Below are 72,089 nucleotides of genomic sequence, written 5' to 3'. Positions count from 1 at the left end.
ACTTTCTCATGGGAAACCAGGCCTGTGTGATACTTAGGCTGCTTTGAGGCTTGCTTTTGCTAAAACTCCCTCACCCTGAGTTGAAGCAGAAGATGCTTACTGCATATCTTTAAAGTAACTTCCTAAAGGCTGTGCTAATTCTTCCAAGGACTGAAGTGTAATCAGACTAATTTCTCTTATTGTTCCCTTGCATTTGCAACATTTTTTCCTTGTTAATCTGTAAGAAGTTATCAGTAACATTCTTTCCTTTGTTATCTGTAAAAAGTAATCACCTAAAAGCAAACCTAAGCATAATGGATGAGAACCTTCTTTGGTGTATACTCTTAGAAAGCCAATAAAAGTTTGTCAAGGCAAGGGTTGTTGGAGTCTGCCCTGCCTGGTCTCAGGAAACTGTAACCCCCCGTGACTTAGGCTGAGTGAGAGACCTCTGAACCGGGAGCCACTAACAAGACAAAACTTATTTCCCTGGCATGAATGCTGCCTGTTCTGTGCCTGGCCGCCTATGCTTGATCAGTTAGCCAATGACGGGTAAGATTTCCCATGGGGGGAATCGCCTAAGACAGGCATGATCACGAGGAGGCCTCAGGGGAGAGACTTGAGGCTGTGGAAATGAAGAGGTGATGGACATCAACCCCTAGCCCCTTGGCCTTGTCAAAGCCTGAGTCCTTGTTTTTAGCTGTGAGAAATCCAAGTCTCCTGGTTGCCTTTATCTCCTCTTCCCAACTCAGGCCTGTGGAAATAATAGGGGCAGTGCAGTCCAGACCAGAGTTGGCAGACCTCTGGGATAATCAGGCCTGGGAAATAGGGTATGCAAGATCCTGTGAGATCTGCTTGCTGGAGGATGTTATTAAATTAGAATGTGAAAGCATAAGCAGGAAACAAAACTAGCTTTTAGGTCCTGTAGTCCTTTTAAGTGATAAAACCCCAAACTTTGCCCAGAATCCCTGTGGGAGTTCTGTCAGCACCTTTGAAAGTTACCTATTCCTTTTGATCTTTGCTGCCAGACTGTGAATCCAGAAACTGAGTCTGTATTCTTAATAAAAAGCCTTCTCAGGTGGGGGCTCAGCACACTCTCCACTAGAGAGAATGGCCATTTCGTTCCTATTTCCCCACAGGACCCTGTTGTCTCTGTGTATGTTTTTCTCATGTTTCAACGAGCCATCTTCAGCGTTACATGATCACTGCAGGCCAGTGGTCATGTTAAAGGGTCAAGATCCTCTCCCCTTGAAAAATTGGTCATGCCATCCCTTTTTCTCCACAGGACTTTGGTAGTTCATGTGAATTTGTTTTGTCTCATCCACAACACCATGGACACTGCTAGCCAGAGTACATATCAACATAGCGCAGTAATATAGGTAGTAATAGTGAGCTGGGGTTGATGGAATAAAAATAACCATTCAATTATTTCTAAATTAGGTGACAACTGTCCTATTAAGCCAGTAGGCATCCTCTGTGTGGGGAAGCAAAAAAGTCTGACAGGTAATTGTTGTTTTACCTTAGTGAGCTGCCTGAAAAAAAGGTATTGGTTAACTAAATCTAATTCCTGTCTACCCTAATCACTTAAGGATCTAGGAGAATTTAGGACTGAATCTGGATAGTGGCCCCTAAGGAATAGGTGGCAGGGTGATTTGTATTCCACACAGAGTGAGGAGGTCCCTGCCCCAGATGTTAAGAAAGGCAAGAAGGATGTAAGGCTGAATTCATCCAACTTGCCCATCTGGACCAAAATATTTAAGAGTCCACATACTTTTGCAGGGCTGAGAAATACCTCCTATCCCAGATATAGAAATGCAAACAAAATAGAAATCCCTTTCTGGAAATTAAACATGCCCGCATCCTCCCAAAGTGCAGGGGCTGCTGTCCCTTACCTCAGAGATGACCTGCTGGAACCCCCCTCCATGATGTGCTGTCTGTTCTGTGCCAATTCTAAGTCTGCTGGGGAACACTGGCCCAGGCAAGGTGCTGTGCAGAACCTCAGCCCCAGGGACTGACCCAGCAGGTTGGGACCTGTGCTAGGTGCTGGGTTAGGGGAAAGGTTGCTGCCAAGTGCACAGGGAGGAGGGGAGGTGAGGAGGACCAACACCCATTCCACCGCTGCTGCCTGTCCCCAGTGGAGAGATCTGGCCCTGCTGTGCTGTGAGCATGCATGCACCAGTGCTTACCAGGCATGGCTGTGATGCCTGCCGCAGCTGGAGTGACCCATGGGAAGAGCCTGGCTGGTGTCCAGAGTTGCTGCCACTGCCATTCCATAGATTCCTTCTCTTTTTGTCTAAGCTTTCTTGATTATGAGTGCTTCTCTGCCCTACTTTTTCCCACACTTCCAAATGTAATAATCCCTTATCTGGGAGACATTCAGCAGCCTTAAAAAGCTTCTGAATTAGCCTAAAACATTGCTCCTGTTCCTTAGAGAGCCTGTTCCCCATGGTTGAGAATTTTTAGAAATCTTTAAAGAAATTCCTCAACAAATAAGTTAAAATCCCTCCCACCACAAGTGCCGCAATCACGAAACCAGTTTCAATTTCGCTTTCACTCCATCTGCACCCTCAGATCCTGTTTCTTGCTAGTAAAGAGAGCGTAGTGGATCAAAATATGCCGCTGGTGGAAGACCGTCAGGGAGGATTGCTGGATATTCTGGGTACTCTGACCCCGCTTATGTATCTCAGTTTACCTGTGCCCACCTGTGACAGTTTGGGTGGGTTTCACTTCCCCTTCAGTTCCAGGGATGGTAGGAAGTGATTTATTCAGGATTTAAGCACATGTCTCAAATCTGTCAAATGATTCTGAGACCAGGTTTTCTGTTTCTATAAGGGGAAAGAAGCTCTTTGTTTCCAGTTAAACTGAGGGATGAGGAGCATAAAACTGCTACAGCCACCATGTGACACAAGGGCAGGCTAGGAGTCACCAGATAAAGTTTGAGGCTAGAGTTCTGGTCAAGATGGAGGCATAGGTACAAACCCTTTGCTTCCTCTCACAACCAAAAGGAGGATAACAACAAACCTAAAATCAATAAACAACCAGAAGCACCAGAAAATCAAACTGGATGGAACTTGGACAACCAAGGAATTAAAAAAAAAATCAACCAGAACAACCATACAGATAAGGCAAACCCCACAGGGTTGGCAACTCAAAAACCGCAGTGAGGTGGCTGAGGGGTAGGGCTGACTACCTAGCTTGGCGGAACTGCATGGGAAGGACTGACTTCAGGGGAAAACTGAGACTCAGAGCTGACTGTGGGCTATGTCTGGGGTTGCTGTGGTGGGAGGTACTTCCAGTCTGACTCAAGAGTCTGTTGGAAAGTGCACTAGAGATGAGCAGGAGAGCTGCATTGCTCCCTCTCTGGCCCCTCCCCCACAGGCAGCACAGCAAGGAGGGTTGCCCTGCCCAGGTGAATACCTAAGGCCCTGCCTCTTACAATTTACCCAGTGCTCCAAGACAAAGAAATATGGCCCAAATGAAAGAACACAGCAAAACCTCAGAACTAAATGATGAGGACATAGCCGACCTAACTAAGGGAGAATTTAAAGCCCTGGTAATCAAAATGCTCACAGAACTGATTGAGCTTGGTCAAAAAATAAAAGAACAAATGAAAGATACCCAAATTGAAATAAAGCAAAATATTCAGGAACCAACAGTGACAAGAGGAAATCAGGATTCAAATCAATGACTTGGAAGAAAAGGAAGAAATAAATATCCAACTGGATCAGAACAAAGAAACAAAATCAAAAAAAAAAGAAGAAGAAGAAGAAGAGAGGATGAGGAATCTCTGGGAGAACCTGAAACATTCCAATATCCAAATTATAGGGGTCTCAGAAGGAGAAGAGCAACAGCAAGAAATTGAAAACTGGAGGACTTCCAGCCAAGATGCAGGAGTAGGTAGAAACACTGTGCCTTCTTGCACAACCAGAAAAAAGACAACAAAAATTTAAAAACAAGAAAACAACCAGTACTGACAAAAAAATTGAACTGTATGGAAGTCCGACAACCAAAGATTAAAGTAGACACATTCATCTAGACTGGTAGGAGGGATGGAGTTGGGTGGAAGGACTAAGAGGAGTTGCAGCAAAAAAAGTGGTAGCTGATGAACTCTAGGTGCTCGGGGTGGCAGCAGGTGCACCCAGCAAGGTGGTGGATCATAGAGGGGTGCGGCACACAAGGCAGCTGGCAGATCAGGTGGTCCCACATTCACGCACAGATAAACAAGGCAAAACTGGGGAGCGACACAAACTGCACAACCCAGGTCCCCAGCACCAGGAAATAAAACCTCAAAACACCGATTGAAAACACCTGTGGGGGTTGAGGTGATAGGAGAGACTCCCAGCCTCACAGGAGAGTTTGTTGGAGAGACCCACAGGGTCCTAGAACATACACAGGCCCACCCACCTGGAAATCAGCACCCAAAGGACCCAGGTTGCTTGGGGAAAGCAGATGAAGTGACTGAATCTGGAAGAGAGTGGAGCAAGCACCATTGTTCCCTCTCAGACCCCTCCCTGACATATAGTGTCACAACACAGCGATGTGGGTTACTCAGCATGGGTAAGCACCTAAGGTTCCGCCCCTTACTACGTAACAGGCATGTCAAGACAAAAAAAAAAAAAGTCCCAAATGAAAGAATAGATCAAAGCCCCAGAAAAAAGACAACTAAGTGACAAAGAGATAGCTAACCTATCAGATGCACAGTTCAAAGCACTGGTGATCAGGATGCTCACAGAATTGGTTGAATTTGGTCACAAATTAAATGAAAAAAGGAAGGCTATGCTAAGTGAAATAAAGGAAAATGCACAGGGAACCAATAGTGATGGGAGGAAACTGGGACTCAAATCAATGGAGAGAACCAGAAGGAAGAAAGAAACAATCAAACAGAAAAGAATTTTTTTTAAAAAAGAGAAGAGGCTTAGGAACCTCCAGGACATCCTTAAACATTCCAACATCTGAATTATAGGGATACCAGAAGGAGAAGAGGAAGAGCAACAAGTGGAAAAGTTATTTCAACAAATAATAAAGGAGAACTTACCCAATCTGGCAAAAGAAATAGACTGCCAGGAAATCCAGGAAGCTCAGAGAGTCCCAAAGAAGTTGGATCCAAGAGGAACACACCAAGGTACATCATAATTACATTAGCCAAGGTTAAAATGAAGGAGAGAATTCTAGAAGCAAGAGATAAGGAGACAGTCACCTACAAAGAAGTTCCCATTAGGCTATCAGCTGATTTCTCAAAAAAGATCTTACAGGCAAGAAGGAGCTGGAAAGAAGTATTCCAAGTCATGAAAGGCAAGGACCTATATCCAAGATGGCTCTATCCAGCAAAGCCTTCATTTATAATGGAAGGGCAGGTCAAGTGCTTCCCAGATAATGTCAAGTTAAAGGAGTTCATCATCACCAAGCTCTTACTATATGAAACTCTAAAGGGGCTTATCTAAGAAAAAGAAGATAAAAATATGAACAGTAAAATGACAACAAACTCAAAACTATCAATAAATGAATGTAAAAGAAAAGAAAAACAACAAAAACAAAAACTAAACAAACAGCCAGAACAGGAACAGAATCAGAGAAATGGACATTACACAGAGGGAGTTCAGTGGGAAGGGGGAAGGGAGAAATAAGGGGGAAAGGTACAGGGAAGAAGAAGCATAATTAGTAGGCATAAAATAGATGGGGAAAGAGAAAAAAATAGTATAGGAAACAGAGGACTCTAAGAACTTATATGCACAACCCATAGACATGAACTAAGGGGAGAAATGCTGGAGGATTGGGGGCCAGGGTGGAGGGGGGATAAAGAGGGAAAATTGGGGAAAATGTAATAGCATAATCAATAAAAAATACTTTAAAAAAGAAAGAAAAACAAAAAGTTTGGGGCTAAAGACAACAGAATGAAAGGTGGAGTTGGAGGCTACAAAAGAAACCAGAAACTACTAGCATTATCTGAACCTCTACCAGTTAAGCCGCAGGCAGTTCAAAAATTTCCTTGTTTTCTTTTCTTTTCTTTTTTAAATTGAACTTAGTGGATGACATAGGTTAATAAGATGATATAAGTTTCAGGTTTAAAATTCTATAATATGTCATCTGTATATTGTATTGTGAACATCACTACCCCAAGTCACATTTCCTTCCATCACCATTTATCCCAGCTTTACCCTCTTCTGTCTGCTCCCAACCTCCCTCCACCCCCTTTCCCTCTGGTAATTACCATACTGCTGTTTGTCTATGAGGGGTTTTTCTTGGCTTAATCCCTTCACCTTTTTAACCCAGGGAGCCAAATCCCTTCTCCTCTGAAAGTTGTCAGTCTTTGCTCTGCAACTATGAGTCTGTTTCTGTTTGGAGTGTTAGTTTATGTCCCCTGAATTCCACATATAAGTGTGAGGTGACAACACATTGTGGTTTTAATTTGCATTTCCCTGATTAGTGATGTCCAGCATCTTCTCACATGTGTATTGGCCATCCTATGTCCTCTTTGAAGAAGTGTCTATTTAGGTCCTTTGCTCATTTCTTAATTGGATTGTTTGTTTTTTTGGTGTTGAGTTTTATAAGTTCTATAAAAATTTTGGATATTAACCCCTTATCAGATGTATTATTGGTGAATATGTACTCCTATTCAGTGGTTTGTCTGTTCACTTTATTGATAGTTTCATTTGCTGTGCAAAAGCATTTTAGTTTAATGTAGTCCCATTTATTTATTTTTTCTTTTGTTTCCCTTGCCAGAACAGATAGAGCAGAAAAAAAATACTGCTACAAGAATGTCCAAGGTTTTACTGCCTGTGTTTTCTTCAAGGATTTTATGTTTTCGAGCCTAACATTTAAATCTTTAATTCACTTTGTTTATTCTTGTATATGGTAAAAAAAGTGGTCTAGTTTCATTTTGATTCACATATCTGTCCAATTTTCCCAACACAATTTATTGGATACACTGTCTTTACCTTATTGCATGTTCTTGTCTCCTTTGTCAAATATTAATTAACTATAGAAGCATGAGTTCTTTCTGCACTCTTTAATCTGTTCCGTTGATCTATATGTCTGTTTTTATGCCAGTACCATACTGTTTTGATGAAACTGTACCAGAGAGCATAATTCCTCCAACTTTTGTTCTTCTTTCTCAAGATTGCTGTGGCTCTTCCCAGTCTTTTGTGGCTCCATACAAATTTTTGGAATATTTGTTGTAATTCTGAGAAATATGCCATTGGTATCTTGATAGTAATTGCATTAAATTTATAGGTTGCTTTGGGTAGTATGAGCATTTTAATAATGTTAATTCTTCCAATCCATGAACACAGTATGTTCTTTCACTTATATGTATCTTCCTCAATTTCTTTCTTCAGTGTCTCATAATTTTCCAAGTACAGATCTTTTAGACCCTTGGTTAAATTTATTCCTAGGTATTTTTTGTAGCACTTTCCCTTTTGATAGTTCATTACTGGTGTATAAAAGTGCAACTGATTTCTGGGTATTTTTTTGTGTTCAGCTGTACCACTTCTAGTAGTTCTTTGGTGGCATTGTTAGGGTTCTTATATGCAGTATCACATCATCTGCAAATAATGACAGTCTTACTTCTTTCTTTCCAATTTGGATGACTTTTGTGTCTTCTTGTCTGATTGCTGTAGCTAGGACTTCTAGTACTAGGTTGAATATGAGAGGTAGGGAAACGCCTATAGTTTTTGTCCATTAAGGATAGTGGTAGCTGTATGTTTGTCACATATGGCCTTTTTTGCACTGTGGTATATTCCCTTTATTTCCACTTTACTTAGAGGGTTTTTTTTTTAATTATAAATGGGTGCTGGATTTTATCAAATGCTTACTTTTTTGCATTTATTGATATGTTCATGTGACTTTTATTCTTCATTTTGTTTATGTGGTATCATATTGATTTTGTTGTTCCACCTTTGCATCCCTGAAATAAATTTTTATACCATGGTGCATGATCTTTTTAATGTATTGCAGGCCCCATTTTGCTAGTTTTTGTAGAGGATTTTAGCATCTATGTTCATCAGGGATATTGTCAATAATTTTCTCTCTTTGTAGTTTCTTTCTTTACCTGGTTTTGGAATTAGGAAAATCCTGGCCTCATAAATAGGGCTTGAAAGTGTTTCCTCCTCTTGAATTTTTTGAAATAGTTTGAGAAAGATAGATATTAGTTCTTCTTTGAATGCTTGGTAAAATTCTCCTGTGAAACCATCTGATCCAGAACTTTTGTTTGTTGAGAGTTTTTTGATTACTGCTTCAACTTTATCCGTGTAATATGTCCATTAATTTTCTCTGCTTCTTCCTGATTCAGTTTTGGAAGATTGTGTGTTTCTAGGAATGTATCTGTTTCATACAGATTTGTCAATTTGCCAATGATTCAGCATATAGTTGTTCATAATATTTTCTTAAAATCCTTTGTATTTCTTTTTTAAGTATGTTTTATTGATTATGCTATTACATTTGTCCTATTTTTCTCTTTCCTTTATTCCTCTCAACACTGTACCCCCCTCCCACCAGCATTTCCACATTTCCTACCCCACTTAGTTCATGCCCATGGGTCATACATATATGTTCTTTGGCTTCTCCATTTCCTATACTATTCTCAACCTCCCCCTGTCTGTTTTGTACCTTCCAGTTATGCTTCTTATTCCCTGTTCCTTTTTCCCTATTCTCCTCCTGCCACTCCCTGCTGATATTCCTCCATGTGGCCTCTATTTCTGTGTTTCTGCTCCTGTTCTAGTTGTTTGCTTAATTTGGTTTTGTTTTTTAGATTCAGTTGTTGATAGTTGTGAGTCTGTTGGCATTTTACTGTTCATAGTTTTCTTTTAGATTTTATTTATTTTGTTATTTATTTTAGAGAGAGGGGAAGGGAAGGAGAAAGAGAGGAAGAGAAACATCATTGTGGTTTCCTCCCATGTGCCCCCCTACCAGGGACCTGTCCTAAAACCCAGGCATGTGCCCTGGCTGGGAATCAAACTGGTGACCCTTTGGTTCACAGCCTGCACTCATTCCACTGAGTAACAGCAGCCAGGGTATGTTCATAGTTTTAATCTTCTTTTTCTCAGATAAGTCCCTTTAAAACTTCATATATATATATATATGTAATGACTTGGTGATGATGAACTCCTTTAACTTGATCTTATCTGGGAAGCACTTTATCTGTCCTTCCATTCTAAATAGTAGCTTTGCTGGACAGACTAATCTTGGATGTGGGTCCTTCCCTTTCATGATTTTGAATATTTCTTTACAATCCCTTCTTGCCTGCAAGGTTTCTTTTGAGAAATCATCTGATAGACTTACGAGAACTGCTTTGTATGTAACTGTCGCCTTCTTATTGTTGCCTTTAAACTTCTCTCTTTATCTTTGATCTTGGGTAATGTAATTATGACGTGCCTTGGTGTGTGTTTCCATGGGTCCAACTTCTTTAGGACTCTCTGAACTTCCTGGACTTCCTTGTGAGGAACTCCAGCCAGCAAAGGTTTCCTGGCCTCTGCAGATAAGAATAAAAAGTTGTCCTGGACACAATCTTGTTGCTTCAGTGGGGAAAGGGGGCGGTGATTCCCTCTAGTGGAGGATGCCCAAGCCCTTCTGCCAACACAGCTTTTATTGGGGTTGGGAAGTGCAGGGGGATACAGCACATGTGCATAGCTTATCAATCAATGTCCAAAAGGCTATAGTTAGAAAAACTGACACTATCTATAGATAACAATTGAAGAAATACAGAAATCTTTTCAGATCGGGGTCTGTGAGACATGCAGATGCCAGATGGTTGTAAAGACATATAGGAAACCAGTTTGCCTGGCAATGGCAAATGAAGACCAGCCCTATCAGAAAATCAGCAGGCATGAGTTGGCACACAGGAGCCAAACCCATGGGTCAACTTTCCCATGGGAAACCAGGCCTGCATGATACCTAGGCTGCTTTGAGGCTTGCTTTTGCTAAAACTCCCTCATCCTGAGTTGAAGCCACAAATGTTTACTGCATATCTTCAAAGTAACTTCCTAAAGGCTGTGCTAGTTCTTCCAAGGACTGAAGTGTAACCAGACCAATCACTCTTATCATTCCCTTGCATTTGCAACATTTTTCCTTGTTAATCTGTAAGAAGTTATCAGTAACATCCTTTCCTTTGTTATCTGTAAAAAGTAATCACCTAAAGCAAAAAGTAAATCACCTGAGCATAATGAATGAGGACCTTCTTTGATGTGTGCTATTAGAAAGCAATAAAAGCCTGTCCAGGCAAGGGTTGAGGCTCTCTTTCTGAGAGTGGCTGTGCTGCTGCTTTTTCTCCACAGGGCTTTGGTAGTCTGTGTGAATTTGTTTGTCTCATCCAAAACATTGGGACCCTGCTGGACGGAGTCTGCACCATTTGGTGCCAGGAACAGGGACCCAGGGCTACAAGCCTCAGTTGTGGACAACACGCCAACTTGGTTGGAATGCACGCATCAGCTCAGGTAAGGGCAGACAACACCAAGTGGTTTTCAGTAAGGTCGTAAGGTGTGTTGGATTTTAAAGAAAAGGAAATTTCTTCCTAGGTCACACTCTTTTGTGGCCACTTTGCATCTGCACCCTCTTTAGTAAGCAGGAGCCTTGCTCTCTCTCCCAAGTATTTGCCGCAATCTCGTGGGCACATGTTGAGCAATTAGGAGCCACAAGGGCACTTGCCACTAGAGGACACCTGTGAGAGGATTAGGCAGAACATGGACAAGGGCAGAACACTATGTTTCTCACCAGCTGCAAGCAAAAGTCCACGCAATGAGAGGCACACTGTAAAAACACTCACAAGCCCATCCCTGCGGCACAACTCCCAACTAGGTTTAGGCTTGGGAGAAAGAACAAAGACTTTCCCTTTAATCAGCTTTAAAAACAGCAACTAGTTACAAGGCTATTTACAAGTATCTCAGCAGATTCTTTCTTTCAGACTACCTCTTGCAGTCCTTTCGATCTTGCCTTTTCCCTCTGTCCACCTGCATAAGGAAAAACAGATTGTGAATGAGTGTTTTGGTTTTTACTGGACTCTGAAGATTGCTTTCCAGAAGAATTTAGTGTTAGTCACAGGTTTTGTATGAGAGTTTTTGGCATTTGCTGAACTCCAAAGACAAAAGGCACTTCCTCCCCTTGGCTAGAGAAATCGAGTGTTCCCATGTGATTTGGAACCTTGTAAGGGTGTATGGGATCAATTCCTGAGACATTCAGGGGCCTTGTAGGGACCTCCCAAATGATTTAGCATAACTTCTGGCTCATCCATGGAAGCATGATATAAAGGGAACCTAGCATGATAGGGTTGGTCACCTAGTGCTATGAGCCCTGCCTCACAGTCCTTGAGGCTTGGGGGAGAGTCCAAGACCCATAATCAGGGTTAGGGTACCTGGAATCTCCAGTGCCCCTCCCTGACTGTCTTCCACCAACAGCACATCTTGACCCACCACACAATATTCCCCAGTAGCTAACTAGCTAGGGTTCAGCACAGGCAGTGGAGTCTGAAAAGACAACAATCAAAAGTAAAAAGGAATCTTTTAATAGCAAGAATGGGCTCTGGTTTATCTAAAGAGCAGGAAGTCTACCTGTGTGTGTTACAGCAACTCCTCCAGGGAGTGGATGTAAAGGAACAGCATCTCATTCAGCTTTTATAAACTATAAAGGAATACTACCCTGCTTTTCCTGACAAGGGAACCTTAGATATTGAGGTTTTGGAAAAGGCAGGTGACAAGGTAAAATCTTTACAGAACAGTAAAGATTTTAACTTATTAACTTGGGGACTAGTCAGAACTGCTCTCAGCCCTATATGGGCTAAGAAACTGGAGCTAGTCACAGAGAATGATGAGGAGTGTAGTTCAGAGGAGGAAGTTATATATGTTGTAACAGGAAAATAGGCCATAGAGGTTCTGCCTACAACCCCACCAGAGGACCTGCTGTGTAGTCATCACTCTTTGTCCCAACTCTGGGAGCATTCCTCCTCTCAGGGTGTGTCATCACCAAGAAAGCCAGAAAATTCAGACAGATATCCTATCAAGACTATGTTAGAATACCTTCAGCAGGCAGCAGAGGCTGGGGATTTGGATGCCTTTTCAGCCTTCCCCATTATAGTTAAGGGTCAGAGAAATGTCCGTGAGCTCCTTTCCTTTTCTCTTTACAAGAATTTAAAAAAGAGCATTAAAGAAAATGGGCTTCAGTCTCCTTTTACTAACTGGTTATTTCAAGCCATTACTGACCGTTATAAAATGGCCCCTTGTGACTGGATTGCCCTCACCAGGACTGTTTTGACCCCAGTTCAATTCACTGTCTGGCATTAGGAATATTCCCAACTGGCTGGCATCCAAGCAGCTGAAAATGCACAAATAAATAATCCTGTCACCCTCCCTATCCTGCTTGGGTCTGGTGATTTTGCCACTGCTGCAGATCAAGCTAGGCTTAATCCTCAAGCTTTTACTCAAAGTGCTCAATTGCTCTGAGCCATGAAGGCTATGTCCAATTCTCAGGCTGAGGGAACTTCTTCCTTCATCAATATCTGTCAGGGTGCTATGGAGGCATATACTGACTTTATTGATCACCTCCAAGAAGCTATTGAAAGGCAAATAGATAATGACAGAGCAGCCAAAGCTCTTTTGTGGCAGCTAGCTTATGAAAACGCTAGCAAGGACTGCAGGGCCATTATAGGACCCCTGCGAACTACCACCAGGGACATCAGTGAGTTTATCAAGGCTTGCCAAGATGTTGGCACAGAGCAGCATAAGGCCTTTCTCTTAGCTGCTGCAGTTAAGGGAGATCTCAAATGTTATAATTGTGGAAAGCCCAGTCACCTGTGTAAGGATTGTTCCTCCACACCAAGAGCGGGAAAAGGTAATGGCAAGCTTCCTACCTAGGACTGTCTGTGCTGTGGCAAAGGCAGATATTGGGCAAAGGAATGCCACTCTAAATTTGACAAAAACGACCAGCCCATTCAGGGAAACTTTAAGGAGGTACCCGCTCTAGCACCCCCAACCCCAATTGGAGCTTTCAGAACACAATCAATATCAAGGGATTCAAGGAAATGCACAGTTTCCAACGTTCGCACAGCCACCTGCAGAAATGCAAGGCTGGACTTGGTCACCACCAATGAGTTCAACTTAAAGGAACAGGATCAAGTAATTGTAGCTCCCACTGGTGTCTGGGGACATTTACACCTAGGAACAGTTGGTCTAATCTTAGGGAGATCCAGTATTACTAACAAAGGCATATTTGTTCAGCCAGGAGTCATTGACTCAGACTATCAAGAGGAAATTAAAATCATGCTTGAAGTTTCTGGCTATCATATTATTCTTGCCCAAATGCACATTGCCCAGCTGCTCCTACTCCACTATGTAACCTCAAAGACTCAAAATACAGTGAGGAAGGAAGGAAGCTTCAGTAGTACAGATGATGAATCAGTTTTTTTGGACAGAATCAATTAAGTTAAATAAACCAATCTTACAAATAAAGATAAAGGATAAAACTTTTCCTGGCCTCATAGCTACGGGAGCTGACAACTCTGTTATCTCAAATTAGTTTTGGCTTCCCAAATGGCCTTTAACAGACAGCAGAATGCCTATCATGGGCATTAGGGGAGTTTCTCAACGACAAATCAGTGTACGGTCTCTTAGATGTTATGGACCAGAAGGACAGGTAAGGAGAATTCGACCATACATTTTGCCTATGCCCCTTAATATTTGGGGCCATGATCTCCTCAGTCAGTGTGGAATGCAAATCTCCCTGATGTTTTTTCCCTAGCAGCCACTGCTCATATAACTCCCCTACTGCTTACCTGGCTCTCCAATACACCATTATGGGTTGACCAATGGCCACTTAAAGGATAGCAACTTGAACAGACCTACCTTTTAGTTAAACAACAATTAGAAGCAGGTCATATTGAACTCTCTAACAGCCCAATTTTTGTTGTATCAAAAAAATCTTGCAAATGGAGGTTTATTCATGATCTAAGAAAAATCAATGAATCCCTCCAACCTATGGGCCTCCTACAACTGGGAGTCCCTAATCCTGCTTGCATTCCCAAAGATTGGCCACTTTTAATTATTGACCTAAAAGATTGTTTCTTTACAATCCCTTTAGCAGAAAGAGATCAGGAACATTTTGCATTTTCCTTTCCAGGATTAATAATTCTCAGCCTTTGCAGCAGTTTCAATGGAAAGTTTTACCTCAGGGAATGCTTAACAGTCCAACCATATGCCAGCTGCCTTCCCCATCTCAATATTACTCAGCTAAACCTCACTACTGTTTATATAGTTAGAAGACAAACTCAAGTATGGGTGCTGGTTGAAGTAACCAAAGAATGGGAGGATCCCAATGGCATAATTGTGCTTAACAACACGCTGTCCTCCTTAAGAGTCCCACAGTTCATCAGTACCCTAACTGCATTCATTGTCTCTGCTATAGTTGTTGCAGCTAATACTGCCACGGCAACCACTGCCCTCACTGACTCAGTTCAAATTGCTCATACTGTTGATGTTCTTTTAACCAATACTACCTTAGAAATGCTCCAACAGTCCCAGACTGACCAAGAGATCCTGACTCACCTTTCTGTGGTTGAATCAGCACTCAACTGGATTGACAAGCACCAGGACACATTAGTGACCTACCAACAGCTGACCTGTGACCCTAGATTTTCCAAGCTGTGTGTCATCCCACTCCAGTGGAACTCCAGACAGCACTCCTGGAGCGACATTCAACATTTCCTAAGAGGGGCTTTTCTACCAACTTGAAGGGACAAATTGATAAATTGCAACTAAAGCTGCACCAGCAGTTGTAGGACATTCAATGCTTAACCAAGCAGGAGGTTTTTCAAACCCTCCATGATAATCTTGATAGCTAAATGCAAAAAAAAAAAAATTGGTTTGATGGACTTAACCTGAGAATGTGGGTCTTTGCAGCTGCTGGTTGTTTACTGATTCTAATAAGGCTTTGTATACTTTAATGTATTTGCAAATTATTTTCCCAGGGTCATATAAGAGACAAGCAAGTAGCAAACTTTGTGGTGGTCCTAACTAAAACCAAGGGGGGAATTATAGGGAACTGGTCTGCCTGGCAATGGCAAATGAAGACCAGCCCTATCAGAAAATCAGCAGGCATGAGTTGGCACACAGGAGCCAAACCCATGGGTCAACTTTCCCATGGGAAACCAGGCCTGCATGATACCTAGGCTGCTTTGAGGCTTGCTTTTGCTAAAACTCCCTCATCCTGAGTTGAAGCCACAAATGTTTACTGCATATCTTCAAAGTAACTTCCTAAAGGCTGTGCTAGTTCTTCCAAGGACTGAAGTGTAACCAGACCAATCACTCTTATCATTCCCTTGCATTTGCAACATTTTTCCTTGTTAATCTGTAAGAAGTTATCAGTAACATCCTTTCCTTTGTTATCTGTAAAAAGTAATCACCTAAAGCAAAAAGTAAATCACCTGAGCATAATGAATGAGGACCTTCTTTGATGTGTGCTATTAGAAAGCAATAAAGCAATAAAAGCCTGTCCAGGCAAGGGTTGAGGCTCTCTTTCTGAGAGTGGCTGTGCTGCTGCTTTTTCTCCACAGGGCTTTGGTAGTCTGTGTGAATTTGTTTGTCTCATCCAAAACACACAGACCCCGCTGGATGGAGTCCACATCAAAGGGGTATATCATAAAGTAGGGAGTTTCACTACTTATGCCTTGAACTCAGACATCTTGGTTATATGGATGGGGCTTACCACTGGGCAGAGTAGGCTTCAAAGGACAAAATGTTCATCCCAGGCCTGATTTCCAAAAGAACCCTCAGTGTTAGAGTTGAGTTATGACTGTCATCTGCATTTTTACCTGGTTTTCTAGGGAAACTTACCAGCCCCTTTCACAGCTTGCTTTCACTGGGCTACAGTCTCCAAAACCACACATAGTGATCCCCAATACCTCTTGGAAGTCTATTTCCTTTGCCATATTGGGGAAGTTCTCCTTCATTATTTGTTCAAGTAAGTTTTTAATTTCTTGGTCTTCCTTTTCTCCTTCTGGTACCCCTATGATTCAGATGTTGGAATGTTTAAAGTTGTCCCAGAGGCTCTTCTCTATTATTTTAATTCTTGTTTCTTCATTCTGTTCCAGTTGAATGTTTATTTCTTCCTTCTGTCCCAAATCTTTGATTTAGTCCTGGTGTCCTTTCCTTCACTGTTGGTTCCCTATATATTTTTCTTTATTTCACTTTGCATAGTCTTCAGGTCTTCTATTTTGTGACCATACTCAACCAGTTCTGTGAGCATCCTCATTACCAGTGTTTTGAACTCTGCATCTGATAAGTTAGGTATCTCCTCATCATTTAGTCATTTTTTTGGAGTTTTGATCTTTCTTTCATTGACCAATTTTTCATATTTCTTTGTCTCAGACCACCTGTTACATTGTAAGGGGTGAAGCCTTAGGTATTTGCCAGGGTGGGACAATCCACTTTGCTGGATTGTGGTGCTGTATGTGGGGGAAGGGTCTGAGAGGGAACAATGCTGCTTGCTCGACTCTCAGCAGGCTTTCAGCCACTTCCCCCACTACCCACAAGCAAATTGGGCCCTTCTGGTGCTGATTCCCAGGTGAGTGGGTTTGTATACATTTTAGGACCCTGTGGGTCTCTCCAGGTAACTCTCCTGTGGGGCTGGGAGTTTCTCCCTCTGCTGTAACCCCCACAGGTTTTTACAGCCAGAAGTTTTAAGGCTTTCTTTTCCCATGCTGGAAGCTTTGGTTGCATGGTCTGTCTTTCCCCCAAGTTGTTCCTCCTGGTTTATCCACATGCAAATGTTGGACTACCAGTTGCCACCTCACCTGCCTGGTCCTCCAGATTCTGTCTTGCTGCATTGCCTGCATCCTCTCTGCCTCAGCTGCTCATTGCCATCCTTCTTACCAGCCTGGATGAATATATCTTCTTTAATTCTTTGATTGTCGGGCTTCCATACATTTCAATTTTCTGGCTGTTCTGGTTGTTTACTGTTTTAAATTTGTTGTCCTTCTTTTATTTGTGCAAGGAGGTAGAGTGTATCTACCTACACCTCCATCTTGGCTGGAAATCCAATCCTTTGTGTTTCTGTGATGTCAGTTGTTACTTCTCTTTGATTTCTGATTTCATTTATTTGGGTCTTATTTTTTTCTTCTTGATGAGTCTGGTTAAAGATTTGCCAATCTTGTTTATCTTTTCAAGGAATCAGCTCTTGGTTTCATTAATTTTTGCATTTTTAAAGACTCTTGTTTATTTCTGTTCTGATCTTTATTATTTCACTCTTTCTACTCACTTTGGGCTTTGTTTGTTGTTCTTTTTCTAGTTCCCTTAAGTGTAATGTTAGATTGTTTATTTGAGATTTTTCTTGTTTCTTGTGGTAGGCCTATAGTGCTATGAATTTCTCTTAGGACTGCTTTTGCTGTGTCCTTCAGATTTTTATTGTTGTGTTCTCATTTTCATTTGTTTCAACGTATCTTTTTATTTCTTACTTGATTTCATTGTTAACCAATTTGCTGTTCAGCAGCATGTTATTTAGCCTTCATGTCTTTGAGTGTTTTTTCAGGTTTTTTTTTTCTTATGATTGATTTCTAGTTTCATACCATTATGGTCAAAATGCTTGATATGATTTCAATCTTCTTAAATGTATTGAGACTTGTTTTGTATCCTAACATGGGGTCTATCCTAGAAAATGTTCTATGTGCACTTGAAAAAATATATATTCTGCCACTTTGGGGTAAAATGCTCTGAGATATCAATTAAATCCATCTGATCTAATGTATCATTTAAGGTTGTTGTTTCCTTGTTGATTTTCTGTCTGGAAGATCCATCTACTGATGTCACTGTGGTGTTAAAATCTCCTCCTATGATTTTCTTACTGTTGATCTTTCCCTTTATATCCATCATTATTTGCTTTATATATTTAGGTGATCCTATGTTGGGTGCATGAATGTTTACAAAGGTTATGTCCTCTTGTTGGATTGCTCCTTTTATCATTATGTAGTGTCCTTTGTCTCTCACTATAGTCTTTGTTTAAAAGTTCATTTTTGTCAGATATAACTATTGCTAATTCAGCTTTTTTTCTTTCCATTTGCATGAAATATTTTTTCAATCCCTTTACTTTTAGTTTCTGTGTCATTTTTATTCTGATACACAGAGGTGGATCTCTTGTAAATAGCATATATATGGGTTATATTTTCTTATCCATTCAGCTACCCTATGTCTTCAATTGGAGCATTTAAATAATTTACACTTAAAGTGATTTTTGATAGGTATGTATTTATTGTCATTTTATTGTTGTAACTATATTACTCTCTTCTTTCTTTCTTTCTTTCTTTCTTTCTTTCTTTCTTTCTTTCTCTTTCTTTTCTTCTTCCTTTCTCCTTCTTATTCTCAAAGAAGGTCCTTTCACATTTCTTGTAATACTGGTTTGGTAGTAACAAACTCCTTTAACTTTTTCTTTTCTGGGAACTCCATTATTCCTCCTTCAATTTGAAATGATAACTTTGCTGGGTAAAGTCTTGGTTGTAGGTCCTTGCTTTTAATCACTTTGAATGTTTTATGCTAATCTTTCTGGCCTTAAGTGTTTCTGTTGAGAAATTAGCTGAGTCTTATGGACAGCATCCTGACTATCTCTCTTGCTGCTTTTAAGATTCTCTTTGTTTTTAACCCTTGGCATTTTAATTATATGTGTTGATGTGGCCCCTTTGGATCAACTTGTTGGGGCTCTTTGTGCTCCTGCATTTGTGTGCCTTTTTCCTTCACCAGGTTAGGGAAGGTTTCCTGTTGGATTAATTACATGAAATAGCCTCTGATGGTATTTGAGTTGCATGAAGAAGGTTCTCAGTGAGTCACTGGTACAGGTGAGTGGTCTTCACCTGATTGATACAGGTTCAAACTCAGTGCCAGTGCTAGGTCTGAAGCTACTCAGCAAATTTCCCAGGGTATATCAAGTCTCGCTGCTACTTTCTGGGTGCTTGCATACCTTTGTGTTGGGGCAGGCCTCAGGGAGTCATCGGGGTGAGGCCAGCAGAGTTTATTAGGCCCAACATTTGTCTGTGTGAAGGGAGGGTTCTGTTCCAGTTGAGCATACAAGGGAAAAATGGTCCCTGTCCTAGAGCCACACTACTCAGTCTGGTCTACATTCTTCCAGAAGGCCAAGTTCAACAAGTGGGGCCATCAGGAGTTGGGAGGGTGGGGCTAGTGGATCTCTTGTGAAGGGAAGGTGCCAGGAAGGCTTGGGAGAAGGTAGGAGGGAGTTGTCCATGTCTCAGAACCACAAAACTAAGTCTGTCTTGGTTTCTGCCTAGACCTTGGGAGGGTAGAGTCATCATGAGTTGGGAGAGTAAGGCTGCTGGGAGCCTAGAGAGTGGAGCTAGCAGACCTCCCATGAGGGGGAGGTGTATGTCAGGTTCATGGGAAAGTGAGGGGAATAGCCCCTGCTCCAAAGCCACACAATCCTGTCACTGACACCCCCTGAGTCTGCCAGGACCTCTACACCCTGGCCCAAGCAGCTGACTCCTCAGCAGGGTGTGAGCTCCACAGGGTGGGGCAACTGAGAGTCCAGAGTGTGGGGCTCTTGCATTCTGCTAGGCTAGTGCTGTAAAGTGGGGAATACTCCACCCAAGAAAGATGACATCTGTGGTGTGGAAGAGTGACTCAGCACAGGGATTTGGTTTCTATCCCTTCTCCTCTCTTCCCAGAGCTACAAACCCCAATATATCCTCATATGACTCCAGTCCACTCAGCCTTCTGTCTGTCAGAACCCCAGCTGAGTGACTGTGAATGAGATTTTATGCATTGTTCCTTTAAGAGGACACCTGTGTCTCTACAGAATGCCCTGCTGATTTTCACAGGCAGATATCATGTGAGTGTCTCTTCCCAGCTATGGTGCTCTGGGCTAGGGGAGCCTAGTGTGGGGTTGTAACCTCAGGTGGAACCTTTGTAGCTGAGATAACCCTTCAGCATCTCAGCCACCACCCATGGGAATAGAGCAGAACTTTTTGTATTTACACTCTTCCTACCAGTCTTGATAGGCTTCTTCTGTAAATTCTTGGTTGTAACACTTCTGTTCAGCTAGTTTTCAGATGGTTATTCAGGCTGATTGCTCTATAGCTTAGTTGCAATGCCAGTTTGGTCCTGAGAGGAAATTAGTGTAACATTCACCTATTCCGCTGCCATCTTGGATCCTCTTAGATATACTTTAACTTAGATACTGTAGCCAAATAAGGATCTCTTGGCCTTGCTTTCCTGTGGTCTTTCCATGAAATAGGAGCCACTTCTTGCCCACAGTTCTAAAGTTTCAACAGTGTGGGCTAATATATTCCTTTTTTCCTGTTAAACCAAATTTTCTGCCAATTGCAACAAAAAGAGTTCTAAATGATATTTTTTTAAGAAAACAAACAAACAGGAAGCCATCAATCAGGACTGAGGTAGGAAGAAAGAGACTTACTGGTGAGAAGTCATGAAGGAAAAAAAAAAGTTTCAATCTCATACGTTAGATGGATGTCATACATGCTAAATATCACAAATTACCATCTTTTCCCCAGTATAGGTTTAGCAGTATAATATCTGTGGCTCATATGGTAGGCTCAGAAGTTACACACATTACCCAACTTCTGTCACTTAGGATCTGCACATCTTTGGGCAAATTACTTCCTTGTTCTCTAACCTCAGTTTCTTTCTCTATGAAATGGTTATAGGACCTACCACTTGGGTTACTATGAGAATCAAATGTCACATTGCATGTAAAGGGTTTAGCATAATGTTAGGTATATGGAAAGCATCCAACATTAAATAGTAACATTTTTATTAGTGATGTTTTTTATTATTTTTCAAACTTGCTGGAGACATCATTGAAAGAAATAACTTGTTGAAACTACCAATGTTCCTGCCTCCTTCTTTTCCATCTTAATGGAAGGGGTGACTCTTAATAAAAGACATAACCTTTCTGTCTAAGGCTGCTCTTAAGTGAAGAGGTCACACTTCTCCTGTCCAAGGATGATCCTTCTTCCTTTCTTCTTTATCACCTTTCTCCCACCTTCTTAGGGATTCTTCCCTATCAGTTATTCCTTTTTGTCTTAATTGTTTCCACTCCACTGGCACTTTTTTCCCCATTTTGTAAAAAATTGTCCCATACTAAAATAATTCCCTCCTTCACTTTCTATTGGTAGTTCTCAAATTGTGATCTGAGGAGCTCCTATATAAGAACCTTGGGTGCTTGTTTAAAATGCAGAGTCCTGGGCTCTACCCAGATCTAGTAAGACACATTGGTACTCTGGAAACTGCATTCTAACAAACATCCCAAGTGATTCTGATGCTCTATAAAGTGGGAAAAAGCCTTTTGTTACCTACTCATCAACATCTCTTTTGTGTATTCTGTGGATCTTTCACTTTCCCATGTTCCACAAATCTTCAAAAACACCAAGCCCTGCACCCTAACACAATCTTGCAGAAACCATTAAAGAAAATAAAATCTTATAATTCCTGCACTATAAATATAACTCCATTCATGCCTATTCTTTTTCTTCTTTCCCTCCAGTCAATGTGGAAATATGTACCTTCTTCTTTTAAGGCTAATTTTGACAGCTAAATTCACTTCTCATCTTTTCCCACCCTCCTAAGTACTTCACTTGATCTCATACTTTCAACCTCTCCCTATATGAAGCCTTCTTCCTAACATCAACATTTAAACATATATACAAACTTCTCTCATCTTTCAAAGGCTTCCATCTCCCTTAACTTCAGGAACCAAACACCTCCAGCTACTATACTTGTTTACCTCCTCTTGTCAGCTAAAATTCTTGAAGATATCTACACTTAACTTCCCTCTTACTGCCCACTTCTATTTAATTTCCACCCTACTGTTTCCCTGAAACTGCTCTCACTAGTGACCAAAGATTACTTTGTTGTCTAATCCAATGGACACTTGGTCTGGGCATTACTTGACCCATAGTTCCTTCTGACACAATTGTCCATTTTCTTCTTAAAACCTTTTTTCTCTTGGCTTCCTCGATACCTATCTTCTTTCTATCTCTCTGTCATTTCTCAGGTTTCTCTTTCTTTGCCCTTCCTTTAAATGGTGGGGTTCCTTAGAGTCTTGTCCTAGTCCCCCTCTTTTTTTTTCTTTCCACTCTACCCACTCATCCTGGGAATCTTATCCACTCCTACTGTTTCAATTAATAACTGCAGAGGAGTTCAAACTTTTTCTGATCTCCATACTCACATAATCAATTATCTAGGGGGCATTTCTACTCAGATGCCTCACAGGTCCCTCATAATGTACAAATTCAAAATTAACTTGCTAACTTCTGTTCGACCTTCTTCTAGTAAATGGCATCCTTTAACAGTTGCTCAAGCCAGGAACTTAGAAGTTATCCTTGACTCCTTCCTCCATTTCACTCTCCATTCTTAATTCTACCTCCTAAAGGTTTCATGCTTAGAATGCTGCAACAGCTTCCTAACTGAACTTTCTCCAGTTTTGGTCCCTTCCAATGCAGAGTGATATTGTTACAGAGCAAACAAGGGGGCCTGGGATGATATACTATTGTTGAAAAAAAAAAGCCCCCAGGTCCGTCATGTCTGCCGCCAGAGGAAAGACATCTCTCAATGCCAGAGATTCGTGAAAAACGAAAGGAAATGTTTATTTAATGCTATACAAACTTAAAGTAGTGACCTAATGTCTTTATCAAAAAATCCTAAAGTCCCTTAAAACACCCCCACAAACAGACACAGTCCTTCCTTCCTTTCCCCTTTGCCCAGTCCAGAGTACCGTATCTCAGAAAGGAAATAGAAGTCCATGGCTCAGGCAGTCCTCTGGTTCTTCCCAGTTAGTACTCCATCTCACCTGGGAGACCTCCCTGGATTCCTGGCACCCTCCGCTGAGTCGCCAGGATCTCTGCTAAAACCAGGTGGTGGTTCCCCCTTCTAAAGCTGCAGGGGTCCCCACTCTGGCAAAGGCACATGGTCCTCTCTCCCAGGGCCACAGGAGTCTTCACTCTGTCAAGGCCACATGGTTCTCCCTCTCTCAGGGCTGTGACCCTCTCTGCACTTCCACAGCTGCATGGTTCTCCCCCTCAGGGCTGTGCATGGTTCACCTCTCAATGGCTGTCTCGGTTTAAATCCCCCGCGCCCGTCTTCCTCTGCAGCCCCATTTCTGACTTCTCCCACACTTGGCTTCACATGCCAGAACTCATATCCTTCCAGCTTTACTGGACTGCCATCATGAGTCTGGGCAGGTGTGGCCCCATGTCCTGGAGCCAATCTTCTCCAAGCTTCCACACAGGCGCTGTAACTCGGGGGACCTGCCCCCCAGTTACATCTTGGTGGGGAAGTTACTTCCATTCCCCTGGCTCAGAGCATGGCCACAGCTATTTAGCATATCTAAGCGACAAGCCAAAGGCTATAGATATGTTAAATGACCACCCCAGAGGTTAGCTACAAGGCTGTTGCTATGCAAAACAGCTCTCAATGGCCCTGCTCCATTTGTCCCTTCCCCCAACCCACACCTGGGGAGTGGGAGTGAAGACATCCCAAAATCTCCTAGATACCTTGAGTTCTGGACCCCATTTTAAAATGCCCATTTGGGGTCCCCCCTCTTGGCTGCACCCTGTAACAATATCCCAGAGGAAAAGATCACAGTTATACCGGCCATTAGGTTCTAAATACTTGTAATTAGTTGAAAATTAGGCTCCAAGCTTATTATGAACCAAGGCAAAAAAGAAAGAAAAGTCATCATCATACTTTTTAATGCTGTTCTAATGCTAACACTTTAGTCTAAAACAAATTCCTCAGGAGGAGATTTATATAGGAAGCAATAAGTGATGTAATGAACAATGTCTTCAACAGCATTCCAATGAATTTCACTCAGCAAGTATTTATGGACTGCTTGCTATGAACCAGGCACTGTACGCACTACTAGAGATATAACAGTGTATGTGGTTGTTTCTTATCTAATCTTATGGTTAAAATTGAGTTTTTGCAACCATTAAAAGACAATTTGAACATAATAAAAAAAAGAATTTTGGATTTTATTAAAATCTGCTTAAATTAACCAAAAAAGAAAAAGACAGTTTGGCGGGAGTAGAGCTTATTTCCTAAGATAGCCCCACCTGGTGGTAAAATCAGGTTCATAATAAGTATTCAGTTCTCCCTACCTCCCAACTTGGAGCCATCCCCAGATCATGATTTCAAGATTGCTAGCCCCTCCTTTAATTTGCAGATTACTACCACCACCAGCGTAATAAGGCGCAGCCAAGAGGGGGAACCCCAAATAGGGATTTGGAATAGGGTCCAGAACTCAAGGTGTTCAGAAAATATTAGGATGTTCTCACCTGCCCCTGCAAAGGTGTGGGTTGGTGGAAGGGACAAATGGAGCAGGGCCACTGAGAGCTGTTTTGCATAGCAAAAGCTTTGCAGCTAACCTCTGGTGTGGTCATTTAACATATCTATAACCTTTAACTGGTTGCATAGATATGTTAAATAGCTGTGGCCATTCTCTGAGCCAGGGGAATGGAAGTAACTTCCCCACCAAGACATAACTGGGGGCAGATCCCCCAAGTTACAGTGTCTGCATGGGACCTTGGAGAAGATTGGCTCCATGACATGGAGCCATGACTGCCCAGACCCACAATGGCAGCCCAGTGAAGCTGGAAGGATATGGAAGTGCTGGCAAGTGTGGTCAATTGTGGGAGGAGTCAGAGATGGGGCTGCAGAGGAGGATTGGCATGGGGATTTAAACCCAGGCTCAGCAGCCATTGGAGGGAGAACCACGAGGCTTTAGCAGAGTGTGGTCTCCCACAACCCTGTGAGAGAGAATCACCATGTGTCTTTAGCAGAGAATTGCCACTCAGCTTTGGCAGAGTGGCGACCCCCCTTCCTCACAGCCATTGGAGAGAGGACCACAGGGCTGGGGCAGTGGGGGGAGAACCACAAGGTTTTGGCAGAGTGGGAACTCCCTCAGCCATTGTGCAGAGAGGGCCATGCAACTGGGGCAATAGAAAGGAGAGTCATGCGACTGTGGACATGTAAGAGAGGCACGCAGTTTTGCCAGAGTGCGGACCCCCGAGGCTTTAGAAGGGGGAACTACCACCCGGCTTTAGCAGAGATCCCGGCAACACAGCTGATGGTGCTGGGAACCGAGAGAGGCCTACGAGCCGAGATGGATTACTGGAAAGAACTGGGGGCTGCCTGAGCCCCAGACTTCTGTTTCTTTTCCTGAGATACAGTACCCCAGACTGGACACAGGGGGAGGAAGGACTGTGAGTGTTTGTGGGTGCTTTAAGGGACTTTAGGATTTTGATGAAGACATTAGGTCACTACTTTAAGTTTGTATAGCATTAAATAAACATTTCCTTTCCTTTTCACAAATGTCTGGCATTGAGAGACATCTTTCCTCTGACGGCAGACATAATGAACCTGGGGGAGGGTTCCTTTCGGTAATAGTATATTGCCTTTGGGCCCCCCCCTTGTTGTTCTGTAACACAGCACTACCATACATCACACATCAAATATTTGTAGTGTTACAGAACACACAAGGGGGGGCGGCTGGGACGATATACTATTATTAAAAGAAGGCCCCGGTCCGTTATGTCCGCCACCCTAGGAAAGACGTCTCTCAATGCCAGAGATTCGTGAAAAGGAAAGAAAATGTTTATTTAATGCTATACTAACTTAAAGTAGTGACCTAATGTCTTTATCAAAAAAAAACCCCTAAAGTCCCTAAAAACACCCACAAACACACAGTCCTTCCTTCCTTCCCCACTTTGCCCAGTCCAGAGTACCGTATCTCAGGAAAGGAAATAGAAGTCCATGACTTAGGTAGTCTTCTGGTTCTTCCCAGTTAGAACTCCATCTCGCCTGGGAGACCCCCCTGGATTCCCGGCACCCTTGGCTGAGTCACCAGGATCTCTGCTAAAACCAGGTGGTGGTTCCCCCTTCTAAAGCTGCTGGGGTCCCCACTCTGCCAGGCATGTGGTCCTCTCTCTCTCAGGGCTGCAGGAAGGGAGAGTCCCCACTCTGCCAAAACTGCATGGTTCTCTCCTTCAAGGCTGCCACGTGGTTCTCCCTCTCTCAGGGCTGCAGGAGTCTCCACTCCGTCAAGGCCGAGTGGTTTCTCTCTCAATGGCTGGCGTGTCCGTGTTTAAATCCCCCGCGCCAATCTTCTTCTGCAGCCCCATTTCTGGCTCCTCCTACACTTGGGCACACTTGCCCTCAATCTGCTGTCTTCTCCAGCTTTTCTGGTCGCCATCGTGGGTCTGGGCAGGTGTCACCCCATGTCATGGAGCCAATCTTCTCCCAGCTCCCACGCAGGCGCTGTAACTCAGGGGACCTGCCTCCCAGGTCCCATCTTGGGGGGAAGGTCCCTTTCCATCCCCCTGGCCTTGAGCATGGCCATAGCTATTTAGCATATCTAAGTGACCAGCCAAAGGCTATAGGTATGCTAAATGACCATGCCATGGATTAGCTGCAAAGCTGCCCTGCATGTTCTTGCTCTGTGTGCCCCTTCCCCCATCTCACACCTGTTGGGGGAAGGGGTGAAGACACCTTAAAATCTCCTGGACACCTTGAGTTCTGGACCCCATTTCAAATGCCTATTTGGGGTCCCCCCTCTTGGCTGCACCCTGTAACAGTAGGACTCCCCAAGGGTTGTCTCACATGTGCTGATAAACAGTCCTTTCAATTACTACACAGAATCTGTCATTTTCCAACCTTTCCTGTTCACACTTCCTGCAGAGATCTGCTGAGGCATCCCCAGCACTGCCACACATACCCCTATTGTCACCCCAAACACATACAGGGTCAGGCAGAAGTAATGCCTGTTTGAATGTGGTTGGTAGGGTAATAATATGAGTGTAATAATTTATAGATTTAATTTGAACATTTCACCTAAAATGTCATATAGTGTGCTTGAGTGTGATATTGTTATGTTACAGGATTACATGCTTATGATTTTATAATAAAAGAGTTTGTAATTTAAAAAAGGGGGGTTGTTATTCATGCCAGGCAGGCCCTGTGTGTGAGCCCCAGCAGGATGACTGGGTGAATCACTTATTGCTCATACAGGTCAAAGGTGCTGCTCATGATGCCTGACAAGTCTGGCCCAGGCTGCCAGAATGCAGAGTGTAGGGTATGGTGGCCTGTCCACCCAGATGCCAATATTCCACTGCTTTGAAGGGGCTCTGATGAGCTAAGATTCTCAAGAGATGATGAAGCTGCTCAAATACCAGGACCTTTCTGCACTAAAGCTATACCATATTTTCACATTTTCTCGCTAACCCAAATGTAACAAAATGGGGGTACATTTCATTATACAGGTTCCAAAGCAGTGTTGTATGGTGCTCCTGATGCCATAGGTGGACTAAAGAAAAACAACTTTCAAAAAAGAAAAGAAAAAAGAAAAACAGCTTTCACAGTTTCGAGTTACATCAGGACCACAATAAAACTCTGAAAAGTGAGACCATGTTCTAGGCCAGAGGGAAAACTGTGACAATGTGCAGTGTTCCAAAATGACCCTTCTCCCACAGAAACTTCTAACTTGGGGAACAAGTTTAAACTCACGCCAGGAGCCATACTCCTCCGTAAGTATGTTACCTTCATATATGGTACAGTTTCATCCAAAGATAGAATTCAGAATGATGAAAGAACTGATTAGATATCATATATTCAGAGTCTCCTCACAAATGTCTCTCCTTTCAACTTGACCTTTGCCTTGACATGGACACAGATAGTCCATGTCCTCTTTCCAGGGTCTGGAACACAGGCCTGTGGTAGCTGTATATTGAAGAAAACCAGACCAGCAGGTGGTTAAGATTGGCATTCTTTGTAATTTAAGGAGCTTAGTTACTGAGACACCTATATACAAGGCCTGGATTTTTCCAGGAGAAAATATTCTGGATGTAAGTAAACACATCAGTGAGCTCAAAATTCTGCATGTTTTGTCATGATTGAAGCCTCTTTAAACATAGAGGGGGCAGTAAATGAAAATTAAATATAAAGCACCTAGGGCTGCCCTTTGCAAATGGTAATAACTCAGTAAGCACGTGTCTAGGCTCCTTTCTTCTAGGACTTCAATGAAATGTACTATATGCCCTAGACAAAAAAAATACTGCCCTCCACACCTCAATTCTATCGTTATCCTCATGGTTCCTACACAATCCGGCATAGCAAACTAGTGAATTCATTCTCACTGCCTCGGTCACTCAGTCTCACAGAAGACTTGTACCAGGCACGGCGCTAGTGTTGGTTGGGGAGGGGGGGGGGGGCGCCCGGGTGGGGGGGATGGTGAGAGGTGCGAGGCCCAAAGTCAGGCTGTATCTATACCTCTCACTGAAGTCCCCTGCCTTGTGCAGCCTTGTGGGAGTTGTAGTTCTCACAACTCTGTGATAGGCTCTCCAAGGGACTGGTTTTCCCCGAGCTGCTCTGCACGAGGTCCCTTTGGAGCAGGTCCTGGCTGTGTGAAGAGGTGGGTGGGAGTTTGCTTGTGGAAAAGTGGTATCCAGTCGTCCAGCCGTCAGTTAGTGGGGTCACTGCCGCGCAGGAACTTAGGGCTTGTTCCTGTACCCTTACGAGTGCTGGAGGCGCAACTTCGAATACAAGTTTAAGGTCTCCTAGAGGGCAAAAGACAAAGAACTGAGTCATCCCCCACCTGCCCCAGACTTCAGCTGGAGCAGCCAATTCTGTCCCAGGTTAAAACTCCCAGGAAGTCTTCGGTGCTGCCACCTCTATTTCTTATCCCACGCTTGCATCTGGGGACCCCTCAGTTGCAGCAGTCCCAACTTGGGAGGCTGAGCGTGCATGCCCACTGCTTCCCAGGAACTTGGGGCGGCAGCTGAGAGCTGGGAGCTCGCGGAGGGTGTGTGTTCATGTCCTGTAGCCTCTCTCTAGAGGGCAGCCGGGGGGCTTCCACCATGATTACCAATGTCTTCTGGGGGCACATGTGGGTACCCGTGGGTGTTCTGGCTTCGCTGCAGTACTTTATCTACCAGTGGTGGGTGGCCCTGGAGCAGCTGCAACAACAGCATCCCATGGACCACAACCTCCTGGAGTTGAAAATGGTGCAGGTGGTATTTCAAGGCGTGCGCGGAGTTCTCTCAAGTTTCTCTCCCACAGGAGGAGCAGGTGAGAGGTGGGCAAGGGCGAGGGCTGCTGGGGCCAGGACTGTATTACCAAACAGTGGCGGGGCGGGCAGCCACCCGGACAGAACACACACCTTTGGAATTTTATCCTCGTGGAGCAGGTTCCTGCTTCTAGTCCAGACGAAGTGAAAACAGCAGTTGCCAGTTCACCCCTTGTTCTTAAGTGAAGGTGCTGGCCTGGAGTTCACCCTCCCTCAACCACTGGACCCTTTGGGTGCTGCGCCCGAGCTTCGAGTTGGGCCCAGGATAGCTGTGCCGCCTGTGCCCTAGTACAGTTAGCAGCACAGCATCGCTTCTGGTGCATATAAACCACCTAGGGATCTTGTTAAAATGGAGATTCTGACTCAGCAAAGGTGGGGTGGGGCCTGAAATTCTGCATTTCTAACATATTTGGGTAGCTTTGAGTGTTACGGAAAAGATGGCTCAGACGGCCTCGGAGCTTGCAAAGTGGGGTTTATTCACTCATGCGGACCCAGAGGAGATAAAGAATCCAAATTCTGGGCAATGAGGTCATCAAGCTGGAGTTTCCTTTACATGCTTGTTACAAGGCAAAAAGGGAGAGGGGAACAACTGCTAAAAGCAAGCATACAGAAGCAGAAGCGAAGGTCAGTATTTTGGCCTTGAGACAACTGCTTATTGGGGAAAGGCTGCTGTCTGGGAACAGCTGCTGGTCAGCTCCTACCTAACAATGGCTACCGTTTAGCTATGTCCCTTCACATTCCCCACTTTGATGCTATATGGTGTTTTTATCCCTTTAGCATCACTATATACCTGGCTATATGGCTGAGGTCCTTGGGAGGGTTGTAACCGCTGATACTGGTGTTGGTACCGCTGGAGGGCTAACACTTTGGCGGCTGCCCTACGAGTCACTGTGGCCCTAGGTGTTGGACCAAGGTCCGGAGGATGCAGGGTTCCATATGCCTGACACCTCTGGGTCTGGTATCCTATGGTCCTGGATATCACTCCAGCCTGGTATACCTTCCCTCCCCAAGTGCAGAGGGATTGCTGTGGCTGAATGCAACCTGATGGCATGTTAGTGGAGGAGCTGAAACCTGACCCTGGGAGATAGTAAGAGACCACTTTACCGCTGAGCATAATTTTATGCCTGGGGGTATTACATTTGTAGGCTGGGGCTGAGACAGGGGCCACATTTGTTAAGTGAAGCATACAATAAACCCAAATGCAGAGACCAAACAGTGATAAACTATTCCTAGGGTGATCTGCTCTTCGGGATTCCATTCTGCAGGTGTCACAGTCACTAGTCCAATTCCCAGTGTTCCTGCGAAGGTGCCAATTAAAGTTAGGTACCCTGCGGAACAATGGTCCATTCCTTGGTGTCTTCTTGACTGGCTGGCGTCCTCCAGTGCCTCAGCATGGGTATTCTAGGCGCAGGCCTAGTCCTCAGGTCCTTGGGATCTGCTGCTGTTTTGGCCCGGCTGTAGTGGATCCAAGGGGTGACTCCTGCAACCTAGGCAATGCTAGCAGCAGCAAGTCTGTCCAGGGCAGTCCAGTTTCCTGGTAGAATTTAGCTAAGGTTCCATTTTCCGTCCACACCCCTGATCATACTGTGAGTACTTCTGACAAGCCTGGTTGCTGAGCGTTGTGCTGGGTGATGCACCAGAACCCTGAGGAAGCTTGTAGGCTGCTGGGGCAGGTGAACCCCACGGAGCACTGTGAAGGGCCATGACAGAGGACTGCGAGGACGGCTGTGGGGGCACTTCAGATACACAGTGTGTGCCCTCTGCAACTCGACGTGAAGAGTAGGAGTGTGTTCAGGATGTGCTTCTGGTGTTTTTTTCTTAATTAGTCAGGCACTTCAGCAGCACGTGCATTCCCTCCCGGCACCGTTCCTGGGAGGGACTGCCAGGAGCAGGTTGTCCATGTACTGCAGAATTGTCAGGTCCAGCACACCTTAGCGAGGGGCTTCAGGTCTCCTGCTAGGGCTTCCCCAAATAAGGTTGGGAAGTTCTTAAACACTTGGGGCAGTTTAGTCCAGGTCAACTGAGTCTTGACCGCTGTGTGCGGATCTTTCCGTTCAAAGGCAAAAATGGGTTGGCTGGAAGGTGCTACAGGAATGCAGGAGAAGGCATCCTTCAGATTAAGGCAGGTAAACCACGTTGCTGTTGGGGGAAGCTGGCTCAGGAGGGTGTACGGGTTCGGGACGACCGGTGGAGGGTGACAGCTGCTTCGTTGATGGCCCACAGATCCTGGACGGGCTGGTACCCACTCCCGTCTGGCTGCCATCATGGGTCTGAGCAGGTGTGGCCCCATGTTATGAAGCCAACACTCTCTGAGCTCCCATGCAGGCACTGTAACTCGGGGGACCTGCCTCCTAGTCTCATCTTGAGTGGGGGGAGCCTTTCTTTATCTCCCTGGCCCAGAGCATGGCCACAGCTATTCAGCATACCTACATGACCAGCCGAAGGCTATAGGTATGTCAAATGACTATGCCATGGATTAGCTGTAAAGCTGTTGCTGTACAAAACAGCCCTGCATGTTCTTGCTCTGTGTGTCCCTATCCCAACTTACACCTGTGGGGGAAGGGGTGAAGACATCTTAAAATTTCCTGGGTGCCTTGAGTTCTGGACCCCATTTTAAATGCCCATTTGGGGTTCCCTCTCTTGGCTGCATCCTGCAACAATCTCTTATTTTAGATATACACCCACTTTAAATTCCTTTAAAGGACAATGGACGAAGGTCTTATCTTTTTGTAACTACTTCCAGCTGGAAATAGACGTTGTCCTACCTACCCGTGGGTCAGGGGTGCCCTGAAAGGGGGGGGTGCAGCATGGAGGGAATCCTTCCTGTAAGGGGAAGGACCTTACAGAATCCTGGTTAGTTGGCTGTCACCAGAAAGTTGCAGGCTTGGTGTCCAAAGACTGGCATTACTGGACCGTTGGCATCCTGGTCATATCCTGAAGATGACAGATATGGAAAGAGTTGGAAGGCACAATTAAATCATGACCACTAAATGATGAAGGCAGGAACTTAAGAATGGCCTATCTGAAGGAAGGTGTACAAGGCATGTTACACCTATCCAAAACTCTTGTGGCCCATTATACTTCACTCAGGCTGAGGGGAATATATTAGGATTTCCCTCCTTTCAGATATCTGAACCCTTTCTGTCCAAGCCATCAAGACAGAAAAGGTAAAATTAGTTCTAAAGTGAAGCCCACAGATCGCCCAAACTGCTCATCAACCCAACCACTCAGTTCAGCCAAACCATTGAGTTTTAGGGGGTGATGATGAAGAATGGGCTCCTTAAGTGAGGCCTATATTGCAACCAAGGTAATGAAGTTATAGGCATACATCCTATGAAAACAGAAGAACACACAGATTAATTCACACAATAGTCTTCAAACTAGTCTTTGTGCCTGTGAGACTGTCTTTTGGGAAGACATTCAGTTGCAAGGTCCTTCCTGCAATGACATTTAGCAATGGCAATTTGACAGGTTCTCCATACCTATACATTGAATATCTTTGATGATATTACAAAACCAGTTTTAACTTTTAAACAAAAAGACGCTTTTAAGACAGCTGTGTCATTCTGGTGTCCAATACTGAGCATTGTGATTTTTCTTGAACCACAATTTTTCTCCTTAAGATCATCCTTACTGTTATTAAAGGGACTACTTTGAGTTCTGTTTTTTATTTTGACTGTTCATTTGCATAAACACACCAAGAGCAGCCTGGATCACTTATGATCTTTAAGTCTGCTTTGCTGGAACTCACACAGGGAACCTTTAGATGGACTTCTTAGTCCACCCCTTGGGGCACAGAAGCAGAGCCACACATCCGCCATCTGGCTTCGCCTGTACCAGTTGTTTCACTCAGATCCTTGAGGTTTTCATTGTGCCCACAGGTTTCTTTTTGGCCATCTTTTATGAAAGCAACCTTCGTTCCTTCCCTGGAAAGACTGCCATGAACTGCACAACCAAACAAAGTACCAGGTTTTTCTCGTGGGCTTACACTAGCTTCGCAAGTCAATCACTGTTCCTCAGGGCTTTCTGGGACGACCAGAACCCATACATGCCTCCTTCCTACGTGACATTCCAGTCAAAGTCTTGGTTAACAAAACCACCATTAGCAACTGATCTTATTGGTTTTATGCAAAGAAACCTTATGTCTTCACTCACTCCTTCAGAATGCCAAATTCTGGAGGGATCAGGTAGGGAGAAAAATACAAAGCCTGAAGGAAAATCCTTTCCCTTCTGATATCCACTGGGCTTCTCAAAACTTTCACTTCCAGACATTCTGCAACACTCACAAACCCTCTATTCTTTCTTTCATACAGCTTCTGATATCCACAAAGATTGCATCTCCATGCCTTATATCTTCTATTATTAACTAACACCGCATAATTCCTTCCTAAAACTTTTACTTTTCCATTTATTTTTGCAGTTTCCCACAGACCTTCTTCATTTATATATATTATATTTTTTATTTACTTCTTTACAGAGTGTGAAGTTTCAACCTTCCCTGGAATCCTCAATTTCCTTTTTAGAGCAAATACAGAGAAAAATCCAAAACACAGAGTTCCAGAACAATACACAGGTAGGGGCATTCTCTTGCACCAATGTGTCCATCGGTGCCTCACAGAGACATGCTCCTTCAGGCCCAGTCTTTTGGCAGAGATATGCTGCTTTGCCTCTGGCTGAAGCACTCATCAGCCCCAAATGACCCTCTCTGGGTCCCAAGTGGCAAAGGCATTCTCCCCGACCAGTTACAGGTGACCTTTCTTAGGTCTTACAGGTAACCTTAAACAGTACAGAGGGTTTCTGATCAGAAACAACACCAATGTTAGAAATTTGCTCTTTTCCCACAAAACCAGAAAACGAATAGTTGAGGTTTCCTTTACTCCAGGTTTAAAACTTTACATTCTTTATACATAATTTTACTCACTTAGATTTAACCATCATTCTTTTTTAATGCTGGTTCCTCTCCCACACTGGGAAGGACTATACTTAAACTCAACATGTGGCAGCCAAAAGTCCCTGGCACTGCAGATACCTTCCACTAAAATTCCCTAGATTTGCAGGGATATCCTGCAGTTTTCTGAAGCTCAGATCCTGCAAACACCCTATAGGTCAGATGCTCACCCTTGGACCTCTGTTCATGTCCTTTAGAACCAGAGCCATTTTTATCAGAACCAGTTAGAGAACCAGACTGATGCAGTGCCCACACAGCAGCAGCATACAGCCTATAATCTGAAGAGAGCCCTTAGCCTGGCCCCCTTGCCCAGTTCCAAGATGGAGGGGCTCTCACGTGACTCATCATCCAAGATGATGACAACCATGCACACTCCACCCTCCACAGTGGGGCACTCAAGTGGCTCATCATCCATTTTACCCAAAATGGTGGTGCAACCACATGGCTTGCTGTCCGATCTCCAATTTGCATGCAATATAGTACTGTGGCAGAACCCCACCCCCCCATGATGACTTCTCCCGGTCGGTGCTGACAGACAAGGGAAGGGACTCTCAGGTCGCCCACTTGGCCTTGCCCCTCTCGGGTCTCATAGGTTTCATCTTAGCTAAGCCTGCCCATGTAGAATTTGGGTTAAACGCCCAGCCACTAGGCCGTATGACAGACCCAGGAATTGCAGGTTAGGGCTCACTCACGCTCCGTAGGCTTCCACCCGTGGAGCAACAAACAGTCATTCACACAAACACACCGAGTATATTACATTCCCACCCACCCGAACTGTGGGAACCCTGTCTGGGCCTCCCAAACTGTGGGAGCCCTGCCTGGGCCTTCCGGCCTGAGGGGTGATCAGTCCCTCCTTCCACTCCAAGAGTGGGCCTGGTTTTCGGGCTCCTGGTCCCTGCGGGGCACTTACCAGATTCCAGATTGGTGCCTTCCCAGATACCACCAGTTCACACCCCACCAGCCTGGGTCAAAGAGCAGTCCGGGGCCGAGCCTGTGAAGCCCGGAATGTTCAGGACCTGAAATCACCCGGGCACCCGCACCTCTTTATCACCACTGGGCCCCACCAGCTGCCCCAAGGCCACCTTCACTGGAGGCAACAGCCCGCTCCTGTGAGTCGCTTTGCGGTCAGGGAATCTAAATGTTACGGAAAAGACGACTCAGATGGCCTCGGAGTTTGCGAAGTGGGGTTTATTCACTCTTGTGGACCCAGAGAAGATAAAGAATCCAAATTCTGGGCAATGAGGTCAAGCTGGAGTTTCCTTTACATGCTTGTTACAAGGCAAAAAGGGAGGGGGGAACAACTGCTAAAAGCAAGCATACAGAAGCAGAAGCGAAGGTCAGTATTTTGGCCTTGAGACAACTGTTTATTGGGGAAAGGCTGCTGTCTGGGAACAGCTGCTGGTCAGCTCCTACCTAACAATGGCTACTGTTTAGCTATGCCCCATCACATGAGTAAAAGAGTGTAGTGCATTTCTGTGTGACCATTTTGAAAGTTGTAGAGTTGCAGTGACCTTTGTAACAGGGATGATCCTAACTGGGATCAGAGTAGATAACAGAAGTCTATGATTTGGGAACAGATTTTTACAATGGCTTCCTCTCAGGGTTTCCTGGAGACCATTTGAGATTCTTTGTTTTTAAAGATTTTTGAAAATTGCTGTTCAAGTACAGTTGTCTCCACTTTTGGTCTACCACTGACCCCCACCCCAGCCATCTCCACCATCCGGCCTCCAACCTACCCCCCTTGGCTTTGTCCATCTGCCCACATTACAAAGGTTCCTTGATAACACTTCCCTCTTCTCTCCCTATTATCCCCTCCTACCTCCCTTCTGGTTACTATCAGTTTATTCTTAATTTGAATGTCTCTGGTTATGTTTTGTTTGCTTGTTTTGTTGATTAGGTTCCACTTGTAGGTAAGATCATATGGTATTTGTCTTTCACTGCTTGACTTATTTTACTTAGCATAATGCTCTCCAGATCCATCCATGCTGTTACGAAGGGTAGGAGTTCCTTCTTTCTTTCTGCTGTATAGTATTCCATCATGCAAATGTACCACAGTTTTTTAAAAAATATACTTTATTGATTATTCTATTACCATTGTCCCATTTTCCCTTCACTCCCCTCCACCCTACACACCCCCTCTCACACACATTACCCCCCTTTAGTTCATGTTCATGGGTCATACATGTAAGTTCTTTGTTTTCTACATTTCCTATACTACTCTTATCCTCCCCCTTTCTATTTTCTACCTACCATATGTGCTACTTATTCTCTGTACTTTTCCCCCCTCTCTCCCCCTCTCACTCCCCTGTTGATAAACCTCCATGTGATCTCCATTTCTGTGCTTCTGTTCTTGTTCTAGTTGTTTGTTTAGTTTGCTTTTGTTTTTGTTTTAGGTGTGGTTGTTAATTATTGTGAGTTTGTTGTCATTTTACTGTTCATATTTTTTATCTTCTTTTTCTTAGATAAGTCCCTTTAACATTTCATATAATATGGGGTTGGTGATGATGAATTCCTTTAATTTGACCTTATCTGAGAAGCACTTTATCTGCCCTTCCATTCTAAATGAAAGCTTTGCTGGATAGAGCAATCTTGGATGTATGTCCTTGCCTGTCATGACTTGGAATACCTCTTTCCAGCCCCTTCTTGCCTGCAAGGTTTCTTTTGAGAAATCAGCTGATAGCCGTATGGGAACTCCTTTATAGTGACTGCCTCCTTATCTCTTGCTGCTTTTAAGCTTCTCTCCTTAATTTTAATCTTGGATAATGTAATTATGATGTGCCTTTGTGTATTCTTCCTTGGGTCCATCTTCTTTGGGGCTCTCTGAGATTCCTGGACTTATTAGAGGTCTATTTCATTTGCCAGATTAAGGAAGTTCTCCTTCATTATTTGTTCAAATAAGTTTTCAGTTTTTTGCTCTTCCTCTTCTTCCTCTGGTACCCCTATAATTCAGATGTTGGAATCTTTAAAAATGTCCTGAAGGTTCCTAAGCCTCTCCTTATTTTCTTGAATTCTTGTTTCTTAATTCTTTTCTGGTTAGATGTTTCTTTCTTCCTTCTGGTCCACTCCATTGATTTGAGTCCCAGTTTCCTTCCCATCACTATTGGTTCCCTATACATTTTCCTTTATTTCACTTAGTGTAGCCTTCATTTTTTCATCTAATTTGTGACTAAATTCAACCAAATCTGTGAGCATCCTGATTACCAGTATTTCTAACTGTGCTTCTGATAGGTTGGCTATCTCCTCATCGCCTACTTGTATTTTTCTGGATCTTTGATCTGTTCTTTCATTTGAGACATTTTTTTTTGTCTTGACATATCTGTTATGTAGTAAGGGGTGGAGCCTTAGGTGTTCACCCAGGCTGAGTAACCCACATCCCTGTGTTGTGATGCTGTATGTGGGAAAGGGGTCTGAGAGGGAACAGTGGTGCTTGCCCACTCTCTGCTGGATTTCAGTCACTTCTACTACCTCCCACAAGCAAATTGGGCCCTCCTGGTGCTGATTCCCATGTGGGTGGGTTTGTATACATTCTAGGATCCTGTGGGTCTCTCCAACAGACTCTCCTGTGAGGCTGGGAGTTTCTCCTGCTGCTGCCTCAACCCCCCCATGGGTGTTTTAAATCAGTGGTTTGAGGCCTTATTTCCTGGCATTGGGGCCCTGGGTTGTACAGTCTGTCCCACTCCCCAGGTGTTTCTCCCAGGAGAAAGAATGTGGGACCGCCCAGTCTGCAATCCACTGTCTCTGCAAGTCCGCCAGCTGCTGCCTTGCCAGCCAGCTGCAGCCCTGCACACCCCACTTCACTATCTGCCGCCTCACTGGGTCCACCAGCCACTGCCTTGCGGAGAGTCCTCTTTGCCTGGCTGCCTGTCTCTGCGCCTCCTAGTGGTGTGGATGAATGTGTCTTCTTTAACTCTTTGATTGTCAGACTTCCATACAGTTTGATTTTCTGTCAATTCTGGTTGTTTTTGTTTTTAAATTGTTGTCCTTCTTTTGGTTGTGTGAGGAGGCACAGTGTATCTACCTACACCTCCATCTTGGCTGGAAGTCTCAATATAGCACAGTTTTTTGATCCACTTATTTACTGATGCCACCTAGGTTGCTTCCAGCACTTGGCTATTATAAATTGTGCTGCTATAAACATTGGATTCATAGGTTCTTTTGAATTGATGTTTAAGAGTTCTTAGGATATAATCCCAGCAGTGGAATTGCTGGGTCAAAAGGAAGTTCCATTTTTAGTTTCTTGAGGAACTTCCATACTGTTTTCCACCAGACTACATTCTGACCAACAGTGTACTAGGGTTTCCTTTTCTCCACAACCTCAACAACATTTGTTGTTTGTTGATTTGGTTATGATGACCATTCTGACCAGTGTGAAGTGATACCTCATTGTGGTTTTAATTTGCATCTCTCTGATGGTTAGTGGTACCGAGCATCCTTATATATATCTCTGGGTCATCTGTATGTCCTCCTTGGAGAAGTGTCTGTTTAGGACCTTTGCCCGTTTTTTAATTGTGCTGTTTGTCTTCCTGGAGTGGAGTTGTGTGAGTTCTTTATATATTTTGGAGGTCAAACCCTTGTGTGAGGTGTCATTTGAAAATATATTTTCCCATACAGTTGGTCCCCTTCTCATTTGCTGATGGTTTCTTTAGCTGTGCTGAAGATTTATTTTTAATTTTTTAATTTTTTTATTAAATATTTTGTTTATTTATTTTTAGAGAGGGAAGGGAGGGAGGGAGAGAGAGAGACAGACAGACAGACAGAGAGACAGACAGACAGACACAGACATCAATGTGCGGTTGCTGGGGGTTATGACCTGCAACCCAGGAATGTACCCTGGCTGGGAATCGAACCTGGGACACTTTGGTTCCCAGCCCGCTCTCAATCCACTGAGCTACGCCAGCCAGGGCTGAAGATTTTTATTTTGATGAAGTCCCATTTGTTTATTTGCCTTGTTCTTGGAGACATATTGGTGAAAATAGTGCTGCATGGAATCTGAGATTTTCCTGCCTATGTTTTCCTCTAGGACTTTTATGGTGTCATGAGTTATAGTTTAGCCTTTCATCCATCTTGAGTTTATTTTTGAATATGGTATAAGTTGGTGGTTGAATTTCATTTTTTGGCATGTAATTGTCCAGATCCTCCAACACCATTTATTGAAGAGGCTACTTTTACTCCATTTTATGTTTCTGCCCCCTTGTCAAATATTAATTGACCATAGAGACTTGGGTTTATTTCTAGGCTTTCTATTCTGTTCCACGATCTATGTGTCTGTTCTTATGCCAGTACCAAACTGTTTTGATTACTGTGCCTTGTAATATAGTTTGATATCAGGTATTGTGATCCCTCCTACTTTGGCCTTTTTTCTCAAAATTGCTGTAGCTATTCAGGGTTGTTTTTTGTTCCATATAAATTTTTGAAATGTTTGCTGGATATCTATGAAATATGTCATTGGTATTTTAATAGGGATTGCATTACATCTATAAATCGCCTTGGGTAGTATGGACATTTTGATGATGTTAATTCTTCCAATACATGAATGGACACATGATCCATTTGTTTGTGTCTTCCTTAATTTCCTTCTTCAGTGTTGTATAGTTTTCTGAGTACAGGTGTTTTACCTCCTTCATTAGGTTTATTCCTAGGTACTTTATTTTTTTGTTGCTATTATCAAATGGGTTTTTCCCCCTGTTTTCTGTTTCTGCTATTTCATTGTTGTACAAAAATGCCTTCAATTTCTGAATATTGACTTTGTATCCCCCTATTTTGCCAAGTTCACCTATTAGGTTGAGTAATTTGGGGGGGGAATCTATAGGATTTTCTCTGTACACTAACATGTCATCTGCAAACAATGACAGTTTTGTTTCCTCCTTTCCAATTTGTAAGCATTTTATTTTTGTTGTCTGATTGCTGTGGCTAGGACTTCCAATACTATGTTCAATAGAAGTGATGAAAGCAGACATCCTTGTCTTGTTCCTGATCTCAGTAAGAAAGCTTTTAGTTTTTGCCCATTGAGTATGATGTTGGCTGTAGGTTTCTCCTATGTCCTTTATTATGTGGAGGAATGCTCCCTTTATTCCCACTTTGCTGAATGTTTTTATCATAAATGTGTGCTGTACCTTATCAAATGCTTTTTCTGCATGTATTGATAGGATTGTGTGATGTTTATGTTTCCTTTTGTTTATGTGATATATTACATTTATAGATTTGTGAATATTGTACCATCCTGGCAGAGTGGGCTAGAGATACCTGAGAGGAGACTGGGGATGGAAGCTTTGGGGAGAAAACTAAGAGAGTGGCTGCTGGGATCTCAGTACTGAGTCATCCACCACAGGGCAGCAGCCATCGTGCTCAGACAGAGCATTCCGTTCTGAACCACAGCAGTCTGAGGGGAAACAGCAGCACCACCCCCAGGAGAGACTCTGCCAGGGCTCTGTGGTGCTTAAACCTGACTGCTGAGTCCGTTTGAGATTCTTTTGAAGGCTTCTGATGTGCTGTATCTTGAGGCTCTCCTTTTCTATTTTGGTTTTCTATACCTCTTGTGGAAGGGACTTAAGGCAGGAAAAGAGTTAAAAATTGGCTAGTCTTTTGGTTATAATGTCTTTAAAAATATACCTGGTTTGGTCAGGAAAACTATAATTAAAGCACAAATAATTAGTTATTAAAATGATTACCTTTTTTGTATTTATTTCTTGGAGGAGAGCCAGCGAAGGTCTCTGACCTTTTAGTGCAGGTAGGCTTATGGCTTAAGGACTGGCTATCTAGTGAAAATTACCAGTAATAGGCAACATGAAATCATCAGGCTGCCAGCTGTCACACTTAGCTTCAGAGTGTTTTTACATTATCAGTCCTCCAGTTAATGTTGGAGCAGATTCAACAGCATGTCCAAACCCAGTATTAGGCATACTCTTCTCTATCATAGCTGCTTTCCAGAAACCTTTTAGGGCTTTGTCCTCACATTATATACCTGAAAACTGAATTTTCAAAGCTTACCACAGATGAAATAAAAACTTTAAAGTACTTCCCACATAAATAAATCTTATGGGACACTTAATTCTACTACCAGATTACTAGTTAGCCTTTCTATATTGCTATACCACTTTCTAGTACTGGACTTTCTTTTCTCTCTTCCTTCCTCTCTCCTTTCCTCTCTCCTGTTCTCCCTTTTTCTCCCTCCCTTCTTACTCTCTCAGTCCCTAGTTTTGCCTTTTTATATTAGGTCATTACATTTTCCTTATGATGTTGTACATAGCCCATCTCCTGTGCATTCCCCCTTCATTCTTGTTACAGAAAAGCTGGAAAATAACATACTGGAATAGAAGACTCATAGTAAAGGCAAAGTTATCAGTAATAGCAGAGAATAAAAAATAGAATATCTAGGCCTGGACTTAGTATGTATAGTATATGTACTCTCTGGAGTGCCTAAAAAATTAGATTTTTGTTTTAAGGGTTTCTTCTGAGCTGGGGGTGGGGTGTGGTTGGTATCTTTTGTCGTTATGTTGGAAGGGGCAGTTGTTGCTCAGGTTGAATGCCAGTTTCATTTATCTTCTGTCTTTATAGTCATGAAATAATGGAATATCTGAGTCCATGTCCTCACTTTGCAGCTAGGAAAGGCACATTGCCTCTTCTGTCTGCTTACATTCTCTGGCCTTTAGGCAGATGCACTAAACATCTTTGGTTATCTCATATGAAGTTTTGTGCATAAAAGTGGGAGGGTGGAAATAACTCTATTTAAGCTATGAGCTAGTGTCACTGACCTTCTGTAGCTTGTTTGTGGAGCTCCTCTCTCAGGTTTTCTTTTTTTCAAGATCCAATTTGATAAAGGTGGCTATTGGGAATTTCTACTCTTCCTGGTTCTGCTATTAATTTTAATTTTAGATGGGATTACCTAGCAACAATTCTAAAACTAAAATTGTCTTGGTTGATGTTTCCAGACTTCTGACTGGTGTCTAGATAAACATGTGATGAGTCACTTCATTTAGTTGTATCAGAAATCCACAGAGAATAGCATTGTGTAAAACTAGATGTTTTACTGAGTTTTTTTTTTTTTATGGCTTCAATGACTATTAACTTGTCTTCCTTTAGCTATACTCTGGAAATAAAACTCTGGAACTTGATTGGCCATTTTTTCTGATCATTGGCTCTTCTTCCTTTAGCTATACTCTGGAAATAAAACTCTGGAACTTGATTGGCCATTTTTTCTGACCATTGGCTTAGATCCACGTACATTTTCAAAAGATAAATTTGTCCCTGCTTTCAAATTTCCCTCAGCTGCCTTCCAGATGGTGGCAGAATGGCCTCCAGTTAGGCAGTTTCCTCTATTTTTGTAAAATAAAATCCAACCTATCTCATTTCCACTGCTGACTAAGGCATTTGGTTCTATATTTACTTGATAATGTAAATGAGCTGAGAAGCATAATGCCAGTCTCATTGTTGCTTAATACCTATCCAAAGCTCTGCTAAGAGAAGGGTTTTCAGGAAGCATTGTATGAATGATGTGCTGGTCAGTTTATTTACTCCTCTGGAGCAGTGGTCCTTAACCTTGGTGGGATATTAGACTCAATTGGGGAGCTTAAAAAATACTGATACCTCAGTTTTCCCAGATATTCTGGTTTAATTAGCCAAAGCATTTAGACTTGGTAAAAGCTTCTCTGGGGAAGCTTTAGAAGGATCTGGACTGGAGATCATTTAAAAAGTTGAGGCTCTACCCCTAGGAGATCTGGATGTGATTAACTCAGGATGGGGCTCAGGCATTGGTAACTTTTTAAAAAATTTCCAGTGATGGCAGTGTGCAGTCAAGGTTAGGATCATTGCTTTTTTCTAAAATCTACACCTGGGAGATTTTTGTTTAATTTTAAGTAGATTTTTCTTTTACTTGAAATGTAGCACATCGATCCCCAAATAGCAGTCTTCACAGAAATGGACTTTGGTGAGATACTATCCTTCAGTTTTTGAGGAAACAAAATGAGAAACAGTCCTACAGAACTCATTGTTGTGACTACTGGAAAGATGCTCATTATACTACTCTAGCCTCTTTATGAGGACCCTTGGGTGGAATGTAACTGTTCACCTTAGAAGTTGGCTTGCTTTTATCTTTAAGCTTATCTAGCTGATCAGGTTTCTTCTTTTACATACAAACCAGAAAGCTTAGTGTCGAATCTTAGTTCACCTACAACAATATATGGATTTTTATGATGTGCATTTTTGAGTAACTTTATCACTGTGTGTACCTTTTTTTTTTTTTGGTTCCTTGTCTTCTTTGCTTTTTTCTTTCTTGCTTACTTTGACTTAGTTGTCTATGGTTTTGCTATCATCTGCTTTAAGTTAGTTCTTGAAAATGGGGTATAAATAATTAGGTAAAATATAAAGCTAGTCTTTGTCAGTAACACAAGAACAAGAATGAGAGTATATATGTGGGGTGGACATTATGTATGGAACTGATGAGCCCCTTCATTCTTGAAAATCTCAAAACAGGTACTCTAGACTTGTCAAGACCTGAATTTTCATGAGTCATTTAACAGACACATCAAAGATCCTCTGTTGGCAACTGTTCCTAAAAGGAGGAGATTTCTTGCTTTTCTTTTTTTAAAGATTTTTTAAAATTTATTTTTAGAGAAAGGGAAGAGGGAGAAACAGGGAGAGAAGCATCAGTTTGCGACAGAAACATCAATTGGGTTGCCTTTTGCACACCCCCAACTTGGGTCCTGGCCCAAAACCCAGGTATGTGCCTTGACCAGGAATTGAACCAGCAACCTTTTTATTTGTGGCCCAACCACTGAATCACACCAGTCAGGGCAGGAGATTTCTTACACTGAATAGGCCCTGTGGAGTTGGTATCAGGACCTGTGATAGACACTAGGCTTCTAAGGATGGATAATTCAGTCTCAATTGTAAAGGGGGTTATAATGAGCTGAAGGAGAAAATACAAAACAGATTCCAGTTATGGGAACATGCTGGGAGTGCTGGGAACAAAAAGGAGGTGTATTCAATCTTAAAATGCCTAAAACTGAACTCAGCCTGTCAACTGTTCGGTCTTGGTCTTGTTTTTAGTCAAGGAGTACCTCCATTACCCTTGTCATCTTAGACACCCAGGCTTGTAAGAAAAGTAATTTTTATCTATTCTTCCTTGTTTACCCGCCAACATAACCCCCAAATAAAGCTTTTATTACTTGCTAAGATTAACTCAAATGTCTCACACCTACCCCTTCTATTCCTACTGCCTTAGATGTGGTCTTAGGCTCTTATCTACTCTGTTGCAGACATCCTGAAATTGGCTTTTCTGCATCTAGTCTCTCCATTTCAAATATGATCTATACTGCTGGCTTTCAGACTATTTTATGGAAATTGTGTACTATGGGCATGCTAAGTAGCTGGGGCTCTGGGTTCCCACTCCTACTTAAGCTAGAGAAATTACAGTTTCTGCCTTTAAATATACAATTTAAAGTTAAACTCTACTTGGTATTTACTAATTAAGTTTGAAAACCACTCCCAGGTTGAGGCAAATCAAACAACTTCTTTCCTATAGACAGTCTTCACCATTGCTGCTTTGCTCAAGCTTTCTCTATATAGGGTGGAACAAAGTAAGTTTACAGTTGTGAGTATCTGAAACACAGAGTTTATTATTGTATTACTTTTTATTAATTATTGTATTTTTTCCATATGAACAACTGTAAAGCTACTTTTGCTATACCCTGGATTCTTGGAATTCTCAATACCATCCTCTCTTCTTACCCACTTTATACTTTCAAGTCCAGATCTTTGTTTCTATTTTAATACTGCTATCATTTACATTCATAGCTTGCTGTCTCTACTAACTGAAAACTTCAAAGGCAGGGTCATGTTATCTCAATCTTGGTATCTTCCAAAAGATTTGGAAGATTGCTGGCACTAGTAATTGTACCTACTGCATGCCAAAATCTTTGTTGGCATTCAAAATGCAGAGATCAATAGATGACCCTGTCTGTGTTATCAGGAAGTTAAGTCTACTGAGGAGGACAGTCTGGTAAAGGAGCTCTTTGTACAGTTTGGTAAAGGCCACAAAAAATTACCAATGTTTCTGAGAGAGTTGGGGCCATGATCATGGCTTCAGAGAATATTTAAGCTGTCTTAGGAAGTGAGCAGAAGTCATTCCAGATGAAAGATAAAATTCTTGGTAGAAGAAACATGAGATTGAAAGGGCAAAAGGTGTGAGGATGGTGTTATAAGAAACAAACTGTGTGACTTGAGAGAAAGTGTGTAGGGCATGGTGAAGGGAGAAAGAGGCAGAGGCCATCATGTGCTGTGAGCCCTTGAAAGGTTTATGTAGGAAATTTATAACATCAGAACTTTGAAAGAAGGAGCAGTGATTAAAAGACAGTAGGGTGAAGGTGTCTGATCTGAACACCCAGTCTTCTGATATCAGTTGCTGTAGCACCAGCAGGGAAGAGGCTCAAATGTTGGAGGAAAGTTGCAAGTGGGACTGAGTCCATGCCTTTTGAAAGAATAGAGATCTTCCTCAGTACAAAGAGAACCTGGGACTTCTAGTGGCACTCTCCTGGGATATTTCTGGAAGGGGGCCCAGATAAATACAATCATATGTGATATAACAGGTTTTCAAATGTTAGTTTTACAACAAAACAAAGCAGTGGGAAATTGAATTCAATATTTTGATTGTAAGTGCTGTGGGAATTCCGACAAAAGACAATCACTGAAAGCTGGAGTAGTCACTGATAGGGAAGTAAGACTTGAATTATGATTGAACCTTGGATAGGCAAATAGGGACAGGAGTCCCTCTGAGCAAGCAAGGGAAACAAGCTGAGAGAAGATGCTGAGGAACAGTGAGCGTGGTCTAGTCTGGGAGGGGAGGAGAGAGATAGAGTACAGCTGGGAACAGGGCTGGGCCAAGGTGCAGAAGTCCTAGAAGACCAAATGCTTTAAAACATTAGGAAAAGCTACTGATAATGATGAAAGTGATTTAGCAAAGTGGATATGTATGTGTGAATTGTGGGGGTGGAAGGGAGTCACAGGCTTGTAGCTAAGGTAATAAGTTTTTATACTCAGACAGTAAGATAAAAGAAGGACAATAGAAGTGACTTTTTTCTAGATGGTAATCAACAGGGGATGGTCAAACAGTGGGGAGAGTCAGAAATTTGAGTTGGGGGCCTAAGAGAATTGTAGGAGCATTGAGAGAGACATAAGTTGGGAAAAGGAGCTGGTATATGAGATCAGAAGAAAAAATTTGTTTTTTAAATGGAAGTCATCATGTCTGACTCAGTGAGTGTAAGAATTTTATGGACAGTTGGAGCTATGAGATCTATGGTTACTTGTGATATTTTGAAAACCATCCCAGTACAGTTGGGGCAGAAGCCAGATTGCAAGGAGTAAACGAAGATGGTAAAGAAGTGAAGGTTTCTTAGAGAGCAGTGACTTGTTTGAGAAATTGGATGAAAGGAAGTGAAATACGTGGTAGTTACACGGGTCATTTAAGTAGAGTCCTTAAGGGAGGGCCAAGGAAACCTGCAGGTTAATTCCTTGAAAATTTTACAGGTCTATGGTCACTGAGTTCTTTGGCTTCTATATTTCCTATACTATTCTTAACCTCCACCTGTCTCTTTTCTACCTACCATTTATGCTACTTATTCCTGTATTTCCCCCCATTTCCCTGATCCCCACTGATAACCCTCCATGTGATCTCCATTTCTGTGGTTCTGTTCCTGTTCTAGTTGTTTACTTAGTTTATGGTTGTTTTTCTTTTAGGTTCAGTTGTTGATGGTTCTGAGTTTGTTCTCATTTTACTGTTCATAGTTTTTGATCTTCTTTTCCTTAGACAAGTCTCTTTAGCATTTCATGTAATGTAAGGGCTGGGTGATGATGAACTCCTTTAACTTGATCTTATCTGGGAAGCACTTTATCTGCCCTTCCATTCTAAATTGTAGCTTTGCTGGATAGAGTAATCTTGGATGTAGGGTCCTTGCCTTTCATGACTTTGAACTTATTTCAGCCCCTTTTGCCTATAAGGTTTCTTTTGAGCTGATAGTCTTATGGAAACTCCTTTGTAGGTAAGTGTCTCCTTTTCTCTTGCTGCTTTCTAGATTCTCTCCTTATCTTTAATCATGGGTAATGTAATTATGATGTGCCCTGATTTGTGCTTCATTGGGTCCAGCTTCTTTGGGACTCTCTGAGCTTCTTGGACTTTCTGGAAGTCTATTTCCTTTGCAAGATTAGAGAAGTTCTCCTTCATTATTTGTTCAAATAAGTGTTCAATTTCTTGCTCTTCCTCTTCTCCTTCTGGCACCCCTATGATTCAGATGCTGGAATGTTTAAAGTTGTCTCAGAGGTTCCTAAGACTCTCCTCATTTTTTTGGAATTCTTGTTTATTCATTCTGTTCTGGTTGAATGTTTATTTCTTCCTTCTGTTCCAAACCATTGATTTGAGTCCCAGTTTCTTTCCCATCACTGTTGGTGCCCTGTACATTTTCTTATTTAATTTTCATAACCTTCACTTTTTCCTCTATTTTGTGACCATACTCAACCAGTTCTGTGAGCATTCTGATTACCAGTGTTTTGAACTGTGCATCTGATTGATTGGCTATTATCTTCATTGCTTAGTTGTATTTTTTTCTGGGACTTTGATCTGCTCTTTCATTTGGGCCATATTTTTTTTTGTCTCAGTGCACCTGTTGTGTAGTAAGGGGCAGAGCCTTAGGTATTCACCAGATCAGGGCAACCCAAGTCTCTGCACTTTGGTGCTGTATGTGGGTGAGGAGTCTGAGAGGGAACAGTGCTACTTGCTCAGCTCTCTGTAGGCTTTCACTCACTTCCCCTGCTACCCACAAGCTAATTGGGTCCTTCTGGTGCTGATTCCTGCATGGGTGGTTTTGTGTATGTTCTAGGACCCTCTGGGTCTCTCCATTGGTCTTTCCTGTGAAGCTGGCAGTTTCTCCTGCCACTGCAATTCCAACAGGTTTTTTCAGTCAGAGGTTTTGAGGCTTTATTTCCCCACACTGGAACCCTGGGTTGTGTGGCCTGTTTTGCTCCCCAGTTGTTCCTCCTGGTTTATCCTCACACAGATGTGGGACCACCCAGTCCACCAGCCACTGCCTCAACATGTCTGCCTACTGCTGCCTTACATGCCCCAGTCCTCCAGCTTGCCACCTTGTCCCAAGTCCTCTCCTCCTGGGTGCCCAGCTCTGCCCCTCCTAGTGGTTTGGATTAATGTTTCTTCTTTAACTCCTTGGTTGTTGGACTTCCATACAGTTTGATTTTATGTCAGTTCTGGTGTTTTTAATTTTTAAATTTGTTGTTGTCCTTTTGTTGAGCGAGGAGACACAGTGTATCTACCTACACCTCTACCTTGGCCAGAAGTCCAAAATATACATTCTTTTCAAGTGCACGTGGAACAGTTTCTAGGATAGACCATGTGTCAGGACAAAAAACAAGTCTCAATAAATTTACGAAGATTGAAATCACATCAAGCATTTTATCTGAGCATAGCAGTATGAATGAAACTAGAAATCAATCACAAGAATAAAACTGAAAAACACACAAAGACATGGAGGCTAAATAACATGTTAAACAATAACAATGAGATCAAGGAAGAAATCAAAAGCTACATTGAAACAAATGAAAATGAAAGCACAACCCAAAATCTGTGGATCACAGCAAAAGCAATCCTAAGAGGGAAATTGGCATTACAGACCAACCTCAAGAAACAAGGAAACTCTCCATTTAACTTTACATTTAAAGTAGTTGTAAAAAGAGTAATAAAGGAAGCCCAAAGTGAATAGAAGGAAGGAAATAATAAAGGTCAGAACAGAAATACATAAAATAGTTTTAAAAAAAACTAGGAAAGATCAATGACACCAAGAGCTGTGTCTTTGAAAAGATAAAGATTGACACACCTTTAACCAGACTCATCCAGAAAAAAAATAGAGGCCCCAAATCAATAAAATCAGAAATGAAAGTGAAGTAACACCTGACAGAAAAGAAATTCAAAGAATTGTAAGAAAACATTAAGAACAACTATATGCTAAAAAAGTGGACCATCTAGATGAAATGGATAAATTCCTAGAAACATATAGTCATCTAAAATGGAATCAGGAAGAATCAGAGAATCTGAATAGACAGATTAGAACTAGTGAGACTAAAGCAGTAATTTAACAACAACAAAAAAACATACTACAAATAAAAGTCCTGGACCAGATGGCTTCACAGGCAAATTTACCAAAGATTGAAAGAACACTTACCCTTTTCAACCCATTTCAAAAAGTTCAAGAGGAGTTAATATTCCTAATCTCATGGCTTTTACAAAGCCACCATTATCCTAATTCCAAACCAGATAAAGACACTAGAGAAAGAAAATTATAGGCCAGTATCCCATATGAGCATAGATGCTAAAATCTTCAACAAAATATTAGTAAATTGGACCTAGCAATACAGTAAAAAGATCATATGCTATAATGAAATGTGATTTATTCCAGGGATGCAAGGTTGGTAAAATAATCAATAAACATGCAAATCAATAAACATGATATACTGCATAAACAAAATGAAGAATAAAAATCACATGATCATTTCCATATGTGTAGAAAAAGCATTTGAATAGACCCAACCCTCATTTATGATAGAAACTTTCAGCAAACTGAGAATAGTACTGAACATCCTAGCCACAGCAATCAGAGAAGAAATAAACCTGTCGTTATTTGCAGATGGCATGAAACTATATATAGAGAACCCTAAAGATTCCACAGAAAAACTACTAGAACAGATAAAAGAATTCAGTAGAGTAGCAGGACACAAATGCCCAGAAATCAGTCACATTTTTACACCAATAATAAACTATTAGAATGGGAAACTGAGAATACAGTTTCATTCACAATTGCTTGAAAAAAATGTAAGTACCTAAGAATAAGTTTATTCAAGAATGTAAAAAACATGTACTCAGAAAATTATAACCACATTGAAGAAAGAGATTGAAGAAGGTACATATAAGTGGAAGCATATACTTTGTTCATGGATAGGAAAAATTAACATTATTAAAATATCCATACTACCCAAGCAATCTATAGAATCAAGAGAATTCCTATAAAGGTACCAATGGCATATTTCACAGAACTAGAAGAAATATTTCAAAACTTTATATGGAACCAGAAAAGGCCCCACATAGCAAGAGCAATCTTGAGAGGAACAAAGTTGGAGGAATCACACTACCTGGTATGAAGCTATACTACAAGGCCATGGGAATCAAAGCAGCATGGTACTGGCATAAAAACAGACATAGATCAATGGAAGAGAATAGATAGCCTAGAAATAAACCTCCAGCTTTATAGTCAATTAATATTTGATAAGGGAGGCAGAAACATACAATTCAGTAAAGATAGTCAATTCCATGAATGGTGTTTAGGGAATGGGACACATTAAAAAAAATGAAACTAGATTACCTTCTCACACCATATACAAGAATAAACTCAGAATGAATTAAAAACTTAAATGTTAGACAAGAACCCATAAAAATCCTAGAAGAAAACATAGGCAGTAAAATCTCAGCTGGTTCTCATAGCAATATTTTTTTCTAATGACTCACCTTAGGCAGGGAAACTAAAGAAAAGCATGGGACTACATTAAACTAAAAGGTTTTTGCATGGCAAAGGAATCCAACAAAATGAAAATATAATACACTGAATGAGAGAACATATTCACTGATATATCTGATAAGGGCTTAATATTCAAAATTTATCAGGAATTGATAAAATTCAACACCAAAAAAATCCAATTAGGAAACAGACAAAGGCCCTGAATAGATACTTCTCTGAAGAGCACACACAGATGACCAGTGGACATATGGCAGTATGCTCAACATCGCTAATCAGAGAAAAGAAAATTAAATCCATGATGAGATATCACCTCACATCCATTAGAATGGCTATCACCAGTAAGTCAAGTGTTGGTGAGGATGTGGAGAAAAGGGAGCCCTAGTGCACTGATGGCGGGAATGTAGATTGGTGCAGCCACTGTGGAAAGCAGTATGGGTAAACCTAAAAAAATTAAATGTAGAACTGCCTTATGATCCAGCAATTCCACTTCTGGGAATAAAGAAACCCTAAATACTAATTTGAAAGAATATATACAGCCCTGTGTTCAGTGAAATGTTTAAAATAACCAAGATTTGGTAACAGTCCAAGTACCCATCAGTAAATGAGCCAATAGAATGCCATCGTACTTTTACACAATGGAATACTATTCAGCTGTAAAAAAAGAAGGAAATCTTACCTTTTGTAATACCTGGAGAGTATTATGCTAAGTGAAGTAACACAGAGAAAGACAAGTACCATGTAAGTAGAATCTAATAAAAATAACAGTGGAGACAGACTCTGACAGCCCTTGGTGGAAAGGGCATTGGTGGCTGGGTGGGAAGAGAGAAAGGATTAAGCAAAGAAAAAAACTTATGGACACAGAGAACAGTATGGTGATTGCCAGAGGGAAAGGGTGTGGGGGAGGTTGAAGAAGATATAGAGGGGATAAATGGTGATGGAAGGAGACTTGGGGTGGTAAACACACTGTACAGTGTATGGATGATGTAGGGTTATATACCTGAAAGTTACATAATTTTATTAACCAGTGTCACCCTCAACAAATTAAATAAGAACTAGAGAAATGGCAAGAAGTAAAAAATAAAATACTAAATTGGTGCCATAAGATAGGGGTTCATGTTATTTTGTGTAGCTTTGGCAGTATTTCAAATAGTTACAACATTTCCATCAGACTTTTTACAAAAAATATGTAAGTGGTAGAAACCTCCAGCCAGAGGAGGTTTCCCTGCTCCCAGATGTGTTGGGTAGTGTTACTGATTCTGACTGAAGTTGGCTGTTTGCCACAAACAGCATGTGCGTAGGTTAATGCATAGCAGACAGAATGGGCTGCCCTTTATTTCCCACTAGCCCTTGAGCTTAGGAACAATCCACAATGCCCGGCCTTCTGAAAGCTTCACTTGCTCAGCTTCTAAAAGGCAAATATCCTCTACTCATAAACACCAAAAGCATGACTGAAGTAGGAAAGATGTTTGTTGGTGGCAGACTGATATGCAGGCATGTTTCAGACTGAGTCTTCCCCAGGTTTTCAGCAAGGAGGGAAATGGTGTCATCCTCAGTCTCTAGTGTGGCTGCTTCGGTAGCAGTGTCCTGCATGTGACCCAGATGCCATGGGACTCCAATAACCAGTATCAAGGAGCTTGAATAGACCAAAGAACCCCTCAACGTGTTACAATTAATAGAAGTGGTACAACTTTAGGATATCATTTCAGGTGTAAAAGCTTATAGAAATCCCAGAACATTATGTGTAGGCTATAGTGAATCAGTCTGTGAGAAAAGCTTGGGGTTGTTGGTCTGTATCATACAGTCATTCATTCAATGTTGGGGTCCGCCCTGCCTGGCCTCAGGAAGTTATAACGGCCCGTGACTAAGGCTGAGTGGAAGACCTCCGGACCAGGAGACACTAAGGAGACAACGCTTATTTCACTGGCAGGAGCACTGCCTGCTCCTTGCCTGGCTCCCATTGCTTGGTTGGATAGTCAATGATGGGTAGCAATTCTCTGAAGAGAATGAATCTAAGACAGACATGATCACAAAAGAAAAGCCACCAGGGAAGAGACTCAGGGGGCTGTGGAAATGAGGGGATGATCGGCATCAGCCCCTGCCTCCTTGGCTTTGACAAAGCCTGAGTCCTTGTTCTGGCTGTGAGAAATCCAAATATCCTGGATGCCTTTGTCTCCTCTGCCCAACTCAAGCCTGCAGAAATAACAGGGGCGGTGCAGCCCAGACCAGAGTCAGTGGACCCCTGGGGTAATTAGGCCTGGGGCATAGAATATGCAAGATCCTGTGAGACCTGCTTGCTGGAGGATGCTCTTGAATTAGAATATGAAGGCACAGGCAGGAAATGAAACTAGCTTTTAGGTCCTGTAGCTTTTTAAGTGATAAAACTCCCAAAACTCAGCATGAGCCCTGTCAGCCCTTTGAAAGCTATCTATTCATTTGATCTTCCCTGCCAGACTGCAATCAACAAACTGCATCTGTATTCTTAATAAAAGCCTGCTTGGGCAGGAAGGCGGGGCACTCTCCACTAGAGAGAGTGGCCATGCTGTTCCTATTCCTCCACAGGACTCAGTAATCCATGTGTATTTCTCTCATACCATGAGCAGCTGCAGCATTTTCGGTCACCATGGGCCAGTGGCTGCCTCAATTCAACATATATTTGAGTGCCACCTCAAATGTACCTTATTTATCATAAACTGTAGGTACAATATCCAGATACCAATATCAGACACAAGATAGGAATTATCATGTGTTATATTAAAGGTTTAAGTTATAGTTATTGTTATTTTTATATTTAAAGGGCTTACTATGCATCAAACATTATTCTAAGATTTGTATATATGAACTTGCCTAATTCTTGTAATAATCCTGTGATGTAGGTAACAATTTACAGATAAGTGAACTAAGGCACACAGGCTAAGTGACTTCTCTAGGGACACAAAACTGGTAAATGGTATAGCTTGGATTCTAACCCTGGCAGTCTGGTTTCAGAATTCATACTCTTCCCCTTCATGCTTCTCAGAGTACATCTACACCTAGAGAGGACACCGCTGATCATTTCACCAACAAAGTGGGTGAATTCTGATATTCTAGTCAAGTTACCACAGGCTACTTTAAAGTCTTGAGGGACTTATTATCAATAATTTGGGACTAATAGCTCTTTGGAGCTAAACACTCCACCGATTGACCTCAGCAAGTTCCAAAGAAGTGCTGATGGGAGCTCTTTTCTTTTCTTTTCTTTTCTTTTCTTTTCTTTTCTTTTCTTTTCTTTTCTTTTCTTTTCTTTTCTTTTCTTTTCTTTTCTTGTTTCTTTTCCTTTTTAACTTGTTTTATTGATGTTCAAATATAGTTGTCTCCATTTTCCCACCACCACTTTCCCCCGGCCTACCCACACCCACCTCCCACCCTCAATCACACCCCCCTTGGCTCCGCCCATGGGTCACTCATTCATGTTCACTTACATCCCTTTCCCTTCTTTCCCACATTATTTCCCCCTCCCCTCCCCTCTGGTTGCTGTCAGTTTGTTGTTGATTTCAATGTCTCTGGCTACATTTTCCCTACCAGTTTGTTTTGTTAATTAGGTTTCACTTATAGGTGAGATCATATGGTATTTATCTTTCACTGCCTGGCATACTTCACTTAGCATAATACTTTCCAGTTCCATCCATGCTGTCACGAAAGGTAGAAGTAACTTCATTCTTTCTGCTGTGTAGTATTCCATTGTGTAAATGTACCACAGTTTATTGATCCACACACTTACCAGTGAGCACCTAGGCTGCTTCCAGCACTTGACTATTGTAAATTATGCTGCTATGAACATCATGGTGCATAGTTTCTTTTGAATTAGTGTTTCAGGATTCTTAAAGTATAAACCCAGCACTGGAATTGCTGGGTTGAAATGCAATTCCATTTTTAGTTTCTTGAGGAAATTCCATACTGTTTTCCATAGAGGCTGCGTCAGTTTGCATTCCCACCAAGAGTGCACTAGGGTTCCCTTTTCTCCACAACCCACCAGTACTTTTTGAATGTTGATTTGTTTATTATGGCAATTCTCACCAGTATGAAGCAGTATCTCATTGTGGTTTTAATTGACATATCTCTGATGGCTAGTGATGCTGAGCATTCTTACATATGTCTCTGGGCCCTCTGTATGTCCTCCTTGGAGAAGTCTCTGTTTACAACCTCTGCCCATTTTTTAATTGTGTTGTTTGTCTTCCTGGAGTGGAGTGGTGTGAGTTCTTTATATATTTTGGAGATCAAACTCTTGCCCAATATGTCATTGGCTTATTGAAGGGGCTACTTTTACTCCATTTCATGTTTCTTCCCCCTTAGTCAAATATTAATTGACCATAGAGACTTGGGTTTATTTCTGGGCTCTCTATTCTGTTCCATTGATCTATGTGTCTGTTCTGATGCCAGTACCAGACTGTTTTGATTATCGTGGCCCTGTAATATACTTTGATGTCAGGTATCATGATCCCACCTACTTTGTTCTTCTTCCTCAAAATTGCTGCAGCCATTTGGGGGCATTTATGGTTCCATATAAATTTTTGAAGTGTTTGTTCCATACCTGTGAAATATGTCATTGGTATTTTAATAGGGATTGCATTTAATCTATAAATTGCTTTGGATAGTATGGACATTTTGATGTTAATTTTACCACTCCATGAACATGGTATATGCTCCCACTTATTTGTGTCTTCCTTAATTTCTTTCTTCATTGTTGTATAGTTTTCTGAGTATAGGTGTTTTACCTACTTATAGGTTAATTCCTAGGTACTTTATTTTTCTTGTTGCTATATCAAATAGATTTTTTTCCCGATTTCTGTTTCTGATGTTTCATTGTTGGTGTACCAAAATACCTTCAATTTCTGGATATTGACTTTGTATTCCGCTGTTTTGCCAAATTCACTTATTAGATTGAGTAGTTTTTTTTGTGGAGGCTAGGGATTTCTATGTACACTATCATGCCATCTGCAAACAATGACAGTTTTACTTCCTCCTTTCCAATTTGGATGCCTCTTATTTCTTTTTCTTGTCTGCTGCTATGGCTAGGACTTCCAGTATTATGTTGAATGGGAGTGATAAAAGCAGGCATCCTTGTCTTGTTCCTGATTTTAGTGGGAAAGCTCTAAGTTTTTGCACATTGAGTATGCTGTTGGCTGTAATTCTCTCATATATGGCCTTTATTATGTTGACGAATGCTTCCTCTATTCCCACTTTGCCAACTGTTTTTACCGTAAATGTGTGCTGTACCTTATCAAATGCTTTCTCTGTATGTTGATATGCTCGTGTGATTTTTGTCTTTCCTTTTGTTTAGATGATGTATTACATTTATTGATCTATAAATATTATACCATCCTTGCATCCCTGGGATGAATCCCACTTGATCATGGTGTATGTGATATTTTCAATATATTGCTGTATATGGTCTGCCAATATTTTGTTGAGGAGTTTAGTGTCTATGTTCATCAGTGATATTGGCCTGAAGTTTTCTTTTTTTGTTATGTATTTATCTGGTTTTGTGATTAGGATGATGCTGGCTTCGTAAAAAAGAGTTTGGGAATCTTCCCTCTTCTTGGACTTTATGGAGTAGTCTGTGAAAGATAGTGTTAAGCTCTTCCTTAAATGTTTTCAAAGTTCTTCTGTGAAACCATCCAATCCAGGGCTTTTGTATGTTGGGAGTTTTTTTATTAGTGCTTCAGTTTTGTCAGCTGTTATTTTTCTGTTCAGGCTTTCTGCTTCTTCTTCATTCAGTTTTGGAAGATTATATTTTTCTAGAAATTTGTCCATTTCACCCATGTTGTCAAATTTCTTGGCATGTAGTTGTTTGTAGTAATTTCTTGCAATCCTTTGTATTTCTGTGGTGGTACTTGTAATCTCTCCCCTTTGTTTCTGATTGTGTTTTTTGGATCCTCTCTCTTTTTTTCTTGATGAATCTGCTTAAAGGCTTGTTGATTTTGTTTATGTTTTCAAAGAACCAGCTCCTGGATTTATTCATCCTTAGAATTGTGCTTTTAGTCTCTATGTTGTTTAATTCTGTGCTGATCTTGGTTATTTCCATCCTTCTACTTGCTCTGGGCTCTCTTTGTTGTCATTCTTCCAGTTCTTATAGATTTAGGGTAGGTTGTTTATTTGAAATGTTTCTCTCTTTTAGGTAGGCCTGTATCGCTATGAACTTCCCTCTCAGGATTGCCTTCACTGTGTTCCATAAGTTTTTGACTTCTCTGTGTTCATTTTCATTTGTTTCTAGAAACTTTTTGATTTCTTCCTTGATCTCATTCTTGACCCATTCATTGTTTAATAGCATGTCATTCAATCTCCATGAGTTTGAGTGTTTTTGAGTTTTTTCCTTGAGGTTGGTTTCTAGTTTCAGGCCCATATGGTCTGAGAGGATGCTTTCTATGATTTCAATTTTCTTGAATTTGTTAAGGCTTGTTTTGTGTCCTATCATATGGTGTATCTTTGAAAATGTTCCATGTGCAGAGAATGTTCTGTGTGAAAACAATGTATTTTGCTTCTTTGGGATGAAAGGTTCTATATATATATCAGTTAAGTCCATTTGATCTAGGGCATTGTTCAATGCTGCAATACCCTTGTTGATATTTTCTTTGGAAGGTCTATCAATTTTTGACAGTGGGGTGTTAAAATTCCCCTAGTGTAAGTTGTTGCTGTCCATATCTTTCTTGAAGTCCTCCAGAATTTTCCTTAAGTATTTGGGTGCTCCTATGTTGGGTGCATATATATTTAAAATGTTTGTTTTCTTCATGGATTCTTGCATTGAGTATTATGAAGTGTTCTTCTGGATCTCTTTTTATGGCCTTTGTTTTGAAGTCTATTTTGTCAGATATAAGTTTTGCTACCTCCGCTTTTTTTCCCTGTCCATTTGCATGGAATATTTATTTTCCAACCCTTCACTTTCAGTCTGTGTAGGTCTTTTGTTCTGAGGTGGGTCTCTTATAGGCAGCATATGTGTGGGTCATGTTTTTTTATCCATTCAGCTATTCTATGTCTTTTGATTGGAGCATTTAAATTTACATTTTAGGTTATTATTGATGGGTACTTATTCATTACCATTTTACTCCCTTTGTACCTTTGTTCCTTTCTCTCTCGCTGTTTTCCCTTCTCTTCTTAAAGTAGTCCCTTTAGCATCTGTTGTAGTGCTGGTTTGGTTAGTGGTGTATTCATTGAGGCTTCTTTTGTCTAGAAAAGTCCTTGTTTGGCCTTCCGTTTTAATTGAGAGCCTTGATAGATAGAGTAGTCTTGGTTGCAGGCCCTTGGTTTTCATTACTTGGAATATTTCTTGCCATTTCCTTCTGGCTTGGAGAGTTTCCATTGAGAAGTCAGCTGCTAGCCTCATCAGGGCATCCTTGTATGCTACTTTCTGTTTCTCCCTTGCTGCCTTTAAGATTCTCTCTTTGTCTTGGAATTTTGCCATTTTAATTATGATCTGTCTTGCAGTGGGCATCTTTGGGTTCCTGTTTATTGGGACCCTCTGTGCTTCCTGGACTTGGGTGGCTTCTTCTCTCATTATATTAAGGAAGTTTTCTATCATTACTATTTCAAACAGGTTTTCTATTCCTTGCTCCTCCTTTTCTTATTCTGGTATCCCTATTATATGGATGTTATTCTGTTTCATGTTATCCTGCATTTCCCCAACCCCTCTTCATTCTTTTTCAGTATTTTTTCTTTTTCTTGATCTTTTTGGGAGGTTTTTTCTACTTTGTCCTCCAGCTCACTGATTCGATCCTCTGCTTCATCTATCCTGCTTTTGATTTCTTCTACTGTGTTCGTTAATTCAGTAATTGTATTCTTCATTTTTTCTTGGCCCTTGTTGATTGTTTCTATGTCCTTTTTTAATGCTGATATAGTTTGAAGTAAGTTCCTTGTAATTTCCTGTAGTTTCCGGTAGTTCCCACTGAGCTCACTGAGCTTCGTTATAACCATTGCTTTGAACTCAATATCTGATAGTTGACTTGCCTCTATTTCATATAGCATTCTTTCTGAGGATTCCTCCTTTCCTTTAGATTGAGGGTTGTTTCTTTGTCTTCCCTTTATTTGTAGGACTCTTCTTTTTTGTGTCTGTTCTTAAATTGATCTGTTTAAACTTCCTGACTTTATGGTGTGAATTTCTATGTTGGGAGGCCTGTGAGATACAGTGTTACAGTCTCCTTGATCACCTGAACTTGATGTTCTTAGGATGTTCTTTATGTCTTTTATGCTGGTTTTCTGGATGTAATTGGTTTTGATTGTTATTGGAGTCATTCTTTCGTGGGTTCGTCTCTGCCACTGGTTGACTGAGGGTCACTTCACCCACCATGTCTTTTTGCTGTTGTGCAGGTGCTGCTTGAACAAAACCACAGAGTCCAAGAAGCAAACCTTCCCCTGCAAATATAACCCCCCCACAATCCCACTATTAATAGATCATGAACCAGTATTATTAAGGGTGTAACAAGATTAAGACTATTATAGGAAAAGAAAGTGGATATAAAATTACCTACTGAAGGAGAAATGATTTGAGAATCTAGAGGGAGGAACACTGATAAAAGTTGTGAGTTGGAGCAATGGAAGGAGAGAAGGTAAAGTTTACCTCATGAATAAAAAAAGGGAATAAAGAGTGTGGAATAGAGTATGAGAAGGCAAGCATATAATACTAGGTCTAAACAGAGTTTAAAATAGTGTAAAATAAAAATATATATATATAGAGAGAGAGAGAGAGAGAGAAAGGAAAATGTTAAATAATTAATAAAAATATAGGAGCCAAATTGGAGAGAAAGTTCTGTCGGAGTACTATCAACAATAAATGTGTTAAAATTAATATAGGTAGTATGGGAAAAAAGAAACGAAGAAAAATCTAAGAGATGTTTAGAGGAATGGGAACTCATTTTGTGATGATGGAGAGGGAATACTAAGTGTAAGGAATAAATACTAGACTAAATGAGGGGAAATTAAAATTTGGGGTGCAAACGATTAGAAAAAAAGAAGCATAAAGAAAAATAAAAGGGCAGGATGAAAGAAAAATGGGAGAAAGGCAAAGAAGAAAAAAACAGACTAAGACAGTATAATTAAAATTTGAGTAAAACAAAAGGGTAGGGGAGAGATCCACTAAAATTTGTTATTTGAAATACAAGAATTAGTGAAGCTCTAGAGATAACTTTGATAAAACAATGCATCAACTACCCTACCCACAATCAACTAGCAAAGTTTATTACAGGTGTAGAGAGAACACAGGTATTTTAACAGCTGGGCAAAATGATGTGAAATAACCCTTGTCAAGAGAATTCATTTTGAGTGTCTGGACAGGGGAGAAATAGTAAGAGTGTGGGATGGAAACAAGTTGTATCTACAGAGAAAACAAAATTTGAAATGAGAATATTGCAAAGAAAGAGGAAGGTAAGATGGGCTAAGGGAAGGGAGGGGCAAAATATGTAAATTGAAATACACTATAATACAAAACCTAGTGGCTTATTATATACAAATTCGCTGGACAAGAAATGAATGTTATAAAGCTATGCAGGAAAGAAAATATCAAAAATCACGAAGAAGACCACAGTGGCTTTTCGGATTGGTAGTTTCTTGTATTTATCACTGTTTTTTTTTCCTTCTGGGTCTGCCTCTAGTGATGTCAGATGTTGACCCTGTCTGACCTTAGGCAGCCTGTTCCATACTTCCTGTGATCTGCTGTCACTAGCTGTCTCTTTCAACGGTTAATATAGTCCCTCTGCACTCAGCAGTCAGGTTTAAGCAATGTAGGGTGGGGTGGAATCCCTCCTAAGGTGAGGGCTATTTTTTTTCCCCTCAGGCTGCTGCTGCTTGGAGGGGAGTGGTCTCCCTGAACAGGAATGATTGATGTGTATGGGGGATGACTCACCATCAGGATCCCGGTGGCTATTTTCTCAGTTCCCTCCCCAAAGCCTCCATCCCCAGTCTCTCTTCATTTCTCTAGTCCACTTTGCCCCATCTTTGCCAGTGATCTACTGTCTCTGGCTGTCTCATTTAGTTGTTTATCTGGTCACTAGGACTCAGCAGTCAGGCTGAAGCACCAAAGGTCTGAGGCAGAGATCCTCCTGACTACTGCCGCTCAGAGGTGAGTGGTCTGCCTGAGCACAAAGGCTGCTGCTGTCTGGGGGATGACTCAGAACTGGGATCCTGGATGCTACTCTCTCAGCTCAATCCCCAAGGCCTCTGTGTCCCCACTGTGCCCCTGCCTTTGTCTGAGCCTCAGGTAAGTGGCTGCAAATGAAAATTTATGTGTTGGCCATTTAAATGGCCTTTGTGTCTCCAACCATCTGTCTCTGGCAGAGAGCAACTCTGCTGCTCTTTCCACTGGTTGTTATCTGTGTACTCTTTGGGCTCTGGTGTTCTAGGCTGGGAATCCTAGCTTAGGGTTTAGACCTCAATCTTTGGGGGATCCAACCTGCCACTTAATTATTGGGCCATCGCAGCTGCCCGTAAGTGCTAAGCCAGCCCTCTCAAATCTCCACCACACTCCTTACCAGACCAGTTGTGCTGAAGCTGGTTTTGTGTATCTGAAGTTATATGCTTCTCTCTGGCTATTGCTCCGTTGTTTGTTTTGGGTGGGTGGTTTCTCCACAATTGAGTTGTAATTCCAGATTGGTCCTGGGAGGAGGTCAGTGTGACTTTCATTCACTCCTCCACCATCTTCCTTCCTTCAGGAGCTGTTTTCTACCATCAGAGAAGGTCAGGCTTGAGCTATGTAGATAGGGGAGCTGCCACAGACCCTCACCATCTCTGGCACAGAGCCAAGCACGGACAGGTGTTAGAACACCTTCTTTAAGCATTGATAAGAAGAAACAAAGGTATTTGTGAGCTCTGAGCAGTAGGGAGATGCTGCAAGGTATAAAAAACCCCATTTTTTGTAGTTTAATCTTTGGTTCCTTGCAGTTTGTCTGGGAGGCTAGCTTTCATTTTGGGCAAGGCAATGATGACTGAGAAGTGGTCACCTTTTCTTAAATTGTCATGTGATAAGTCACCATATAGGTTTGACTGGGAAGCAAGAAAGTCACCTATTCTTGTAAAGTTGGGAATGGCCTGTTTATCAGAAATCACAAGTGATGGTAGTACCTAGAGATCAGATTTTTTGGAATGGGTCAGGAAAATGGCAGTCTGATTTAGGTCTGTACCTGATCTAGTCTATATGCGACCCAATAGGAGGAGTTGTGCCAAACAGAACAAGGCAGCTATTTGTTTTCTCCATTGATCAGACCATAGGAGAACTGTTGGCAAGGTGATGGCATATTGAAGGCATTCACTGTCTTTAAGGAGTATCCTTGATGATCTGCCTCCTGGAGCAGCTTCATCTGTAAAGAGAATGATAAATGGGAGGAGATGCTGTGAAGAGCAGACTAAAGCCTCTTCCCGCCTGTGTTTCCCACCTCACTTCTAGGACCCATTGTTATCCACACTGGTGAAGCAAGCCCTCAAGTCTTATACCCCAACTACCATAACTGCTGGAGCCTGTGGGAAAGAACCAGGTAACTGCCCTGGGTTCTTGCTCACCACTGGGGGACAGACAGCCTTTTACTACTTTTGGTGGTAGGACTCTGCCTGAAATGAGGGCCTGCTTGAGTTTACTGTGCTGGTGGATTAGGGATGGGAAGGATGGCATTACACTCAGGTCTGACACCGCTGTCCAGGAAGTGAAGCTCTTGCTTGCTGTGGTAGACTCATAGTAAAGGGCCAGGAAGCCTGGAAAAGGCCATGTGGTGGGCTAGAGAGATGGTACATACAGCCATGAGTGGGACTTTAATATTTCCAAAGCATTATTCTCTTGACTATCTTGAGCCCTCAGATGGAGTAGATGAAGAAACTGACAGGTTAAATAAAAGATGATTGAACCAATCATCAAAATGCGAATCCAAATGGGCAAGCAGAAAACACAGATTTCCTTTCTCTCACCAACATGCTACTGTGTAGATAGGTTGGTTTGGGCTGATGACACTTTTCTTCATCCAGGAATTTCTGGGCTATCCTGAGAGAATAAACTGTGTGTTCTACAAAAGAAAATGAATGCTGTTTTCAAGCAGACCTATGCTATGCTTGCATCATTTTTTATATAATAAAAGAAAATGCTAGAGTGGGATTTGGAAAATTCAGGCTTTTATTCTAGCCCTGGTACTTGCTAACTTTCATGTCATTTTTGACCTCGGAGAGCCTTAGTTTATTCATCTGGAAAATGGGAATAATGACATCTAATCCCTATGAGTTGCTATTGAGGATTGAGATGCCAAATGATGAGTGAGGTATACTTTGTAAACTGTTAATCACTATACAATATAAGGAAATACTTTTCATTTTTTTGACAGAGGCCAAAGGCAGGCTGCCTCTTTGCAGCCAGGAACATCAGAGGATTTGAAAAAGGTGAAGGAGGGGATGGGCATTGCCAGTAGTGATGGAGTGGACTTCCTCATTCTCCTTGATAATATGGCTGCTGAGCAGGTAGGATGACTGTCCTCCTTGGGCCATGAGGGTGGGAGAGCCAGGCATGCGTAACTGGATGGCCTGGCCTCTGAGTAGAGAGAAGTGGGTGGAGACCTCCTGGTTTGGAGGCAGCTATGAAGAATAGGGATCAATCAAGGAGAACTCCTCATTCAGAAACAGACATTTAACTCTAGATCAGAGTTTCCTGAACCATGTTCCCCAGAACACCAGTGATGTGAATGTGTGTGTTATAAATAGGCAAAGGTGGGGTGGGTGGTGGTGAGAAGGGAAGGATTATTGTCTAAAAATTTTGGAAAACCTATACATTGAGTCAGCTTTTGAAGAGTCTATATGCACATCAGCATATTAAAGACTCTGAGAAGGCCATTGTGAAGGAAACTGGTTAATCTTTGTCTCTTTTCCCAAAACTTATTTAGCCATAGAATTTCTAAAAATCTAATAATACACAGACTGAAGACTACACAATAGGAAATGCTTCTCTAGATTCAAAATTTAAACACCCAAAGGCCATATAGCCTGGATCTTCCTTCCTTCTCTGGTGAAGATAAAAGTATGTTGTGAAGGTAGAAATGCACCTTGTGCTTATGTGTAAAATAGGTTTAAGGTTGTAAGACAAGAATTTATATGACATTTATGTGCCATATTTTCTGGAAATTATTTTGGTGAAAATGAAGGCCATGAGTTGTATTTTATTCATCTTTTTTTCTTTTATAATTTAAAGACTTTATTTATTTATTTTTAGAGAGAGGGGACTGGAGGTAGAAAGTGAGGGAGAGAAACATTGATGTGTGAGAAAGACATCCATCAGATGACAAGCATGCCCCCAACTGGGCACCTGGACCACAACCCAAGCATGTGCCCTGACTGGGGATGGAACCGGCAACCTTTTGGTTCACAGGCCAGTGCTCGATCCACTGAGCCACACCAGCCAGGGTCTTTTATAGTTTAAAAAATACAAATGTTTTTCATTTTGAAGTAGATGGGGAGCCATCAGAAAGGGAGAAAAAACTTTTTTCCTGGGCCTTGAAGATCTCTAGGAATAGCTTCTGAAGCGTCTTGACGAACATAGCTTTTTGAGAAGGCCCTTCCCAGGCTCCTGAAGGCCCCATGAGAGCTGATCAGCTGCTAGGCTCAGTAAATGAGAAACATTTCTTTCTAAAACTGTACTTGTGGCCCTTTCAGGTGCACTGCCTCCTGAACTGCCCCATGCTGAAGCGATTTTCATGGATCATTGAACAGAACTGTGGACACGGCCTCACATGTGCAAAGTGGAGACAGATGAGGGGCTTCTTCAGCTGCTGGCATAAAGTCAGCTTGGTCAGGCCTTCCAGTGTGTGGGGAAGAGGGTTCATCAGGCTGCTCACACCTGCAAGCTGGCATCTGTGTGCAATGGCAGAAATCATCCCATTCTGCTGACTTACTGAGTGTTCTTAACACTTCTGGAGCTGGAACTAGTGACCTAGTACTTCCTTTCACTGTTACACAGAATCAGGAGCTTCCACTTGATTGTCTCTTAAGTACTGACTTATTCCTATTGTTGTAAGTTTCAAAGGATTTGGAGTGGGGGAACTGAAGTAAGAATGATTATTGCTCACTTTATTTACTGTCTCACAATTTATAAATAATTTTCACATTTTTGCTGTGAGATATGTGTCATTATCCCTGAAAGGGTCCACATCCTGGCTTTATAGTTGAAGAAACTGGGCCTGAGGGAAGCAGGCTACCTTGTCTCAGCTCAGTTAGGAAGTGGCAAAGACAGGACTTGAAACCAGATCTCCCAAATAGCAATCCTATGTTTTCTCTGTTTTACTGATACTTAAGAGTTCTATTTTTAGGCCTGTTTCCTGAGTATCAGAATGGACAGTTTCTCTTTTACCAAATTACAAAACAACACCCTTTTCTGATTGGTTAAGAACACTCAGCTTGCACTCAGGTTAGATAACTTGATAGAGGAGAAGATGGGAAATAAAGAAACAGCCCTAGGAAGATGTATGGGAGGAAAAAGCAACTAACATTTCAAGAATTTCCAGTCTGTTACATAAGAATAAGAGCCTCTGACAGCTTTTTTTCCACTCAGACTCAGTATGTCCACTTACACATTCACACAGGGCATCCAGAATGCTCCAGCCTCACCGCTCAGCATGCTGCCACTACCCATACTTTCTACCTTCTCTCATCTGTTGCTGAAGTGACCCCACCAGACTTAAATTGTCACTGCCTGTCCTCCCCTCCACACACACATTTAGTGAATATTTTAGGCGTTGGTGTATGCTTTATCTATTGGAATTACTCATCTATACTCATGTAGCTTGAAAGCAGACATAGATAATATGCAAAAAACCAGACACAGCTGTGTTCCGATAAAACTTTATTTACAAAAACAGGCAGGTGGACTGGATTTGACCAACGGCCATAGTTTGAGTTCTCCTGGTGTAGAGCATTTTAAACAAGACCTGATTCTTTCTCCTTTACATTCCAATTAGTTCTAGTTTCATACAATGATGTTTCTTCAAGCACAAATAGTTACAACTTCACAATGCCATCAAACTTGGCTTGGCCTGCGCACATTTTCTGGAAAGTGTATGTTGCATATAGTATTGGTTGCCTACTCCTCATCCATTGCTTCAACATCCCTTGATTTATAAAGGTGGCCATTCAGTCATCATGAATAAGGATTGGCTTAAGCCAATCACAACAACTCCATTCCCTTTTGTCAGTGATTGGGTTCTAGGAATTCTGGGGAAAGGGTATTTTTTTTACATTTTTTTAAGTTTCTTTTTTTAAGATTTTATTTATTTATTTTTAGAGAGGGAAGGGAGGGAGAAAGGGAGAGAGAGAAACATCAATGCGCAGTTGCTGGAGGCCATGGTCTGCAACCCAGGCATGAGCCCTGACTGGGAACCGAACCTGCGATGCTTTGGTTCGCAGCCTGCACTCAATTCACTGAGCTACACAAGCCAGGGCAGAAAAGGGTATGTTTTTCCTCTTTGATAAAAAGTAAGAGGCACCAAAACCAAGTCTTTTGGCCCCTTAGTGGCTCCCATAGTACTGCTTTGTTTTCTACTGTGAGATGACATGCTTTAAGATGCAGTAGCCATCTTGTGATCGATCATGAGGTGACCAGCCTGAGAATGAAAGTGGTGGAGCCAAAGTGCCAACCATGCAAGCATTACCACCGAACTTCTTATTAAATCATATCTGTAAATAAAAGAGGTCCTTATGGTCTATCTCCAAAGAAAGAGGCTGGCACATGGGAAGCATAGTTTAGGGTATGGTTCCTTCACATTGCTTTTCTAATTTGGAATTCCTGGAAATCATGGCACCCTGCCCTTCCCAGCTTTGTTCCTTTATTCCTGAAGGCCTAGTTTTGTATAACTTATCCTGGTCAGTCCCATCTCAGCTGTGTTCATGCCAGGCCTATAACCTGGTGCTTTTTTTGTTAGGAATGTTTGTGCATAGGGAACCCCCAAACTTGAGTCAGCGCCATTTTTCTCCTTCCAACCTGTTGCTTGTCCCTCATGCTTGACTTGTCTTTTTCTCAGTGGGCTAGTGGACTCCTCAGAGGCAGAACTAACCTCCATCCCCTTTGTGCTCAGTAAGTTAGGTGCTTAAATGTTGTTTCCTTGCTATAGGAAAAGTCTTCATATGGCAGTAGGACCATTTCTCTACCTCTTGGAGAGTAACCTGGTGAAAGCTGTGGACCTTGCCACTGCACCTGGAAAGAGGTCCCTGACATAGCAACTCAGCTTTGTGCAACTGAGGGCAGTAGGGGGCCTTTGTCTGTAGGAGGGAACTCAGGTTTTAGGGGAGCAAGAACCAGGCTGTCAGTGATTGAAAATAGATGTGTAAGAGGCCATAAGTCCCAAAGAAGTTCACAACACTTTTATCTTTCCTCCTGCTACATCTATCCTATCATGTTTTGAAATTTTAATTATAGCTAAAAGATCCCTAAATTTATTTTTCTATTTTTTAATAATTGAACATGTGTCACCCTGGGTAGTGTGGCTCAGTGAATTGAGTGCTGGCCTGCAAACTAAAGGGTCACTGGTTTCATTCCCAGTAAGGGAACATGCCTGGGTTGCAGGCCAGGTCCCCAGTAGGGGGTGCTTGAGAGGCAACCACACATTGATGTTTCTCTCCCTCTCTTCCTCCCTTCCCCTGTCTCTAGAAATAAATAACATGCTTTCTTTTAAATCTTTTTAAAAAAGAAAGAAAATGAGTCAGAGTAGCTAAGTATATTATCACACTGATTTAATACTATAATAGCCCCAAACAAAGATAATTGGTTAATAGATTGTTTAGTTTGAATACCTTCATCAAGTGAAGGGTATAACAACACTCATCAAGTGAAGGGTATATCAACACTAGGCATTGTAAAATGTTGGAAGTAGCTCACAAACTTCCATCACCACTTTTGTAAAGCTTGGAAGCTCAGGTTAGAGATCACAGGTTTGCAAGCCCAGACATTTGCTAAGCATTGTATGGTCTACAGAAGAACAGCTTTACCATGACTTGGAAGCTTCTCAGGCATCAGCCTGACCTACTGAATCAGACTCTGCATTTTAACAAGATCACCAAGGGAAAGACAGGGGACAATTAGTTGAAACAGGAACATTCAGGAACTTAGACCAAGATTTATAATAGCAAATTATGGGAATGCCCAACCCTGTCCATCACAGTACTCATGATGACAGTATATTTTTTCCTGTTGGCCTTTGCCACTTTGTCCCCCTTGGCCTTACATCTGTAGAATACTACAGTACCCAATGCTAGTATTCTAGTTTGGAGGTCAACAAATTTAAAAAAAAGATTAAAATAACAACTTTATTACTGATTAAAGCCATTTGGAGAATGTGTTGAAGACCAAACAAGTTCATTAATATTTCTTTGAAATGAACTTAATTCCCCCAAAATGCAAGCTTCCCCAACAAGGGGGAGTGCTTGCTCTACTAAATTCATCATATAGCTGAGTAGTAAGAACATTTGCTATCGGCAAGCTGGTTCCATAAAGAGAAAAGAAGGACACAAGGCACACATGCTCATTTTCTTCTTTGAAACTCACCAGGGGAGGAGTGAGTGGGTGGGTGGGTGAGCCACTGGGCAGGAGGCAGCCAAGATACCTACTCCAGTGGGGATCCTGCTTCATGAAAACAGGAGTGGGAATAAGGTTTCTTCCACCATCTACTTCAAAGAAGTTTCATACCAGACTCAGCTGATTTCTAGATGTCACCTGGTTTCTGAGGCAAGTGCCGTTCCTTACTGAAAGGAGGCAGGCAATATCCTGGCCTCCGGAGTCCTGAGTAAAGATTTGTGGAGAACTGTTTCTGCACTGCAGAAAGCTGTACCTCTGTGTGGCTCTTGATGTGACCATGTTCTCTGAATGGCCCTAGGGATTTTTGACCACAGATGGCCACCATTTACTGTTGATGGGAACATGGAACTCTACCAGCACCAGGAATCTAAGGAGTGGTTTGTGCAGCTCTATTACCATTGGGAGGTAAGGCCTCAGGTCAGGTTGGGTGATGTCTAGTCACCCTTCCCCCAACTTCACCCACCTACTTTTAAGCACCAAGTCTCCCTCCTCAGGCCCAGTGGAACTTCTGTTGATATAATCAGCTCTCTGAATCATCTAGGGTGACTCATGGCTGTGGCCCAGGTAGAAGTCAGAACTTGGCATACAGAGGTAGGCTGAGATTTGTGCTTTATCCCAGTTCTTCTATAGACTCCTTCTAGTGATAGGAGTACCCTCTTCTTCTGTTTTTTCTGCCAGGTTGTAACATCTTAAGAAGCCTATTTTGAAAATTAATGATGGTGTCTTAGAACATGATTTGTGCTGTCAGCACTCTTGATTGATACTTTGGCTGCCTCAGCAGCTTGCTGTCCACAGCAGAAGCTAGAGCAGTCCCAAGGATTAGACCTTTAGCCTTCCCAGCTCTGGGCCTAACTTGGCTGTGTCTTCCCAGTCAGTTCAACAAACAGTTCTTGAGTGAATTTTACAAGCATACATAGTACTTTTATTCTGGAGGCTGACTGAGTAGTGGGGTCTTCTTGGCTGTAATATGTGTGCATACACAGACCATAGGACAGAGCTAAAAATCAGCAAGACAGAGTCCTGGCCCTGGTGAGTAATGTCTCTTCCACAAGAGCAAGTGCTGACAGGTTGCCCTGACCAGCTCTGTCCACTGGACAACTTCTTCAACACCATGTCAGTTTACACCTGAAACCCAGAAAAATATCATGTGCTCAGCTCCCAAGTACAGATGGTAAAACTTGGAAATGGAGGGTGACTGATTATCCAAGCAGGATGTGTTGATTTTTAAATAACATGCCTCTACACCATGCCTCTGGCTATTGTGTTTGGAAAAGGCAGGAACAAGAGTTAATGTGCTTTAACATAAGGTAAGGGTATTTCCTTCCTACAGGTAATATTAAGGTCTCTTTTCAATTTTTTTTTTGTTGTTGTTGTTGTTTAGAGAGAGGGGAAGGGAGAAAGAGAGGGATAGAAACGTCTATGTGAGAGAGAAACATCGGCCAGGTTGCCCTCCGTACAAGTCCTGAACCTGCAACTAGGAATCAAACACATGACCTTTTGGTTTGTGGGACAATATCCAACCAAGCCACACCAGCCCGGGCTAAGGTCTTTTCTTGAGTGTTGAGATCGAAAGGATATCTCTTATATTGTGGCTTGATTTCCATGTTCAGAAACATCTGCCTATGACATAGGCTGGGAACATCATAACTCTATAGATTTGTGTTGGCTTTAGACTTCAGTTCTTTTTTTTTTTTGTCTTCATTTCACAAATATAAAGCCCTGACTGGGTAGCTCAGTTGGTTAGAGCATCATCTCAATATACCAAGGTTGTGAATTTGACCCCTAGTTAGGGCACATACAAGAATCAACCAATGACTGCATCAATAAATGGAACAACAAATCAATGTTTCTGTCTCTCTCCCTCTCTCTCTAAAAACCAGTAAATAAAAACTTAAAAAAAAAAGAAACTAGGTAGGATTGATAGAACTTAACTGATTAAGACAGGAAAATGTGAGGGTAAGGAGACAAAAATAGACTTCTGGTTTAGCAACTGAATGGATGGTGGAGGTGTCTTTCATTCAAATAAGGAAGCCTGTGAAGGAGCAGGTCTGGGAGAAGAGAAGGGTTTGATTTTGACACAGGAAATTTTCTATCTGTGGTACATCCAAGTGGACAGGAGTGTCTGAAGCTCAGAAGAGAAACCTGAGCCGTCATTGGGTACTTTGGCCAAGGCTTGAACCTGCAACCTTGGCATATCAGGTCGATGCCCTAACCAGCTAAGCTACTTAACCAGGGCCATTCTACCTAGTTTATTTCTTGAATCTATTCTCATCTCTTTATCCTTGATCTTCAATATCCCCTTCCCATCTTCACTCTTAATGATTCCTATAAGAAAGTAAAAGCAATCTGAAGAGATCTTTGGTCTCCCAACCACCACCACCAAATCTGCATTTGAATCAGTGGCCATAAGGCCTTCCTGCATTTAGGAATGAACCATCCCCACTCCTATCCAAGGCCAACCCTCCAGTTTAGTGTTGACCCCCTACATTTATCTCTTTTCCGCATTAATTTTCTCTTCCTATCAATGATTGCCATTAGCATACAAATATGCTATAAAATCTTAAATTTTTTCAACACCTTTGAACAGCTACTATACTTTTTTCTCCCCTTTATAACAAAACTTCTCAAAAGAGTCGTTTATACTTGCCATCTCTGATTCTTCCCTTCTTCCCATTCTTTCTTGAGCCAGTTGTGATTAGGTACTCAGCCCTTCCAACTCCATGAAAACAGCTCTTGTCAAAATCATCAGTGACCTCTGAGTGTTCAATCCATAGCCAGTTTCCAGTCTTACACAGATTCTCATCAGCAATCTTGTTACGTGTTTTTTTCATTTGGCTACCGTGATAAATGCTCTCTTAGTTTTCCTCCAGCTTCTCAACTTCCCAGATTTTTGCTGATTCTACCTTTTTCTGATCTCTAAGTGTTGGAATGTCTGAAGGCTTAGTCCTTTGACTTTTTCTCCTGCACTCATTCCCAGTGATCTTGAGCAGTTCCACAGTATTTATATAGTATCTCCTAAATTTATATTTTAAATGTGTACCTTTCCCCTGAATTCTCATTTCCAATTGTGTACTCAACATCTCTACATGGATATTTAAGATATATAATAGGTATTAAACTTTCTACTGTCCACGATCAACTCTCTATTCTTACAAGTATTCCTCCTTAAATGTACTTCTTCCACAGGCTTCCCCATCTAGATGAATGGCACTACCATTCACCTGGTTGCTTGGCCAAGAACTTTGGAATTACCCTTGATTCCTCCCTTTTTCTGATTTCTACATCTAATCCATCAGTAAATCCTGTTGTGTCTCTATTCAAACTATATCCATAATCGACCATTTCTCAAGACTTTCACTGCTTCTGTCTTAGTTAGTGCCAGCATTATCTCTCACCTGGACTTATTGCAAAGTCCTGTTTCTGCTCTTTCCCTCTTCCCCAGTTTATTTTCAACATAGCCATTGCTTTTAAAACACAAGTCAGCCCTGGTTGGTGTGGTTCAGTGGATTGAGCACCAGCCTGTGAACCAAAGGGTTGCCATTCGATTTCCAGTCAGGGCACGTGCCTGGGTTGCTGGCCAAGACTCCAGTAGGGGGCATTCAAGAGGCAACCACACATTGATGTTTCTCTCCCTTCCTCCCTTCCCCTCTCTAAATATAAATAAATAAAATCTTTAAAACACACACACACACACACAAGTCAGATCATGCCACTCTTCTGTTTAAAATTCTCCCCTGGCTTCCCTTATCAAAGAGCCAGCCATCATAATGGTCCTCAAGGCTTTATGACATCCTCTCCTCTCTCTGTCTTTCTCACCTTCTTAGACTATTTCTCACTTTCTCACACTATCTTGTCTGCCACATAGCCCTAAGTCATGTCCTCACCTGGGATACTTGCATAAGCTATTCCCTCTCCCTGAAATGTTCTATACATGATTGGCTCCCTTTCAGATCTCAGATCTCAACTCAGTGTCATTTGAGAGAGATCCTACCATATTATC

The 72,089-nt window shown here is 42.0% G+C and overlaps 1 protein-coding gene and 1 long non-coding RNA gene across 2 annotated transcripts in view; both read left to right on the top strand.

Moving 5' to 3' along the window:
• Positions 1-4,501, top strand: part of LOC118498135 — a 12,563-nt gene extending 8,062 nt beyond the window's left edge. The window contains exon 3 of the long non-coding RNA XR_004900657.1: positions 4,319-4,501. This is a non-coding gene — a long non-coding RNA (uncharacterized LOC118498135). The remainder of the gene's footprint in view (positions 1-4,318) is intronic.
• A 24,318-nt stretch (positions 4,502-28,819) lies between these two features.
• ACP6 (acid phosphatase 6, lysophosphatidic) lies at positions 28,820-68,875 on the top strand. Its single transcript, XM_028503092.2, is given in 8 exon segments — positions 28,820-29,030; positions 61,943-62,030; positions 62,862-62,994; positions 64,180-64,265; positions 66,630-66,722; positions 68,333-68,367; positions 68,370-68,494; positions 68,631-68,875. Coding segments are annotated over 8 exon segments (825 nt in total). The 3' UTR covers positions 68,685-68,875.
• The last annotated feature ends 3,214 nt before the right edge of the window (positions 68,876-72,089 follow it).

This window comes from Phyllostomus discolor, chromosome 14 (assembly GCF_004126475.2).
Source record: "Phyllostomus discolor isolate MPI-MPIP mPhyDis1 chromosome 14, mPhyDis1.pri.v3, whole genome shotgun sequence".
Taxonomy (NCBI): Eukaryota; Metazoa; Chordata; class Mammalia; order Chiroptera; family Phyllostomidae; genus Phyllostomus; species Phyllostomus discolor.
Note: the sequence above shows the minus strand (reverse complement) of the source record. Positions and strands in the feature narration are given on the sequence as shown.